Raw genomic sequence first — 63,471 nt, 5'->3', positions numbered from 1 at the left:
GGGCCCGGGGGCGGCGGCTTAAACCTGCGTGTGGGCCTTCCGAGCTGCGGGGAGCGGCGCGCAGCGGCTGTCCTTGACTGGGGGAGGTTTTCGTGCAGCGCGGTGGGACCGGCTGTCCTCGGGCTCGGCGGAAAGCGCCTCATCCCGCAATCCGTTAGCGGGTTAAAAAGTAAAAAAGCCAAAAGCAAGAGTTACGATGAAAGCTGCCTGCAGAATGATCCACAGAAGGCCTGCGGGCTGGCCTCGGCGGGTGACACGTCTGTGACAGTCCTGCGTGATGACAGGGCTGTCCTGAACTGCGGCTTTTTTCTTTTCCAGTGTGTCACATTTTCCAGCAGCCGTCACCTACGTGACATTTTTGCTCTTGCAGAATGGAAAGCGCCATCTCCGGGACTCTCTCGTTCACCGTGTTTATCGTTCCCTCTCCCAGGCTGATTTTGTTGCTCCTCAGCTGGCAAATCGAAGGCTGTGGTGAATTATCCAGCCTTCAAGAAACCCCCTGGTGAGACTTCAGTTTGAATGGTCTTTAGCCAAATTTACCCCCAGTTTAAACATTCAGATTCCTTGTAAAAACAACAACCACATGAACCCCCCACACACACCACCACCCAGCGCCCTGCTTCCCTTGGTATATTCAGTAAATATAGCCCCAAATTTAACAGCAGCAGGTATTGTGTACTGAATGGACTCCCTGCACTGGTGGGGAGGACATGGTGAGAAGCATGAAACAGAATGGGGACAAAGGGTTTCTTTCCCATGGTATCATCTTTCTCTGCTGAGAGGAAATAAATGCTCTGCTGGGGCTTTGGGCAGGCAGAGCTCTGTTGGGTTTGTGAGCAGGGCGGGGATGAAAGGATCAGGTTCTTTGCTGGGACGGTTCTTTGCCCCTCAGCCAAGTTTGCCGATGGAAATTCCACCACAGAGCTGACATACTCTGTTGTTGCTTTGCTACCAGGTGGTTCAGGAAAGCCCACATTGGCACATTCTTTCCAGCAGGATTTTGAGCCATGGGGCATGGGATCGGGCAGCCATTCACCTGGGCAGCCTCTGGTAGGACATGCGGGTGGAGGTTCTCAAGGCTTAAGCATTCAAGAGAAGGATGTTACCTAACTTGTTTTCATCAGCGTTGTCTTGTGTGACACACAGACAGGCTTTTGGACAGGAGTCTGAGCAAACCTCCTCTTCTCCTGGACTTGACACAGGAAAAAGGGTTTGGCTGCAAATCACCTTAATGAAGGGGGTCCTTTTTTCCTGAACTGCTGCATCTAGCGTGTGCCTCGCTACAATGAGCTGCAGCACGTGGAGCTTGAGGCTTAGAGGTCCCAGTGTGCGTGCAGTGAGGGTGGATGGGGGTTCCCCAGCAAACTGAGCATGTCTGTTGGTATAAAATTATGGCAGCTGTTGTAGCCTCATTGTGTGCCAGGATACAAATTCCTTTTAAGTAGATGTAAAGAACGAAAACCACCTAAAGAATGAAAACCACCCAGATGTGAACATTACCTACTGTGTGCATAGCCAATGAATATTGTTCTGCAAACAAGGCAGCCGATGTGACTTTCTATTTCTCACATTGCGTGTGTTTGCACAGAGTTTGTATCTTCCGTCATCCGTTTGTATCTTGTGTCATTTTCGTTTCATTCATTAAGCTCCACTATGCTTTCAGAGCTGTCAGCTTCACTTCAGGGACTGCTGTACTGGGTTTGGCCCGTAGGAATGATTAACTAGCACTATTTGTCTACTGGAATCTTTGGAAGTGTGGGTCGTAACCAAAGTGCTTTTTTTAGCTCTTTCTGCCATCTAGTGCCCATCTCTGTAAGTGCGTTTAAACTCAGCAGACCACAGGTTTCCATACCCTAAGCTAAGCCTAGAGGCCACAGACAACAGCCTGAGGAAGGACCTGTTTTTTCAGAAACTGAGCAACTCTCACTGGGTGCGGGGGAAGAATGCGGTTTCCAAAACTGTGGCCACAAGGATTTGTGGTTTTGAACTTTTTTTTTTCTTTTTTTTTTTTTTTTCCCCCTTTTAACCAGCTGTGCCACAGCTTTAATCAAATATTGTAATTTGCAGGCCTTACAGTTAAAAATGGATTGGTTCTTATATGGTGTAATTAAGACTTGAGTCCATTCCAAGGGGAATGTAACATATCAACAAAGGGGTTAAAATAACTTGTCTGAATAGAGTGTTTCTGGGGGTTCTGGGCTTCCACATTGCTCTCCTAAGCCAAAACTCCTCTTCCTTGTCGGCAACAAGTAGAGGTGGCAAACCAAAGTTTTTATGCAGTAATGTCACCTGTAAATTTTATTTGCCTGCCCTGGCAAAAGAACAACCAAGCAATACGGTAACAAGAGAACTGTGGTATTTTCACCAACACATCCACACAGTCCTTTCATCTCTGCTCACACTTGAGGTGCAGGCCTGTCTACCTTTCCATAGCAGTCTAGACTGCCTTCATGTTTGATGAGGGAAGGTACTGACATCTTCACACTAGACACTTGTTCTTGCACCAGGGATCTGGGAAGAGGAAAATAAATTCTGCAACATAACCCTGCCCCCTCCTGCTGGGCTGTCTAGGGGCACTTTTTCTCTCATCAAGCTGCAACAAATACCTTTTCTAATGACTTTCTTACTTCAACCTTTCCAGCATGGATGGAGAAGAACCAGGTATGCCTTGCAAAACCAGGAGCACTTATGTCTGCTTTTGGGGGAGTGGGACAAGTGTCTCTGCTGAAGTCATGGGTTTTCTTTAGGTAGAGACCACCTGCACAGTGCTAGGTGCCCTCTCTTCAAGATGGGCCAGGAGGGAAATAAACTAGTAGGTGGCCTGTAGGAACCAAAACATACCAAATTTATCCATTTCTCTTTGTGCGTGTCTCAGAGCTGAGGCCTGTACGTCTTCATCATCCAGTCACCTACCAGCACACACACTTAAAATACTCATCCACTCCTGCAATTGTATTACCACATCTGGGGGGTATTTCTCCATCCTTAACTCCTCCATGTCACCTTGTTTAATTTGCTTTATATCAGGCCCACCAATATCGTCACAACTAGCGCAATGCTCTGTGTAGGTGTGAGGCAGATTAATATGGCAAAGCACAACACTGACTATGGTGTGAAAGGGTTAGCCATGTATGCCATGTGGAATAGTACAGCAGCAACACTTTGTTAAGCATGCAACTACTAGCGACATAATCAATCATGGATACATCTCATTGTGCTCTTGCAACGTTCTCCAGGGGGAATTTACAAGCTGTTCTCCCCCTCCACCAAAGCAGGCAGGCTGGAGGTAAAGCCACCTCAGCTGGAGGAAACCAGTAGGAACCTAGTAGCTTGGTCTAGTGCAATGGAGTCTGTGAAGAGTATTGTCCAATATTTCCTGCTGGGCAGAAAGGAGAGATTGGGACATTACTAAATATAAATAGCAGGGCACTCTGTCACATTAAATACTTTACATGTTCACACCCTTGGCTGTACACAGCTTGCAGGATGTTGGGGGCTTTTTTATTTTCCCTACGACCGTGCTTTCCCCAAGTGAAACCGTGTACCTTGCTTTTGCAGAGCTGAGAGTCCTCATGCACATGGTTACAGATCACATATACTGGATAAAGAGGGAATATTATACATAGTGGGAAAGAGGAATATTATACATAAATGTAAAAGCAGAGTATAGTGGAATTGCCTAGTGCCTCCCATAGTCAGCTGAGTTGCAGTCTGGCAGGAAAACCTTACGGAGGCAAGGCAGCATGCAGACTTCTGCTTAAGCCCCACCAGTGGTGATCTTCACTTGTCCTTCTGAGATGTCCTGGTTTCAGCAAAACAAATGCAAATTCAGCCCAAGGCTCCCCAGACACAGTCCTTCCTCTGGAGGCACGTGTGTTACCCTGCAGGCGCTAACAGTAAGGTCTTGTGGGGCTGTGTCACAGGAGTGTGTCCTTGTTGTCTTTCCCATTCAGAAGCAAGAGGTAAGCAAGTTCCTCTTGGGGACTGGTGTGCTTTTCACGATCTTCTTTTGTTAGGAATGTACTGTGTTCTCTGTGACAGAGCCACCTCCAGTGCCTATAAAATTTCGGGAGTTAGCCGATGGCAGGGAAGGCTCTGCCTCAGGGCTTGGTATATCTTCTTTGGTGTCTCCCACCACCGACTCCTGTGAGCTGGTCTCCGGGCTGGAAGCTGCCTGGAAGCCAGGCTCAGCGCTGAGGGGCTCACTGTTCTGCAGGGGGAGAAGGGCCCGGTGCCGCATCAGGCTGTCGTCACTGTTCTGGGCCTCCAGGGAGTTCCTGTGCCTGGCGTTCCTGTTGGCCATGGCATTCTTCTGTGGCTCCTCGAAGCTCAGTGACAGGGTGACCGTGCCGCTCCCAAAGCTGACTTTTTGCTTGCACCCGCGCTGCTGCTGGCGCTGCCGCTCAGCGGAGGCTGGTAGAGGAAAAGGATCCTCGTGGTTGCTCTTGCTGCTGATGGAAGAGGAAGGGGTGGAGCCGGTGGACCCCCCCAGGCTGTTGGAGCGCTTGCGGGACACGTTGCTCCGTCTCAGTGTGGCCCTGGCGGCCACCTTGAAAGCGTGGGCAGCTGTGCTGCAGCGCACCTCCTCGATCGTGTTGCGGGAGGGCTTGAAGAGGATGATGTAGACTTTGTTGAAGAAGATGCAGGCCAGAAGCCCAAAGCTGGCAGCCAGTATCGCAATCACCTCCACGGCAGAGACGAACTTGCCGTATGTGCTGGCATAAGCAGGGATGAAGGAGATCCACACAATGAAGAATATCAGCATGCTGAAGGTGATGAACTTGGCCTCATTAAAATTCTCAGGCAGCTTTCGAGACTTGAAGGCAAAGAAGAAGCAGATGGCTGCCAGAAGGCAGGTGTAGCCAATGAGGAAGCCGAGGGCCATCAGTGAGCCTTCATGACAGGTGATGAAGATAATCTCATCCTCCAGTTCATGATTTCGGTAACTGGATGGTGGGGCCGTGTAGAGCCAGATCACACAGATGACAATCTGCACAAATGTGCACAAGAAGACCAGAAGGAACTGGAGGTTGAGGCCCCACCACTTTCGGTGGAGGCTTGTGGGGATCTTTGCCTCGAAGACGAGCAGGACACGGTTGGTTTTCACCAGGATGCAGGAGATGCAGAGGACAAAGCTGATGCCGAAAGCTGGCTGCCGCAGACGGCAAGTCCAGTTCTGGGGCTCACCAATGAAGAACAGTGAGCTGGAGAAGCAGCAGAGCAAGGAGAAGAGAAGGAGGTAGGACAGCTCCCGGTTTGTGGCCTTGACGATGGGTGTGTTGCGAAATTTGGTGAAGACTCCTAGGACAAAAGAAGTTAGGAAAATTCCCAGCACAGCAAAGAGAGTCAGAGCAATCCCAAAGGGCTCAGTCCAGGACAGAAACTCTATCTGTTTGGGGATGCAGGATGTATGGTTCTCATTGGACCAGTAATCCTCAGGGCACTTGTCACAGGCACTTGCATCTGCAAAAGAAGTGATAGGGAGAAGGAAAGTTTGTCAGAAGGAGAGGCTGCAATGTGGGATGACATATGGCAGCTATGCACCGGCCTTCATCTTAAATACATGGGGAGTTCCCCTCAGGTGTCTGCTGGTTCCCGGTGTCATATGTGGGTGTCTCAGGCTGTTTTACACTGGAACAACCAGTCTCCCATGGACTATATAGCAAAACACAAAGCATGCTTATTTCTGGCTTAAAAATGTCCTGCCCCTGCACTCAGGTTTTTGGAATCCATTTCCTGGCAAAACTTTGCAAACTTTGATTGCTATTGGCTGTTACACAGGCTTTGCACCTCTCTCTTTCTTCTTCCTTCATTTTTATCATCTACTTCTGTCTGTCTTCATACCTCTCACACTTTTATCATCATTTGAAACATCCTGCCTGTCTCTATTACAGAGAAAATTAAAAACGTGCTTGCCTCCTTAAGTGCTTTGAGAGCTTATTTCTTATGCCACGGACGTGAGTCTCAGAAGTGTTTAAATTGCTCTTCCCTGAAGGCAGGCAATGCCCTTGACTCCCAGCACACTCTCATTTCATGTCAAAACATCGGGGGAAGATTCATCCTAATGATATGACTCTCCCCACACCCAGCAAAGTGTCCCACTGATACTTGCAAAGGGGAAATGGGTACCTCCATCTCTTTCCTCTACATGAAGCTATGTGTGCCTGCTGAGATGACAGTGTATGTCTCTAATGGCTGCCATGATCAAAAGGCAAGGACTGGCTGCTTCTGCTCTTCTTTGACCCAAATGGGTCTTGTGCTCCAGTGGGGAGAGTAATGACTCCCTTGATGGCAGTGGAAAGGGTTTGAGAGGAGTGAGTGGAATCACAACCTACCTCAGCCTCTGGGATCCCAGTGGGATAGCAGTGGGTTGCTGCAGTGGGTTCTGGGAACAAACATTCAGAAAACCACTTAGGAGCAACCTCCCTCTGGGATTTGCACATAAACACAGCAGAGACTCAGAGCATAGCTTCCAGAGCAGAGCTAGATGCTAATGAGAAAGTCAGGAATGCCCAGCTAACGATGGCAGATGACACCCAGTTGGGTGGGAGTGTTGATCTGCTCGAGGGTAGGGAGGCTCTGCAGAGAGACCTGGACAGGCTGGAGTGATGGGCTGAAGCCAACTGTAGGAGTTTCAATAAGGGCAAATGCCGGGGGCTGCCCTTGGGCTACAACAACCCCCAGCAGTGCTACAGGCTTGGGGAGGAGTGGCTGGAGAGCTGCCAGTCAGAGAGGGACCTGGGGGTGTGATTGACACCTGGCTGGACAGGAGCCAGCAGTGTGACCAGGTGGTCAAGAAGGCCAATGGCATCCTGGCTTGTGTCAGCAATAGCGTGGACAGCAGGGACAGGGAAGGGATCTTACCCCTGTACTTGGCACTGGTGAGTCTGCCCTTCAATTATGGGTTCAGTTTTGGGCCCCTCACCCCAAAAAGGCCATTGAAAGACTCGAGCGTGTCCAGAGAAAGGCAACGGAGCTGGTGCAGGGTCTGGAGCACAGGTCTGATGGGGAGCGGCTGAGGGAACTGGGGGGGTTTAGTCTGGAGAAGAGGAGGCTGAGGGGAGACCTCCTGGCCCTCTACAGCTCCCTGAAAGGAGGGTGCAGAGAGGGGGGATGAGTCTCTTGAGCCAAGGAACAAGTGATAGGACAAGAGGGAATGGCCTCAAGCTGTGCCAGGGCAGGGTCAGACTGGCTCTTAGGAAGTATTTCTTTGCAGAAGGGGTTGTTGGGTGTTGGAATGGGCTGCCCAGGGCAGGGGGGCAGTCCCCATCCCCGGAGGGGTTGAAGAGTCGGGTTGAGCCAGCGCTGAGGGATCTGGTGGAGTTGAGAATGGTCAGTGTGAGGTTAATGGTTGGACTGGATGGTCTTCAAGGTCTTTTCCAACTGAGATGATCCTATTTCAAGCTCTCTTCTTTTGGACGGGTGGTCGTAGGGAGCATCTGTGACCTGATATGATACTGCTTTCCTCATGACTACTTGCCTCACCTTAAGCTGTTTATGTGAAAAACTTGCACTCAAGGCAAAAGCTCAGTCAGAAGCTCCCATCACCACATGTCATTTCATTTACCTCCATTCAGCCAATCAGGTTGATTTTTCTTGTGCCTTTTACCTGGAGGCCTATTGCAACCGGGGAGACCTATCGCAAACTGTAGGCAAGGCAGAGCTAACTTCACATACCAGGGAATCATCCATCTCGATGAGAGATCGGGCAGCTATTTAGCTGTGCATCCTAAAGATGTTATGTTGAGCTGATTTAGGAGGCCATGCTGCTACTGAAGGGAGTAAGCCACATCTCCCTCCTCCCCCAAGGCTGCTCATTCCTGCCCCCTCCTTTGTGTTACCACTAGAGGTCACGCAGCTTCTCGTTCTGACTGGAAACTCAACTTGCCAAGAGTTTCTTTTCAGGAGGACCAGAAACCTGATCCATCTCGATCTACAGTCACACGAGCACCAGCACTGCTCCTAGACAAAGGGTGGGAGCAAACAGCTGGGAGAGAACACGAAAGATTGTCTCCTTTTGTAGTATCACTGTCTCAGCTGGGTGAGACTGGTTGTAAAACTGCTCTCTACGCCTATAAAACTGGCAAGCACAGGAATTAAAGAACATTACTGTCAGACAAAAGAGCAGCAGAAAACTGTGGAGTTAGAAGGCAGTCACCCCATCAGACCCACACATTTCACCAGCATACCAGCTCACAAAATCCTGTGAAAAACAGCAAAAGAACCCTATTACACATAACCAGAATTGCTTCTATTTAATTTGAAAATGCCACTCCCAAGCATCCTGTAGTACTATATGTGTGTGCTAAAAAATTATCATTCCTGTCTGATAGGATGCAAATTAGATTATCCCAAAGGAGAACAATTGTTCAGTCTTGCATGCAGCTTACTGAAGCTTTCATCTCAGTCAAAGTCTGCAGTGTGTGCTGGGACGTTGCTGCCAGAGTGAGCGTGAGGAGATCCTGAGCACTCTGCAGTATGGAAGGGACTGCTGTTCCAAAAGGGTTTACTTGCCTTCCTTACCTTTGGGATGCCCAACACTGAGGGAGAGCTAATGGTGTTGGAAATTCAGAGTTTTTCAGCCAACTCTAAAATTGAGGTTACCTTTTCCCTTCACTGCAGAACCTGAGTGGCCTGATCCAAGCTCCTACTGAAACCAATGACAAAGATGTCCATGGGTGTTTGATAGGACCCAGAGACTCTGGTGTCTTGCAGTGCTCAACAGAAATGGTGGTTGATGACCCCATAAAGGGAAATATCCCTCTCTCCTTGTGCAGTCAGGAATGGAATGAACTTTATTTCTTTTAAAATCATGAAACAAAACCCTGACAACATGAGGAAAAGCAGACATAACTACAGAATTTAGATTTAGAGTAGGGAGTGTGTGTCTTCTTCCTCCAGGCTCTTGGAGGAGCAAATCTATTGCTACAGTGCAGTGTAGATTGCTTGTGGATGCTTGTGAGAGGCTTCCTATATGCAAGTCCTTTCTCAGGTTCTCTGCCTTAATTTTCCTAACTCAGAGCAGAAAGGACAAGGGACCTAAAGACCACAGGACTCAAATCCCATAAGCTTCTGAGAAGACCCTCCAGACTTCCTGTGAAGCCCCCTAGGCAAAGCAGCCTCCAGCTCAGCACTGCAGAGAAGCAATTTCAGCTCTCTCTGTGGGGATTACCTGTTTCATCGCTGTACTCCCCGTCGGGGCAGTCCACGCACTCAAAGCAGCAGGTGGGCTCTCCCTCAATGATGCCCTTCCTCGTCCCTGGGAGGCAGTCCCTGCTGCAGTTAGAGAAAGGCACCTGCAAGAAAAGAGCCCGAGGAGGGTTAATGGTGGCAGTGCCCCACACAGCCTTTCAACGGAGGGACCTTGGGTTTCCTCCAAGACTCTTATTGCTTGATTAGGCTCACCTCTTCCCTCCACCGGACACATTTTGCACAATAGTCCTTCCCCAACCCACTGTAGTGATATTTGTTTTGCAAGAACACATCAAGGGATGGTAGGGAAGATCAGCAGATCTTCATCATCTCTACTGCGTTGTGGGCACTGTGAACTGGTATGTGACCCATGATACACATACTGGAAAACAGTCATTAGATGGTTAAAAGCCAATCTCTACTGACAGGAATTTGAGTCACACTTGGAGATGGTGGGCTCCGACTGCTGATCCCCAATTCCATATATTGTGCATTGACTGCTAACGATTTATGGGATTTAAAACAGTTTCTTGGAACCCACTTCCTCCTGTTCTCTTGAAAACCCTCTCCCAGAAACCAAAACCAAACCCAGACACAAAAAAGGTAAATTAACTAAGCAAGAGGAGTTTTCATATGAAAGAAAGGCCCTTTTTTCAGATCATTAAGCATCTAAAGATGCAAATCTGCAGCTACGTGCAGATCTGAAGGCTTCCAGACTCCTGCTGATGCAGATGTTGAGCTGTGTCACCTGCTGGCTACACATTTTGCTGTCTGTGAGCCCACCTGGGCATGCTCCTGTCCTGACAGCAAATGGTTGCACGGGCATGCTCACCACATGCCAAACGCACACTGGAGGCAAGGAGTTCAGCACAGTAAGTGGAAGCCTGGCCCTTTTTGACACAGAAACATAACTTGAGGTTGAACTCACCTTTTCCCAACTAAATTAAGGAAAGAGAGCTGATAGAGAACATGGCTTTCTCAGCTCAGGGGAGTGAAACCCACATTTTCCACTGCCAGCAAAGTACCATGAGCTGTACATACTTAAGAGCTGCTCTGGTTGGAAACCTCCATTCACCTTTTTGGAAGTTTGCTGCTAGTTTGCACAAGTGCTGCTTGATCTCCAGGAACCTCCTGTGTGGATGCACTCAGGCAGTGAGTCCCAGGGGTAGTTTTTTGCCTGCATGCAGGCACTGACCTCAGCCACAGGGTGAGCAAGGCCTTGGTTGCGGCAGCGCCTATGCAGAGATGCCCGTTTTGTGGCTTGGGTATTCACCTGCAGCTGACAGTGCTTGCCGCTGCCTTTCGCTCTGAAGTATAGCAGCATAGTGTTTCTAAGCTGTTAATCAGGATTGCATAATTAATTGGACAGACACATATCCAGGGCAAATCCCTGCAGCTCCCCACTGGAAACATTCTTTATTGTTACTACCTTTTGCTATTAAGACAGTGAGCTGTTAATACCTATTCCTCGGGACAGTCTTTCAGCAGGTAGTGCACCCACCGAGAGAAGTTCATCAGTCTAGACTGTCTTTTCCTAGGCTGCCACTGATGATTTTGAACAGACTGAATCAAAGGCCTGACTGAAGCCATGAGCGGTTTCCCCACTATCTGCTAAGCTGATTGAGCTTCCAAGGAGGAAAATTATATTGGTTTGTCATGATTTCATCCTGACAAATCCATGTGGGCTTTTTCTTATCAGTTCATTATCCTCTAAATGTTTATAAACTGTTTAATAATATTTTTTTATCAAATCTTTCAGGTTACTGAAGCTCAGCGCAATTGTTGGTAATTCCCATGGCTCTCCTGTATCTGCTTTTAAAAACAGGTATTACGATTACCCTCTAATCCTTTGAGACATCACCCAACCCCCACATTTCTCAGAGATGAATTACTAGTACTTTTGAGATTGCTTTGGCTGCCTTCTAAGTATTCTGTGGGGAATTTCATCAAGTTCTGCCAAAATGAATCTATCCATCTTACCTACGCTTTAACTTGTTCTTTTGAAAGTTTGGCCAGTACTGAAGTTCCTGTGTTAAAATTAACTGCATTTAATCTTTTTTTGAGGATGACAGAAGCACAGAAGGCTTCGATGAGTGAAGTATTGGCTACTCTCTTTTATCTGGAAGAAATTCAAACTCTATAAACTGAAAAAAAGGCTGAAGCAGACAAAGAGATCACAAACCCCGCTACTGGCACACAATTTACATGCCCTGGCATGATGCTCAGAAACATCCAGTCACATTTTTAGCAGTTTAAGACAGAGAATGAAGATAAATATTGAACTGTTGGAGGGATTTAGACCAAGAGAACACAATTACTCCATTTAAGTAAAAAACAATAAAATCCTAACTGTTGGAAAAGGTGCCAGTAGCATTTGCAATGATCAGAAGGAGGGGTTAGAATATCAGGTCTTTTTAATTCCACTTGTAGTTTGTGCTCAGAGACTCCAGCTGGGCTTAGAAAAGCCTGAGGTCAGTATTTCTGTGGTAACATGCTCTTCCTGATCCATACCTCCTTCAGAAAGCTCTGGATTTAAACCATAAGTGAACCCAGAGTATCTGGAGTAAAGGTAAGGCTTAAATGATAATGTAAATATATTAGGTAGTGTAGCTACTGCTGAAGCAGTTACCTGATCTGCCGGTCAACATGAATAATCACCTGGAAGTGAATTGCCTTGTTCATTGATCAGGTGCTCATTTAACATGTCTAAACATTGCAGCAGGGCCTGGTAGTGATATTTCTAAGCTAACACTCCCTGTCACCTCCCAGGCCACAACACAGATGCCTGCTCAGTATCCCCACTGGGAGCTGGGGTGTCTGGTTTGGAGTGGGCTGCTACCGGCTATGACAGCAGTTCACCCGGCTCTTATCCAGAGATCTCTGCACCATGTTCCCATCAGACTGTGGGAGACACAGCCCTGGCTTCTAGTGATGGTACAGCTGTGCTGAAAAGATCTAATATATACAAGAAAGTGGAAAAGGAATTAGGCCTGACTGAAGTCAGTGGCTACATCATGCACTTTTGAGACTGCACAGGCACCTTCTGGTAGATTATAAAAAGGTAGCAAGCACTGGCACCTCCACTACTTGGGCACCATGTCCAAGTTAACCTGGGCAGATTGACAGGGCTTGTTCTGTTTGGTTTACAAGGCAAGGGTGACTCTGGGACTTGGAAGGTAAAGCCAGCAGAAAGAGATGAGAATTTAACTAGGAGCAGGAAGAGACACTTCTTGATACAGAGACAGTGGGAGTGGAAGAGATCACTGTTCTCAGCGAAGAAACTACTGAGCTCAGGAAATTGTGAGTTAGTCAATAATCAGACTTGGGTAATGAATTTCTCATCCTTGTGCAAACAGCATTGCAAAATTCCAAGCTATGTGCATGGGTCAGAAAAAAGGTGTTATTTAAACCATTAATACCTGGGCTCATCAAGGGGATGGAGGGGAGAAGCAGCTGTCTGTTATTTCCAGAAGTGCATGAATGAGGGTGTGAAAGACTATGGAAGAGACCATGTACACAATAAGATTAATGGATGTTTTAATGAGACATGGAGCCATAATACAAAGAGGGTGCATGGTTAGTTCAAATTTGAGCTTGTGGAAACTTGGGAAATGTTGCTGTCAGGACGTAAGCACTTACCTCCTTAGAGAATCCACTCCACAGGATCTTGTTTTCATTGATAAAGAGCCTCTCCCCTTTCTTGGCATAAACGTTGTAGTGCCCAACTTCTTCAAAGACGACTGAGCCATCCTCCGGAGAGAGATGCCAATTGATTATTGAGTAATTCCCTACCAGGTCCCCAAACTCATCAAAATCCACTTGCTCCCCCATGTTATTGGTGAAATTTAAGTGTCGCAGGTGCTTGAGAACCTAGAGAGAGAGAGAGAGAAAGAGAGAGACTGTGAATGCCTGCCTGTCAAAATCCTACCACAACACACATCTGTGGGGATAGAACTGGAAATAATCACTTTACTACAGTCCTTAAGCTCTTAAAAATCAGGTAATCACAACAGTATCAGGCTTTCGCTCATAGTCATCACACACACAGAGCCTGTACAAACCTTGTAGACAGCACAAGGTATCATGGTCTTCAGGGTGGTCAGCACCCATCTGTAATGTTTACCAGTTGCTACCCGATCAGCCATTTGGCATTCATCTTCAGTCCCTCTGAGCCACCTCTGCAAGCCTGTATAGCTCTTCTTCAGGGGCACAGAAGTGGCAGCATCCACTAAAGTGTTTCAGTCACGCATGCATCCCTCTCACCCTGCTATTGCAACCGCTCTGCATAAACATTCTCACTTGGCATTGCTCATCTCTGAAGGATCAATCACTCAGGAATAGGAATGATTGAGAAACAATTGAAACTTGACTTTTGATTGAAAACCCCAAGCCCAATGACTTCAGTAAAAAACAAGAAATCAAGGTCATCCGCCACATGGCAGGCCTGGAGAACTCACACCAGGTTTTTTTGGTGCCTGTCTTCTGGTCACGTAGTTTCAAGTAATCACATTCAGCCTGTCCCCACATGTTGACTCCTGTGATTTTCACCTTATGCCTTAAACTATCATATGCTGTGGACAAGAGCTGTTAATCCCAGGGACAACTGCAGTTGCAAAATTCACAATCTAGATAGACTGACAGGTAGACCAAAGAAACTTCAGCATGAAAGAAAGCTTGCACTGGCAACTGTGATGCGATTCATCCACATCGTGTTTTTCTTCAAAAGTTAGTTGCTGGTTTATGCACTTCTCAGATTTTTTTCCCCATATAATGGATGGTCTTCATTAGTTTCTCTGTAGAACTGATCTGTGGAAAGCTGAGGTGACTCTGAGGGCACCTGGCTGTCAGGTGACCCTCGACCACTGTGGTGTAGTTGCTGCTTTGGTTCTAGCACCTGTGACAGAATGGAAGCCCAGTCCTCTCTCTCCCACCTGTGAGTGCCCAAACATGCAGTTGTGGATAGCAAAATGTAAGAAAAATCAAAATGAAATCAATTTGCCTGGGCAGGCAGAACCTTCCTTCCTCACCCCATAGACATAGAACAGACAGTATTGTTTTGATGAAGCCTTTTCACCAGGGAAACACAGGGACAGAGGAGCAGAATAACTTCATTAATTCTTGTCAGTTTTGCTAAATTGTCTCATTTTAATCTGTTTCCTTTTGGGATCCTCCTATCTCAAGCTAAAATCCCCAGAGCTACAGAGATACCCTCCTCTCGCTGCCTATACCAATGGCAGCCTAAGATTGTCTGGAAAAATCATAATAGCACTATGAGGATATGGCTGGCAATACCTTTTCAGCTTTGTGCGATACTGATGGAAGTACATCTGAATAATGGCTGAGATGGTGGAGATAAGACTTTTTTCTCTTTCTCATTCCTGCTGGCCCTCCTCTGTAGATCAGCTCCCCCATAAGGTGTGCAGCTGAAATGATCTCACTGAAGACCCTGACCCTGGAAGACCTCACCCTTTGGACATGGCAAAATACGGTGTTCTGCTCTGGCCCTTTGCTGTGGAGAGCTGGGGCATTGCCTGCTGTAGGGAAGAAAAGAGGAGAATGCTTCCCTCTCCTCCTCCTCATCTCTGAGGGGCACCCAGGAAGATGCTACTTGCCCAGCACCATCAGGGAGCAGCGAGATCAGAGCACAGGCAGCTCTGAGGTCAGAACAGGTGACATAGGGCCTGCAGATCCACGGTGATGTCTGTACTGCATCGACTCACTTTGGCCTCATCCGCAGTGGGGCTGCAATCCTGGACGTGTTAGCAGGAACCTTGTCTGTCAGCAGTGCAGGTCCCAGGCATGGAACCTGCATTCCTCTGCAAGCTCTAGCACCTACCACAGCTTTGATGTCCAGATCAGATCTGAGTTGTTATGTTGAGCTGAATGCCACGTTTCTCCTCACTCACACTCAGTATTGCACTCTCATGCAGCACTGTAGCACTCTGCTGAGTGACACCAGGATATCCTGGCTGGGTATCACAGCTGGGTTGACTGCGTTGACAGGAGGTGCAGACCTTGCACTTCTTTTGATTACAGTTACTACACACATTAGGGGACAATCCTGCAAGAGCCATATTGAAGATTCTTCAGTTCAAGTCCTGCCTCTCATGGCCAGCTGCAGTAGCAGGAGGCTGTCTGGTCTTACGGTCAGCGAGATGAAAGGTGGAGAAAATTCTGGATTCCCTGGATGCTTTTTTTTTTTTTTTTTTTTAAATTTCATAACATTCAATTAGTCTGTTCCTTTGCCTTACCTCCTGACATCAGGCTTCTTAGAAAGTGATATATACCCCTGGCTACTGGTGGGGTTTTGCAGGATTAGTTTAGCAGCATGTTTCCTTTGGTCTTGCACGCACACACTACACCTGAGTATTCAGGTTATAAACCATTTCATGTATGAGCTGATCTCTCTAGCTGGTGTGTAAATGTTCATATAAAAGCACTCATCTGCACATAATATTGTCTTTCCCCAGGCACAGAATAGCAGCTTCAATTATGCAGCCATAGCTGAGGAGCGGGAGAGCCCACGTGTATCAGTTCATGCAGAAAAGACAAATGCCCCATTTAAAATCCTAAATGGAGGGGCAACAGGACCAACATGAGTATCAAAACTTGTTTTCTCTTTCCAGTAAACACCAAAGTTGGCCTTCGTTTTCTAAGGGGCAGCTTGTGAAATGGTAACTGAACAGCTGCTAGGACATGGTCCTGTTTTAGACAGTAAGAAAATCCCAGGATAATATCTCTATATTACACAAGTTCTGCTCTCTATAGGATGAAAATATGGTTTAAACATCCAAGGAATATATAAGCACTAAACTTTAAAAGAGGGAGTTGTAGACTCTGAACAACTACAGAACTTTTTATAGGCACCTGTCTATCAATGATTAGCTAAAGGCTTTACAGTTTAAAATGTGTCACTGTGTTTTGTAACTAAAGATAGAAACATAAATACCCAGGACTCAATCCGCAAAGACTTAAAAGACCATGTGTCAGGGGTGCATGTATCATACCCTGGAACTAAGAGTTTATAAAAGAAGTGTTGACCTCGCGGCTTGAAAACACTGTCAGCAGCTGGTGGAAGCCCGCAGGGAGAGAATTGTGCAAGTTGTTGTCTTCAGATGTTTCTTTCTGTAATGTTTCCTATTTTCTCCCTCTGTCACAGGCTCCATGTTGCAATGCCTTTTAATTAAAACATCAGAATGGACTTGCAAGCTGCCCTCTGGCTCACCCTTCCATTATTTCAGGTAAGGCCATTCCCAGCCATTCCCATGCTTTATCCAGGCTAGAAATTCAGGGTCATGTGGTTTCCACTTTTACATAAGGATCATAAAACCATAACATAAATACAGGTGTATTAGGTCAGACTGGCAGCTCATCTCCCCAGGACCTGTGGCCAACAGCAAATGCCTACAAAAGAGAAGGGGACATGATACTTCCCTAAAATACTCTCACATATTTTGCAGCTCAATGACTTCCTGGGCCAAAGGTCTTTGTACCTGATAACCTGCGGTGGATTTTTCTTCCATGACGTTGCACATTTGTGTTGTGCACCTGTGTGAACTTTTCACATCGACAGCCTCCTACAGGAAGGAGATCTACATTTTATGTAAAAGGCAGCTCTTCTTGCCTGTTGGAACAGAGCAGCTACTAATCTCTTTTGATGACCTTCATGCTTATGTTGAAAAAGACAACTGTCATTTGCAAGTCACCTTTTCCATGCCTCTCAGGATTTTACAACCTTTGTCAGATCTCTCTTCAGCCACCTCTTTCCCCTGACTTTGCTGCTTCTTGTACAGAAGCTGTTCCATTGACCCTTCTCCAAACTTTCCTGGTTTCCTTCATCAGTTCTGAGACCTGCACACGATACTGAAGTGCACCAAGGGTTAATGAAGTGGTCCTAGGGAAATCTGTTTAGCTCTCCGTCCCTTTTCCAGTGTGACTATTCTTGACAGTGCATTTGCTTCTTTGACTACTACTCAATCAGAGCTGAGGAGTCCACCCAAGGACCTGCTGAAGCTTGAAGATCTCATCTGTGATTAGTCAGAACTCACCATTTATTTTTACACTCTGCTGACTATCTTTCAACCAACTGTTCATCCATGTGAGTACTGAATTTGGTGACAGACTATCAGAAGCCTTTTAGAAGCTGGAGCATACTCTATGAACAGGAGCTCCCTTATCCATATACATCCCAAAGCCTTCAAAGAACTTCAGGAGGTTTGTGAGGTAGGGCTTCTCTTTACGAAAGTCATGGTGACTTCTCCTTGGAATATTCACTTTTCGTCTCCTTTTTTTTTTTTTTTTTTTTTTTTTTTTCTACATTTTCTAATAAAGGGCTCAGTCAGGCTCTGCTAGTTCCTTGGGTCTCCTCCAGAACCCTTTTAGAAAATTGATGTCACATCTTTCAGCTTTCTAGCCCTCAGGGCCTAAGGCTGTTTCAAGTAAGTGGTTGGTCACCATAGCCAGCACTTCAGCTACTTCATCTGTGAGCTCTGGCAGAGCTCTCAGGTAAACATGATTCACTTGCACTGAGGTATTAAGGTTTGTTTTGCTCTTTTGCTCCTTATAGCTTCTTCTACAGTCACTCCAATTAAACAGATCCTCTACAGGTCCCGCATTAATAAATAAACTCAGTAACCTTCTCAAGTTTGCCCATAAAGAGCACACTTTTCTTCTGCCATGGCCTTACCTTGTCTTTTGCAGTGATAACCTATGGCTCAACAGACAGTCCTACTTCTGAAGTGTTTAAAAAAGAATTTATGAGCTTTTAACACATTTACAGCCTGTTCCTCATTCTGTTTTTCGGCCTGCCTTATTTTATTTTTACATTTAACCTGCCAGAGTTTATGATCCTTCCAATTTTATTTACTGGACATAACTCAGCGATTTGAAGGATGCTGTCTCACTTTTAATAAACACCACTTAATACTGTGTTTTGTCTTGCCAACTTCCTTAGCCTTTCTCCACCTTGATCTGCAGCAGACACTTACTTTGTGTCACTAGTATTAGGGCTGGTGGCAGGCAAAAAACCCACTTAAATTATAAACACTGTCAGGCAGCAGATAACTCTGTGTGTCTGAATGTCCAAAGCTGAACTTCTGTACTCTGGAGCACAGGCTAGCTGCAAGCAGTATGTACTAGTTGTACATTTTGACAGCAGCTGGACTAAACAAAGTGGCATGTCTTGAATCCTCCAATTAGTAGCAAGATGTGAGATAGAACCACCAGTTAGAAGGCTGATCTCAACCAAAACCTAGGGCTCAGGGCTGGAAAGAAGGTGAAGATCATGTCTGGATGAAAAACACTGGAAGTGGGTAAAGATCCTGGAGATGATGGAGACTTGTGGAGACAAATGTTGGGGGATGACCCATGACCTTGGCCAGTAACACTCAAGACTGGTAACTGTGAGGAGCTGCACAGGATGAGCTGACAACTTCCACCTTGACCGGCCACCCACAATGTCCCAGCTGTGAAGGGAAGATGAGAACTAGTGAATGTAATGGTGTGGGGAAATCAAGTTGAGTGTGTGAGATACCAAGCAGGTTAAAATCTCCAGTCTTGTTAATTCTTAAATAAACATCAGTGTTCAGATCTGCTATGAGTTGTCATTTACTCTGTCTCAGCTGAGACAGGTCCTTAACTAGTCTCTATATACCAGCAAGGGTTTAATATCCTTGGCTTCCTTCTGCAGTTTCTTTCCAGCATGTTTCCTCACTAGGTCAAATGGTCCTGCAAGGGAAGTGAGCCTGGGCACATTATAGGTGTCTGTCTCATAAAAGACAAACAATTCCCACTCCTAACACACAATTACAAGGAAGGAATCCTCTTGACAGTTAACATACATTTGCCCACACAGAGTTTTAATTTCTCTCTACCTAGCTGTATTCTAGACCTGTAAAACAGTTTTGGATTGATAGCTACCAAATGTTTTCATCTTTGCTTTGGTAGGGTGTCCATTGTGAAAGCAGCAAACAATTTCACTTCATGGCTCAATGTGAAGATGAAAAGCTGGCAGCTGTACTGAAGATGACAAGTTCTTTCATTCTGAATTGCTGAGGGCCCATTCTCCCCTCTTGTTTCAGACTCCTAATAAAGAACCTAGAGAAGATACTTTTATAATGCTGTACTAGGCACAAGAACTTGAGAGCTCAGCTATCACATTAGCTCAGTGGTCATGGCATACATGATTTGGTTTCTGCTAGTGGTCAATATCACAAGGAAATATACCCATGCTAGTTCCGAATGAGCCATTTGTCAAATACTTTTAGAGAAATGTTCCCTGAAGCAACTGGGTTTTATTTTTCTGTCTCCCTTTCGTTTCCATCTGTCTATGTGTCAATCTTTATTTACATGCTAGTAAAGCTCTAATTTGTACTGTCTATATCAATTTTTAATTCCTGCTGCATTCTCTACTTTAGATTATCTTGTTCTGCCTGTTTTTTATGTAGGGCCAACTCTTAGGCCTTCCCAAAGGCCATCATCACAGTATCAACCCGTTCAGACATGAAGGACCTGAGCAGGCAGGAAGCCACTAGCCCCTTGAGTCACTAATACCTGTTTCCAGAAGCCTGAGGTGGGGAAAGATGAATTGCACCGTCTTCTGCCCACAGCATTCTTCTTGCTGGCAGGAGCTGAACTCTCCCTCTATAATCTTTCCTGCTTTCCTGCTGCCCATTATACACCAATGAGGGCAACATGTAGTGCTGATGTTTTTTTAAAAAACAACATGGCAGGATATGCCAACACCCTCAATCTCATCTTTTTCTGAAGGCCATTCAGAACAGAGTTCTTCAGCCAGTGGAGGATGTGATTCATTACTGTACACCACATTCCACCTAAGATGCCTGGTTTCTATTGGTTTTCTGCTCTGAAGAAGCAACTGTTAATACTATTTATCACTATAAGGGTAACCCAGGTGGAGAAGTTGAAAGGGACCCAGGAACAGAGCTGGGAATCTCACTGTAAACACCTCACCAAAAAACGGCATATCTTTCTGTTGCACATGTCCAGCACTGTGCCCAAGGAGTGCCTGGCCTGTAGTTGGGATACTGGGCACTTTATGCTAAAATAACAAAGACTAGTTGTCACCTACTGTACAAGGGCTGGGCTTTACTCCAGGACCAAAACTGTCAGGTTGGTAACAGTGCAGATGAACAAAAGGAGATAAACCCTGTGTCAAAGAGCTGAAGAGAGAAAGACTTGAAAGTCAGCCAGAGATTCAGTGACAGTACTGCAAAGGAATTCTGGCAATGTGGGGTGAACATCCCAGCTCTGGTGAAATGCTAGATCTGCCAGTGACTTGAAAAACAGGATGAAAGAGTTAGTTCAAGATTAAAGAAGGCCTGTAGAAAGGCTGAGAATAACACAACAACATTCAAAGTTGTCACGTTTTGATAAGAGCTGAATGACATCGTGTTGTGGTTTAAGCCCTGCCAGGACCGGAGACCATGTTGCCGTTGTCCCTCAGCCGGTCGGGCTGGAAGTGAGGCACAAACCCCGGGTTAAAATAAGAAGAAATTTAATACAACAGTGTGATAAACAATCTGAACAACAACTGTAGCAATGATAACAACAATAAACAGCAATAACAGTAAGCAAGACAAAAGATATACAGAGAAATACCACAAATGGTTATGGAACAAGCCCCGTGCTCCCCGCGACCCAAAGCTACAAAGGAAAAAAAGTTCCTGCGCTCCCGTGTGTGGACCTGACATCAGCATGGTATGAATAACCCGCCTGGAGATCCCTTCCCCCTCTCTCTCTACTGGGGAAACTTAACCCTATCCTAGCTGAACCAGGACACATCCGACACATCCTCATAAAGCAAGGTAGGTCAATGGACAGCACAACTGAAGGCTAAATGCATATGACAAATACAGTGTGCCATATGTTAGAAGTAATAATTTAAGCTATTCATAAGCTTTATTGGAAACTAAATGAACTAACCACTCAAGACAAAGACCCATTCATTATAGTAGGCAGCTTAGTCAAAACACTCTGTGCATTACACAGTTGAAAGAGCAAACAAAATATTAGGATATGAAAGTAAGAAAGAAAATGATATTGAAAATACGATGCCAATGCGTATATCGATAGTACAGTTTCCCCTGGAAAATGCAGTTAGTTCTAGTCACTTGATCAGAAAAGAAGAATAAAAGGAAGATTAGAGAGGTCCAGAGGTGGTGATGATAGTTCTTAGACAGTCATTCTGACTTCCATTTGAAAAGAAGCAGAACTGCAGGATTATTTAACTGTTTACAACACATGTAGCGATCTGTGGGAAGGAGGTGACATTCTCACAGAAGCAGAGACCCCCTTCCCTGCAAAGCTGACTGTCTTTATTCAGGTCTCCAGAGAAGTACAGGACATCAAGCTGCCATGACAAGATGTGCTTGCTGACTGGCATATTTTAACCGGCAATTGGTTTGGTTCTGCTTCCATTGTGGACAGGAGATCTCCAGGCAGTGGAGAGATGGTTCTCTTGCCCTCTTCCATTGACCAGTGCCCTCTGCTCAAGTGCTGACGTGGGCATCCAGGCATACATTTTGCTTTTTCTCTGTCAGAGAGAAGCAGGTTCTCCAACAGAAATTTGCAGGAATTGGGAGAGGGTGGAACTCAGATGGACTGTATTGGAAACACCTCACTTACTGCTCAGTGGAAGACGCTTGGGGCTTCCTTTGTCTCATGCTATGCTGAGTGCTCAGTCTGCTTGGAAACTGATGAGTTTCCTACAACAAGGACTGGCTGGACTGCCTGTAACCAGGCTCCAGGGGTTAGCTCATGTGGCTTTCTAGCCAGAGACCAAGGGACACTGCAAAACATTCAAAACTGCAGCAGCTTTGACGCTTTCTTGACAGTGAAAGGTGACAGAAGTAACAAAGTAATAGTTGCTACAATAGTGAGAGCAAGTCACTTAAACCAAAAATGGCAAAGGCATGCATTTCAAAATGGGATTTGATATAAAATGGGACTAATCTGATTTAGAGTCAGATTTACTACAGTACCATGTTTATAAGGATGTCCAGAAAGAACTCAAAACCTCAAGCCTAGTGGATTTTGCAACAGCCTGCATAAGTTGGGTCTAACTGACAATTTAGAAAATCAGCTGCCTAAATGCCATTACAAAACTGGGTCTAAAATGCTTCAGAAAGACCTGTCTGCTGAGTCACAGAGGCTCCCAGAGGAATCAAGAAATGATCTTACAGCATTTTGCATTGCATGGCTGGTTTTCCAGACTGATTTAACTATCAGTTAGGAAGTCACAGGACACAGTAAGGATGGGACCAGGATATTTCATTTCCTGAAGGTCCTCCAAAACTCCTGCTGGCCATGTGCACACCTGCTGTTCTAAGTGTCTATAGAATGCAAGTCCTGAGCTTATACTTCTTACAGAATCACAGAATCATCTTGGTTGAAGGAGACCTTGAAGATCCTCCAGTTCAACCATTAACCTCACCCTGACCGTTCCCAACTCCACCAGATCCCTCAGCACTGGGTCAACCCTTAATGCAAAGCTAACAGCACATCACTTAAACATGCTATGATAAAGGATAATGATTTTGCTAAGTGTGACATGACTGGAAAATAAAGCAAGAAAGTTTTCATGTGCTTGGCCTTGACTGGATCCACATGATACATGAGGAAATAAACAGTGGGAACATCCTCTGCATACATCTCAACTACAGGATTTTCTGAAACCAAAGATTTACATAGGAAAACATCACGTGAAAGCCAGTCAACTGAAATTCAGTGCAAATATGGTTTTTAAAGTCAGACATAAAAATGTGAACTTCAAGTCACAGTTTCATTTTTAATTGTAATTACTTTTTTTAATGGGAAAAGGGGAAACACTTAATTTTGAGTCTGTCAGAATGCTTGTTTGGATGGTGTCACTTCAATTAAATGCTATTAGTGAGTGTGACTAACTCCAGGGGAGAAGAAAGATGACTAAAGAGTTTTTTCCTCTAATATTTTCTCCTTTTTCTGTTTTAAATGAAGATCCAGCTGTATGACGGTACAGCTTTTGCATGGCCCAGAGTATTTTACTATTAGTTCCCTAGAGACCAGAAGAATCCTTCCTACAAGTAACTTCAGGAGTTAAGACATGTGGAGTATCCTCGGTCCCAATTCAGTGCCATCCCAAACAGACTTAATCTGATCTACTGACTGCAGTAGATTTCTTCTGGAGAAAAATGGCTGGGGTGGCAGCATCTCTCCCCTCCTTACAAATACTGTGAGCATTAATGCAGTTTCTTGTAATCAGGATGAAAATCATGGTAGCAAAATGAAAAATAATGTCTTGTGGAGTATCCCTAGATGTGGAATATAATGCTATACAAAATCAAGCAGGCTTCTGACTAGTGTCTCCCCCAGTGATGCACAAGTATAGACCAGTGATGATGGAAGTCTCTGTACCCAACAGAATGGAGAAAATCCATGGACGAGCTAGAGGAAGGGACTGAATGATTGTACTGCATGCATGATAAACCCATTATCAATTCAGAAATTTTAGCTCTGTTCGTTAAAATAAAAGCTCATTAATTAAGGGGTAATGATAAGTTGCTATCCTCATCATATAAATAAAGCTCAAATCATGGTATTTATTATGGTGTGCTCTAAAAGCATTAATCCAACAGCCATTCAAACAAGGCTGTGAAACACAGGTAGTATATTAATGGAAAGTAGAACATTAAAAAAACTGGAGAACAAAGAAGAAAATATCACCGGGCAATATATTAAGAAATTTCTTGAACATATTAAAATTGGAAGGTGTCATGTATGCCAGATCCTCATAACATAAGGCTGTAAGAGATAGCTAAAGAGGGTGAAAAGCTAAAGAGAAAGTTAAGGAGGAGCAGGAGAGCTAAATGAATGATATGTTATTGCTATTGCTATCACAAAAAAAGCCCGGACATTCTTATCCCAAGGGCAATTGTTTTGGAGCCATAATGTGACATTAACAGAGGTAGAAGGTCCTTAAAAAGAGATTAGAGAACAGCCCAAGCAATTTAAATTGCATCTAAAAGGCTGGCAGAACCAGACAGTTCATCACAGCACTCCACAAGCAATGAAAAGAGCTCTAATACAGTAGGTTTATGATACATGCATACAAATGCCACTGGCTTTGAATGAAAAAGTCAATACACTATCTGATATTATTCCACAGCAATTCCAATCCACCCTTCTGGTACCTATGCACGTGTAATGCACTCCCAGCAGTGTGCGTGAAGTTCCCCTCCATGTCAGTCTGTGTAGGGCATGAATCAAAGCTAAACCCTCTTACAGAGACTTGTATTTCAGTGGCTGCTCCAGAGTCTGCCTCTGATGGCTGCAACAGCTGCCAAGCAAAGGCAACAATGTAAAAGGCAAAGGGATGTCCTCTGGAACCAAAGGCTGGTTAGCCTGACAACAATCCAAGGAAAAACAATGGGAAAACAGAATTTTGGGTTGAAGATCAATTAATACAAAATTATAGGACAGAAACATAATAGCTGCCAGTCAGTAAGGCTTCAAGGAATACAGATCTTATTAAATCCAAGTTTGGTTGACAAGCACGTGCCTTCAAAAGTGAAATATCTGAGCTTTACATGTGACATAAAGCATCCATTCATGGACCAAGCATTGCCCAACAGATTTGTAAAAACAGATACCAACAGAAACAGATGATCAGTTTATGGGAATTCCTCCAACCTCGGTAAACCACTCACTGTTAACCAATATGTTCATCAATACTCTGGCAGAAAATACAAAAGTGCTGCTGGGAAAATTTGCAGAAAATGCATGGAATACGGCAATGGTAAATAATAACCAGGACAAAGCATTTCCCTCAGATTGCTCTCAAACATCTGTATTTAATACAGTTAAATTCAGACTTACACATCAAGGCAAGAAATTCAAGCCACAGGCACAGAAAGGGTACCACATCCTGCAAAGTATTACTGGCAGCTTAACATGACCTTTCCATTGCACGCTGTGGCAAGGAAGGCTAATGTAACTTGTGCACGTCTAAATGAGGAAGTAATAAGAGTATGTAAATGTGGAATTTTTTTCATTATCTGGCTGTGCTGAGGCTGTTAAAGCAATACTGAATATATGCCAAACAGAAGGATGAGTAAATGGGAAAGATACAGAAATAAAGCAGAAAACATATCTTATGACTGAAAACCCACTCTGTTTAAATTATTGAGTTAAGAACGAGGAATAATTTGATCAATGTGCATAAATACCGTATGGAGAAAAATGATGAGTGGACTTTTAAATCTATTAGAGTAAGGCCAAGTAAGGACCAATGAAACCAAAGGTCAATTGAATCCCAACTAGAAATTACATGATCTGCGACAAGAGATGTGACCTGACATGGATCATACTAATAAAAAAGGTCCGCTAGACAGCATGTCTTTGGGGAAAATAAATCTTGCTAAATACAAGTGTGGCTGGCAAGCACAGCCCTTCTGAAGTGAAATATCTATACTTCCAATGGGAAGCATCCCTTAGCTGGATCAGGATTACTTCCCTGAATGTGGCATAAATTTACATACTTTATTATACAAAGGCTTTAGAACCGCACAATCATTTGGAAAGTGACTCCATTTGAACACATCTTAGGTTCCTATTAAGGTTTTGTGGAGAGAGATGGTCTCTGGACAGACAAAGGCAGGGGTACAGGTAGAGTGAGAGCTAATTGTCAGTGCTGTTAGATAGTATTTTGTACTGGGCTCTGTATGCTGCTGTCTTTACCTACAGCCATGATACAAAAGAAACATCATGGCAACCTAGTCTAGGCTTAGTGCCATATTTGCTTTGTTTTTCATTTGTAACAAATATAATGTGGAGAAATCCATGGGGTACAATGGCCCAGGGTGCTGTGTGTACTAGCAGTGAAGGAACTATTGGCAGAAGTTCTAAATGAGTAAATGATATTTAATGTTCTTGAGAGGTCACCATACTGCACAATAACTGTTACGGTGAAGTATCTAAAAGCTTGAGATAGGGCTCTTTTTATTAATTTAAGTCTAAATTTAATATTAAATAATACATAATTAAATGTTCAATTATTAAAGCCAATGGTTATCCTACAAGCTCAGTGTTTTCAAGTAGCATAATTCACATATAGGGTCTTGCATAATCAAAATCTGATCGAAATGTCTTTTCTGGGACATTCTGTTTAATGCTGTCTATACTCAACTGTGCAGAGTATGACTCTGTATATGCATCTCTCTGCACCGATTTGCCATCGCTTTCTTCTAACAGCCCTTTATGGATCAGTCTCTTCAAAGTCCCAGCAAGGTCTGAAAGTGCATCATGCACAGAACACTGCTGACACTGATTTGAAGAATTGTACCTTTCTCTAGGCCGGAAGGAAGTCATAGCTTTTGACTGTAAATTCTTTCCTATTTGGAGCTATAGGATGAATTACTTCAATACTTTTGTAAGCTGCCTCTCTCTGGTAGAATGAGAACCAGCTGATACTGCATACTTGGTGTCATTTCTTTTAACAAAACAATGGTCATTCATCAAACCTGAGTTTAATGGTTATTTATAATCTATTCAAGAACCGCTATCCATTAAAAAAAAAAAAAAAAAGTCCTAAAGTTTCCTATAGTCACACTGATTTGACTGAACTCATGCAACCATTTCAGACATTTAGAATTAGCATCTGTTGCAAGCACAGTCATAGGTTCCATCAATGGTCAACTGTCCCAGTGGATTCACTGTTACTGTATTTGGGCACATGTTCCACTTGACTACTAGCTTAAAACTGTTTTTTCCATTTCCTTTACCAATGTCTTGGCCAAGAAGTCTCATGTCAAGGCTTTGATTTCTATAGTTCCTAAATAACCTTCACATAATTCCTCCTAGAGACACAGGTAGAAGTTCTTTCTGAGCAAATTACTGCTCCTGGTCCAGTGGGGAGATGACTCTTTTCTACAAGGCAAAAGGGTCCTTTATATGCCATAAAAGTAATTTGTTCTCCTTCCTTGAAACTTCATCCACTGTGTGAAGCAACACCAGTCCTTCATAGTGCATGAAAGTTCACTCTGGGGATAAAACTATGTGGCTGGTTAGTAAAGTGTCTGTGAAGATGGCTGACCACCCAGAAAGAAAATAAATAATAAACTTTCTATGATTATCATGTCTTTGAAGTTAGCTTCAACCCTACCTTGCAATAAATGGAAATCAGCCAAGTCAGAGGAATGATTATAACATGAAACTGAATATTCCATGAATCCACTTGTTTCCTTGCCTCACTTTCTGAGTGTCTTCAAGGGGCTCTCAAGGTGCCCTTTGTCATCAGCCCCATTTGTGAGTAGCATCAGGCAAGGTCAGTCCTGGAAGAACCTCCTTTTGTGTAACAAAGACATGCTCTGTCTTAGTAAAAGATACCGATGTCTTGGTAATTGAAGGGATAATTATTATCTGAAGTCACTACAGACAGAGACATTATATGAGCATCTCGTGGAGCCTTCCCTAAAATTCCCAGGTCCAATAAGGCTGCAAAGCTGGCTTCTTTTCCCCAAGCAACAAAGGTACAAATGAGCTTCATAAATATTAGAAAATGCTTCTTTTCATATACAGCTTTTGTTGCAATGCAGCATGTAAGTGACTGTATTAAAAATTACTTTTATGAAAAATTCAACACGTTTGGGGGTGGGCAGGAGCACTGCTTTTTTTTTTTTTTGTTATCATGCAGTGTGTACTACCCCAATTCAGAAGAATCTTAGCCATTCTCTACTAAGTAATTAATAACCATGACTCCTTACTTCACGATGTAGAGGTTGTGTATTTGCTGCATGTAGTTCATTCACCCTTCTTCTAGCAACCCTGTTGGGGCGGTGGTTTCCCTGCACATGTTCTACTGGTGATGTTACAGGACCACACCTTTAGTAAGGTCCAGTTAAGTTTTTCTCATTTTAGTTGCAGACCCATCTAAATAATACTGCATTTATTGTCTGCTTAGTGGAAGAGCTCACAAGTGATGTTCTCAGCTGATGTTATCTCCAAACTGATGAATAAGCGATCTTCTGTTACTGCCCTTGTGGGGAAACAGCTGTGTTTGCTCTATTGACCCGCACATTTCTGTGTGTGGCTCAAGTCATCTGCCTCTCGATTTGGTCTCCCACAACAAAGGCACACTGGTGAAATGCTTGCTTTCTGTTCATAACAAATTCTCCACTGCATTTGTAATGCAGACTAGGTGAGCTTTTGCAGTTGCCTGATACTCAGCAGGTTCCTCTGCCTTCATTTCAATTCTTCCAGAATGAGTAATTTTCACACCACTCTCAGTTAATACCTGTTCTGATTCAGTTTCATTCTCTATACCACAAAGCAGCTGTTTACCATGCACCACTGTTTGAACAGGCCTATCTAGTTCAACAGACACAAAACTGATTAGATAAGACATTAGGCTAAAAGGTCTGGAGAGATGTATGTCACCTAAGGCATCATTCACTTCTTTAAAGCCTTGCAGAATCAATTTCCAGTCAGCCAGACATACCTAAAAGTAAAGCTGGAGAAGGCACCAGTCCATTTTTACCTCTTCATAATGCGTATCACCAGCACAGAGGAAGGAACTGCTGGCTAGGAGGTGCACAGGTGTAATGAAAGACTGTAGGTGTTGCTAGGTGAAGTGAATTTGTATTTGCTTTTATTTTGTGGAAGAGCATATGGCAGCTTTTCACCAAGTCTGAGGTCAATCAGATTTCTAGGCATACAATAATTTACATGAGCATGTCTTTAACCCGCTGATCATTAGGGCAGCACATTTTTCAGCCTGTCAGCATGCTTTCCCTCGGTGCCTAGATGAGCTATCTCATTTTTCACTCATGAACCCGCCAAAGTTCACAGCCTCTACTGTAACCACAACCTGCAAATCATCTGGCAGTCCACCTAAGGATGCTCTGCTCCATGACACTGTGATTGCGCACCTTTGCCTTCTCAAGTCCCCAGGAAACTCTCTTCCCCATTTAATCACAATGCTTTTACTGTGAGACAGAGAGGTCCATCAGCTGCTTTTTAGCAATCATTAAGAAGCCAAATGAATGGGCAGAAAGAAACACAGTGAACTCTGTCTGAAGAAAAGACAGATTTTTCCTCTTCACACACAGAAAGAATATGAAGTAGTAAGTATTTGCTCTGAAGGACATATCCCCTATCATTTTTCCCCTATTTTTTGCAGGACCACCCAGTGTTTGAAATGAGAGAGACATCAGAGATGCTCTTGTAAATGCCTCAAAGGGTTACAAATCTTTGCTCAGAAGGGATTTGAAAAAAGAACAAATGGACTTGCAGTTAGAAGTGACCATGGGAATAGCCACGTGAGCAGAGACCAAGTAAATGAGGGAACTTGAAAATCTTATCAAGGAAGATATTAAGAAAAATGGGCTCAAAAGCAGACTGAGCGGTTATGGAGAGACAGGCCAAAGATGCGGGGAATTTTGACAAAGAGGGAATATCAGTACAGGAGTCCTGAGCCCATGTCCCACCTCTTGCCATACCTCCCCACTGCTATTCTGTAGCTTATGGGACAGCCTGCATTTGGGGGAGGGTCAGTCCATAAACCAGAGCAACACGCAGAATTAGCCTTACTCAATACATTCTCCTAAAACGAAAAGTCACAGCCCACCATCAGAAGAGAATGGGCATCTGATAATCAGAGGTGACAGAGTCCTTTAAGAGGATTCTTTCTGTTGTACTATTTACAGTCATGCACTTAAATCCTTAGTGCATTGTGTAAAATTTTGCCTCTTCCAAATGTGACAGAAATTACTTATACATTTTGTTCTGGACTACCCTGAATGTCTTTGTTACTGGAACAAAACACTGCAAAAATAAGTAATGAGTGTGATTTTGATCAGTATTGTACAGGATAAAAGAGCAGCACATGCAGAGAATACTAGCTGCTCTTTTGCAGGCATCTTGCAAAGCTGTGCACCTGGATTATCTTCTGCCTGGTAGCAGGGTAGGTTCTTAAAACATGGCAGCTGCATGCATATACGATGCTCAGAATACGGACAGCACAGACATCACAGAGTCACAGAATCATCTCGGTTGGAAAAGACCTTGAAGACCATCCAGTCCAACCATTAACCTCACACTGACTGTTCCCAACTCCACCAGATCCCTCAGCGCTGGGTCAACCCGACTCTTCAACCCCTCCGGGGATGGGGACTCCCCCCCTGCCCTGGGCAGCCCATTCCAACGCCCAACAACCCCTTCTGCAAAGAAATACTTCCTGAGAGCCAGTCTGACCCTGCCCTGGTGCAGTTTGAAGCCATTCCCTCTTGTCTTGGTGCTTGTTCTTTGGCTCAAGAGACTCATCCCCCCTCTCTGCACCCTCCTTTCAGGGAGCTGTAGAGGGCCATGAGGTCTCCCCTCAGCCTCCTCTTCTCCAGACTAAACCCCCCCAGTTCCCTCAGCCGCTCCCCATCAGACCTGTGCTCCAGACCCTGCACCAGCTCTGTTGCCCTTCTCTGGACACGCTCGAGTCATTCAATGGCCTTTTTGGGGTGAGGGGCCCAAAACTGAACCCACTCATCAAGGTGCAGCCTCACCAGTTCTGAATACAGGGGTCAGATCCCTTCCCTGTCCCTGCTGGCTACACTATTGCTGACACAAGCCAGGATGCCATTGGCCTTCTTGGCCACCTGGGCACACTGCTGGCTCCTGTTCAGCCAGGTGTCAATCACACCCCCAGGTCTCTCTCTGACTGGCAGCTCTCCAGCCACTCCTCCCCAAGCCTGTAGCGCTGCTGGGGGTTGTTGTGGCCCAAGGGCAGCCCCCGGCATTTGGCCTTATTGAAACTCCCCCAGTTGGCCTCAGCCCATGGCTCCAGCCTGCCCAGGTCTCTCTGCAGAGCCTCCCTACCCTCGAGCAGATCAACACTCCCACCCAACTGGGTGTCATCTGCAAACTGACTGAGGGTGCACTCGGTCCCCTCATCTAGATCATCAATAAAGATGTTAAACAGGAGTGGCCCCAACACCCAGCCCTGGGGGACACCACTCGTGACCGGCCGCCAGCTGGATTTAACTCTGTTCACCACAACTCTCTGGGCCCGGCCATCCAGACAGTTTTTTACCCAGCAAAGCGTGTGCCCATCCAAGCCACAATCAGCCAGTTTTGCCAGGAGAATGCTGTGGGAAATGGTGTCAAAGGCCTTACTAAAGTCAAGGTAGAGAACATCCACAGCCTTTCCCTCATCCAATCAGCAGGTTGCCCTGTTATAGGAGGAGATCAGGTTTGTCAAGCAGGACCTGCCTTTCATAAACCCACAATGACTGGGCCTGAGCATCTGGGTGTCCTGCAGGTGTTGTGTGATGGCACTCAGGATGAGCTGCTCCATCAGCTTCCCAGGCACCAAAGTCAAGCTGACAGGCCAAAGAAGGTGGTTGTTAATTTTTGATATTTCAGCTTGGGAGACACAGAAAAATCCCATGCTTTCCATGCTGAAGCATACTTAGAGCCTTCCTAAGCTGTAGATGGTAAATTCTTTATAGGATGAATGGCACTCAATTTAACTAACTCATAGTAATGCTGTGCTAGGGTGTCCAGTTCAGATGAGCTAATAACCACTGAGTTAAAAATGTTATTTTTATATACAGATCCACACAAGCACCCTCCACAAATGATGTAAAACAGTTCCTCCAAAAGGTTTCTATTACAAGTACATAAAATTAACAATTAGAAGACAACAAATAGACGACAACTCATATGTGTTAATCAGATAATGCCATTAAATGGTATATAATTAAATTCTGAAACACAGTATTTATTCTCCTCAGCCACCAACCCCACTGGCAAGGGCTGCTCTGGACAGGAGCTCAGGCTAAGGAGCCATGAGTTCACCAGGTTTGCCTTATCTGCCCCACACACCACCTGGTCAGTGATTGCAGACACTATTAGCAGCTGCTGCCTCCAGTCTCAGGCATGGAGACTTCCTAACACTGCCCTTGCTCTCACAGGTTGCTCAAGAAACCCTTGAGCTGATCATGAGAAGAGGGAGCTGGCACTGACTACTGGCAGAAGTACCACTGCCAATGTGATTGACTTTAGTGGGAAGATTTTCTTCTGTCTAGTTGTCAGAAAACCCCTCTGGGGATGCTGGAGGATGCAAGTTTATGAGGTGAACTCATTACTCCCAGGGCTCAGGAAAGCTTTCTGAGGGTAATGGGCTGCAATGCCTGATATGAAGTAGGTGTGCACACAAATTTGGCATTTACTTGCTATTCATGTGTTTGATTTTTAAATGAAGTGAAAACATGCACAAATATCAAATATGCTTGACAGCCAACACCACATAATGGTGGTCATTTCAAGTATAACCTGTTCCTTTGAAGCACCCACTATTCCTGCCCAGTCATGTTATCCCCCACATACTCTTTCTTGATGCTGATTTCCTCCTTTAAGGTAAGTATGCATACCCCAAAGCCTAGATTGGCAGGATGCTTTACGTTTTGATGCAGACATTTTTCAGCGCCAGACAAGCAATACATGAATGAGAGAACATTCTTCCCGGTTGGGGAATCCTCAACAGACACCACACTATTAGCTATGATGTGAATGGTGTGAAAGGAGGGTGCAAAGAGATGGGGATTAGTCTCTTTAACCAAGTAACAAGTGACAGAAAAAGAGGGAATGGCCTCAAGCTGCGCCAGGGCAGGGTCAGACTGGCTCTGAGGAAGTATTTCTTTGCAGAAGGGGTTGTTGGGCGTTGGAATGGGCTGCCCAGGGCAGGGGGGGAGTCCCCATCCTTGGAGGGGTTGAAGAGTCGGGTTGACCCAGCGCTGAGGGATCTGGTGGAGTTGGGAACGGTCAGTGTGAGGTTAATGGTTGGACTGGATGGTCTTCAAGGTCTTTTCCAACTGAGATGATTCTGTGAATATCCTGCTTTACTTCCCAAGTTGACAAGGCATAAAGGAAAAATCAAAAATATGTTTATTCTGGATACTTTTTGCTAACACAGGGAAAACTAAATTTGTCTGTGACTTGCCCACTTCTGCCAGTATGCTCCTGAAAAGCAGAATAGCTTTGAAAGGCAGAAACCTCAGAGAGAGCCAGCAATTGCAGGATTCCCCTGAACCAGGGTCAAGCCTGTACTCATCTACTCTGAGTAAAGTGACTTTGGTGAATCAGGTGCCTAGAGCAATGCAGCTTTCCCACAAATGCCAAGACAAAGCCTTTTACTTTGGTCTGACTGATGGTTTTGAGTTGATTGAGACTGGAGAGGAACCAAACTGTAGTTCCCACAAGTGAATGCTGACACAACATCTTCAAAGTTTGCGGCATGGTTAGCCTTTATTTTGGTTAGACTATCCCAAGCAGAGGAAATTGCACATGCAAATGGGTATGTGATCCTCATATTCACTCATGGTGTTCCAATTTCAGGCATGTTTGGACCAGTTTTCTGTGATGACCAGAATGGGTCAAACAGAATTTGCTACACATTAGCAATATCTTCATTTGGTAGCCTCACAAGCTAATTCTGTTATTTAAGAATGCAGTAGATATTAAAACCACATACTGAATATCACATTGGATAGCACAGTCAAGCATATGGTAAGGTATAGAGTATTCATAAAGGATCAGAAGACAAAATGCCAGAATACCATCCATGTGCCGGTGGGTGGAACACTTTGAATGAATGGGTAAATGTAACTTAGTCATTAGTATAATTTTATCAGTTCAGAAATATCCCTGCCAGATCAAAGTAGCTATCTATTATTTTCCCGATAGCACATGTTATTTTCCTCCATTACTCAACCTGCTTTAATTTGATCGTATATAAGTTTAAAACTGTGGGGAAAAAAATACAGCCTGTATGGAAAATTGCTGTGGGATTGCAAAAGATGTAGAGCTTGCCAAAGAAAATGAACTCTAAAAACTGTTTTCCTTGTTTATGTGCTCTCTCCAGGCCCTCTTGTTTATGTAAGGGCTCAATATATGATCAAGTTACCTTGCGTCAGCTAGACTGGTAATTGTCTGTGTGTGCACTTTTGGCCTGTAGTGAATGCAAGAAAATTTAAGCCCCTTTTACTGCAGGCAAACCTAACACAACTTACCTTACATTCCCTGTGGGGTGGGAGTGTGCACCTAACTTACATGCAGAGATGTGCTACATCCCAGGAGCTGTGTCTGAGACCCAGGGTTATGAAAGGCACCCTAAAAGGCATCCAGGACAGCTTGTCTTTTTTTGAGAGTATATTACACAGGCACACAAATGAAGGACTTACCTGCCATGCCTCAACCTTCTTAATGTCTGCACAGGATCCGTTAGTGAAGAGTCCTTTCCCAGGAGTACAGGTGTATATATCCTGCAAGGCATGGGCAATAGAATATACTGCCAAATACACATTATAGGATATCCGCAAGTGCGTGTAGTCCATGTACGGTGTCTCCACACTGGTGATGTTCTCATCCCCTGTGCACTGAGGTCGGAAGGCAGCCGTTCCATTTCCAGCTCCCAGTCCCTCTTCATGGCTCTTGTGGAAGGAAGTTGAAGCCGGAGAATTTTTGGATCCATCAGGTAGATAGCAGTTAAACGTCTCCTCCCAAAACTCCTTGGCAAAGCCATTGTTGGTGGACTTCTTGGGATGCACCTTCTGCAGAAACTCACGAAAGCCTGGGATCTGTCCTGCCTTCAGTGCAAACCCGATGGTGCTGCCGATGACACGGAAGAACTCCGGCATGGCTATCAGGGAAGAGCTGGCCCAGGCCTCACTCGCCAGCCAGATCTTGCCGGTGATGTTTCGCCGGACAATCTCTTTGATGAGAGGCTCCAGGTCTGGGCCACTGGAGAAAACAACAATCACCCTTGCTGTGGAGTTCTGGATGACCTCCACCACCTGCTGGATCTCCTCTTCGTCCGAGTACTGGGAGATGAGCTCGCTAAAATCAATGCAGATATCTCTTTCCTCTGCCTCCTCCCGAAACTTTTCAATCCCTGGCCGGCCATAGTCATCGTCAGCTGCAATTGTTCCCACCCAGTTCCAGCGAAAGTACTCAATGATGTCTGCCATTGCCGTGGCCTGATGTTCATCGTTAGGGATTGTGCGGAGGAAGGACTTGAACTGGTTCTTGTTGCTCAAGAGTCGACTGGATGAGGCATAGCTGACCTGTGAGAGCACAGTAAACAAGCAAAACACACCATGAAGTGAAATGCCTGCATCAAATTGCCTACATTCATCTAGCATCACTGTCAACCTGTGTAACCTTGGATGGGATGAAGAGAGAGCTGAGCACCACACTAGCAGTCACGTACTCTTAGCCTGTGGTTGCACATAATCCACTCTGAGAGTCTGTATGTTCTTGCAGCTGTGACTGCCTTACCGAGACACATACAGGACCAGGGGCTCGGACCCAAGAGGCTGGAGCAAGCTCTTGTCCACCTGTAGGATCTGAGGGACAGAGACACTGACACTAGCTTGGAGTAATGGCAAAGAGGTGAGCCATGGGGGGCCTACATGCACCTTGCTGCACTTCCTGCTGAACCCAGAAACAAGAATAAAGTATATTTTAGATGAACAATGGCAATGCACATGATTCAGATGAAATGCAAGCTTCTTCTGCCCTGAACCAGACATGAGACAGCAGGCTGGTATTGCTGTCCCAAACCTACTCTGTCTCTCCTCGTCTCTCACCTCTGTCTCCATCCTTAAACAGGCTCCATCCGGAACCATATGCATGTGATATACAATCCTTGCCAGTCAAAGAGTGCGATGTATATCAGTTCCCTTGACCCTGCAGAGTGGTATGGTAATGCTGGTTGATTCCACTTTAGCAGTATTTCCTGACTGTTGGCCAGAAACAGCAAATGAGCCAGTAGGCATTCCACACTCCATGAGCCACCATGTTTTATAGTTAAAATGGGATTTTATTTCCTTTTCTAAAGATATCAAGAAATATATTTTCTTCCTAATCAGAACAAGTGCCATATGCTCTTAAGATACACTTTAGATTTTCTACAAGTAGAAAGAAAACCATAAAACCCAGAAGATAATAATTTAAAGATCTAGAGAACTTTTAAAACTCACTTATCTTTGCATTTTGAGATTGATATCTGAACTCTTTAGTACTGACTCTCATTTGAAAAAGTCTTCTATAAACAGTTCATTTTGTACAAAGTAGAAATTTGCAGAAAACCTTATCTCCTCCTTAAACTCTAGCATTAAATGTTTCTGCAAGAAGAAAGAGAAGGAGGTTTCCTGGTGCAGTTTCAGTGGCCACAGGATTAAATCCTCCTTCCACAGAGCTATACGCTCCCATGGACAAAGCTCCTGCCAAGTGCTACTCTCATCTCCTACAACCTATTGCTAGGAGGTAGAGGCAAGGTGCCCCACTCTTGCAAGGTACCCTGCTCCTGCATGTGCTGTAAGGGTACACTGAGGTGAGACACTGAGAAACAGAACGGAAGTTAAAACATTTACAGTTTCTATGTCAATGTAATGAATAATGAGCCTTACATTAATTGTAATTGTAAACCCTCCAACTTCTACTAAAATTCAGGGTCTATTAAGCATGGTTTTGCTAATGGCCTTGCTATAAATGGCAGTGATAATATGTATTCTAATGCTGCCCAACAACTCCCAGTTTAAAAGCCTGCTTTTGGTTGCCATACTTCAACCACCTGGCTGAGACTTTGTTCTAGGCTGAACCTCCTGACACCTACCCGTTTCTGCAGCCTCTAGATAAGACTACTGCCTCATAGCACAAATGCCATTTCCTCTTCAAAGCGAAAAGTCTGAGAACTGCAAACATCTCTTTATCTTCAGTCTAACCCACCAACCTGGTAATGTGATGTGTAAATCAACAACACCCCTTAAAATGCCATCATGGTGTTTACCGCACTCCACCTTCCAATGCTACTCCGGGCAATACCTAGATAGCACATACTGGTCTTAGCTTAAACCATTCTTGCCCTGTTCAGAGACCAAATGTCCATTTTTTCAGACTCCTGCAAGGAAATCAGACTGAAACATCAAATAGACAAGACATATTACTGTGCACCAGGCAGTCAAGAATCCTTCCTTCTTCATTTGTGGTGCAGATAGGAATTGGAGCCCTGGCTGAAGGAAAGATATACCCTCTCAGGACAGACTGAGAGTGCAGTGTGACACAGTCTTGTTACAAGGACTCTTGTGAGCTCTGGAACCTGTATTCAATTTAGAAGAGGAACTGGAAATGTTAGTCTATACAAGTCAACACAGAAATGGATAAGGTCAAGCACATTTTCCGAAGCTGTATTCAGTGTGGAAATCTAAAATCAAGAGCAAGAACATTAAGCTATAACATGCCAGCCTCATACTTTGCTTGGGGTCTTAGCAGAGCAACAAGCTTGTTAAACAAAAGGATGGGACCATGGATGCTGGCACTGTCCCCAGTAGAGTGAGCAGACAGCAAGAAGGAAGCTGCAACACAAGAGGTGGCACAACTACACCATCACAAAGATGATGCCAGGACAAGGGAGAGCATATCCACATGCTTTCACAAACCCTGTTTTGGAGACCCTAGGGCAAAAGAAAGGCATGTCAGCCCAGAAGAAACCTTCACAGCACAAGGAACAACTTTACAGATCACCTACTTGAATGATCCAGAGATGATGAGAGACCTAAGAGTAGTTGGCAATGACTCAGTTATGCCTTAAGTGGGCTCTGTGGGAGTTGGGCATGACTAGCCAGTGACCATGGTGAAGTAACATCATGACTAACTTGTCAAGGCTGGCAACTGCCAATGGCTGACCTAAAATACCTGTGTTCACAAACTAAACCCTCTAGACAACCTTAGTCATCCTAGACTAAGTTGCTGTTGGCTGAATATTACTGGCTGCTTGGTAACCTGTGTGTTTGGGGGGTTGTAAATTGCTAGCAAGGCATATTTCTAACCGTAAGAAAGCCTCATATTTTGTATTGTTTCTCTCCTTGAGGTTCTATCGGAAATGGCAAAGATTAAATAATCTTTGTTTAATCTCTGCAGAGCAGAGAGGCAGGCCACTTCTGTAACCTAGACAAGAGAGGTGAAAGCATACCTGAGGTATGTAAAAAAGTCCCAGCAGATTGGCCACAGCGGTAGAGATGCCGGAGCCCGTTGCCCCCACGACTGCAATGGTGGAAGGGATATGTTCTGAGCAGTTGCAGAATTCATCCAGGTTCAAGGAGTCTATCTTGTTCTGGGCCACAAAACTCAGTGTGGCCTCCAGGGCTTTAGAGACTGTATTGCAAGTGTCAAATATCCTGTATCCCAGGGTCATGTTGGGAAGGAGAGTTGGGCTACTGTTTATTTCTTCTATGGCAAAGATCATAGCCTGGAGCCAGCGGAAGCCTCGGAAATTATACCTGGAAGAGTAAAAATAAAAATAAAATAGAGTGAGTAGGAGTGAAGCAGAAGAGAGAAGACCAGGACTGAGACAGAGTGAAGAATTCCAGATACAAAAGGCAAAAGCAACTTATGCTATTTCTTGCATCCTACTAAATTTAGAAGGATTTGCTTTTGTTTTCAGTGGTTACAGAAGAGGTGGGCACATGCTACAAGGTTTTGTTCTGGTTTTCAGCTCAGTTTGGGAGCTCACTTCAAAGGTCCTGAGGATGAGATGAACTTTCTAAGTCCTCTGAAGTCTGGGATGTTGAATGAGAGCATACCTGGGGTGTTGGCTCCAGCCTGTCCCTTCTGCTCAGGACTCTAAACCTGGATCTCATGATTCCTGAGCAAATGCTCTGACACAAAGCTACACCTACCAGCTATCCTTCCAGGCTCCTCTGACATGTTTCTGAATGCAGATGGCAGTGTCTGATAAGCTTGTGCAGAGCACGAGGCTGCCAGGGACTTGGGCTCAGGGATACTTCCCTGTGTCAGCTCCTCAGGGCTTTAGGCAGGCAGAGCAAGCTGAGACACAGCACTGGAATGCCACTGGATGCACAGGTGCCTGGGAGCCCTGCTCAGGGAAATTTGGCCTCACATCACACACTTCACATTGTGAGAGAGAGCATGTCCACCCGCTTATACCAGAGAACAGAGACATGCTATAAATATAGATTCCAGTGTAACTTACTAAGTTGTTAATTGGATACTTCTGTGCTTCCCTTCGAGGAATAGCTTTGCTCATGATTATAGTGCTCTCATACATTTGGTTAGATATGAGCTCAGAAGATGCCATCGGAGCTGGCCTGTGAAATGAAACTGTGTTTTTTGAAGCCTCCTCTGTTCTCTAAAATGGAGAAGCTGAGTCTTCTGACCCTCAGCTGTGCATAGAGCTAAACCAGACCTGGGGAATGTTGGCAAGTGTAATGCAGGACCTGCGAGTCCCTCTTTAGAGCATCCCATGGCTGGCAGTGAGAGAAGTTGATGCAGGGTGAATGATTATTTCTCCAGAAAAGAGAGAAGCTTCTTTGTGGAAAGCAGCAGGAAGAAAGTAGCTTTGATACATGTGATTCTCGAATTTTGCTTACTGTGTTTTCTCCTGTACCATTTGTGGACCCGTGAAGCTGCTGTGTTTTAGGGTAATTCAGCTGGTACAGCAGAATCTTTCATGAACTGAAACCTGCCTTTCCATGTAATGCAGTACGGGTCAGGACAGCAGTTAGTTTACAGTTTTGTTTTGAGTTGCAGCTGAAAACGGGAAAGTGTCAAAGCTGTTATGATTGAGATCCACTGGGAAAACTGATGGGCCCTGGAACTGGAAGAGCTTGGGGAAATAGCCTGCCCAAGAACAGACTTTATATAAAATGATAAATTTTAGGTTTCACATGATTGCCATTCTGAAATTCTTTGAGAGGTGTTGCCATTACCAAGGTGAAGATTTCTCAAGATAAGCTTCATGAAATCACAGACTTTCAATCCCTGAGATATGTGACCTGAACACTTTTTAACTGCTGGATTAAATGAATTGCTTCCAAAGTTGACGTTAGCTATGTTTGACTTCTTCAAAGCTGAATGAACATAGACACATTACTTCCATTCCAGGAGTTTGATTTGATTCATCTGGGATCAGGATTGCTAAAGATATCACATCTAAGGTTTATCTTTAAGTCTTAAAAACTTCACTTATTCAACTTGATTTCACCTGCTCCAGATATCTTTGGCCAAATTCCAAATGAAGTTCTGCTCTGAGGTTGTATCTCAAAGATCCAACAGCATGGTTTCAGTACAGATCTATTCAAGTCAAAAAGTTTGAGTCCAATAAAAATCCTTGGTTATAACTTATGACCAAAATGACAGTTAGCTTTTTTAAGATCACTTTTTAGAAAATGGACACAGGGGTGTGGGTTACCATTAGAAGTAATTTGGTGAGAGTATTTTTTGCTCTAGCAATAAGGAATGAGGTGCAGTGGGAAAGCTCTGAAATAAGAGTGCAAGTCTCAGAGTGAACGAGGCAGCGCATGTTGTGCCCAGAAAAAAGACTTGCCAGGCACCCCACGTTCCCTCATGTGGTCAGTAATACACACTGGCATGAATGGCAGCAAGGAGGGGTTTTGTGACACTTCTTTTTAAAAAGCTAAATGTATTTACAGATACTTTTAATTAAAATGAAAATAGGATTTGAAGCAAGGAACTATATCCAGGCTCCCCATGTGAAAAAAAAAAATAATTCTGTAAGCGTCTTCTATATTTAAAGGGAAGACTGCTGAGAAGCTGGGAAGTTCAAAGGTACTCCTGTACTACTGTGAAAAGCTTCACACATTTGAGTATGTGTAAAAGTAAATTTAAGCCTGCTCACATTAAATTATACAGGTGCAATATGACACAAAATTCTTTTGCCTGTTTGACAGCAATTTGATTTTTTTTGTAAATGTCACAACGTGGTATCCTCAGGTGATACCTTCAAAAGCAGTGAGAACTGGACTGTCTTCCCCTCAACTTCAAAGAAAATATTTGCCATTTAATTCAGTAAATGCAGACTGAGGCCCCCGATACACAATTGCTTTTATTTTCCTTTCTGACATACGCTCCTGATGAATGTTTATTTATAGCCTAAGGCCTGTATTTTAGGTACTTGTGTTTGGATCGCTTTTATTTTGGAAGAAAAAGGAGAGTAGGGGGTGTTTCCTGGGAGTTAGACTCCAAAGTGTCTTTGAAACGCTTTTGATAATTTACCTCAAACTAGCCTGGGCGGGAGACCTGCAGTTCTCTTCAGTTGCACCTCTGCTGATAGCAGTGTCAGCAGATCAAAAGAGGATCTGATGGGATGGAGACAAACACACCTCACTCTGTCTTCTCTAATACCTGATATACCCTCAGACAAGGTCTCATTTTGTTAACTGATGGAGCGTTGTATCAGTGCTGTAACACGGACACGGTCAGATAAAGGCAATGCCACTAAACTAGGCTCAATGGAGCAATAAATCATGATTCCTTCCAATCCCTGTGAAATGGAAATTTTGTGGATAAATTATCTCCCATTGTATTGTATAAGACCTCAGCAAGGGGCTGCAGGTAGGTTCCTCCTGTCTTGGTGTGTACATGGGTAAGAGCAGCCTTTGAACCTGGCAGCAGGTTACACCGATTTAGCTGACCACCTGTGCTGTGCTGCTGCTGTGACTAACGCGACTAGTCACTGGAACGCTCTGTCAACCATGCAGAAATTTGGTTATTTCCATGAAGAAACTGCTAACGGAAGCAAACTTTTCATTACATTACCAGAATCTTTAAATAGCCACCGGTATTTTGGTGGAAAACAAGCAGCCTCCAAAACTTATTTCCTGCCATGTTACTTTCAGGTATATGGGCATAGTCTTGTATTTTAACATTTCTGAGATGTGGTGCTATGAAAAGTGGCCATTAAGCTCTAAATGAGAGTTTAATGTAAATAATTCAGTGCCCAAATGTGTAGACAGGAATTTTTATTTACACTCAGCTCTTTAAAGGTTTCTCTTCTGATGCGTGTTCCCCAACTGCCAGAGTATGCCACTGATGGTTCTATTCCCAGGCAGGAGCACAAACTGGGAAAAAGAAGCCAGAAACAATTCCCTCCACAAATCCTCATTTTAATTGTAACATCTGCAGGGACAGATTATCTTTGCAGTAGCCCAGTTTGCTAAATAGATAATCAGCTTGCAAGATCTCACTGATTCCCACAGGTTTCTTTCTAGTTGGTATAAATGTGTCTGTCAAGGGATACTTGGGATGGCTTAAATGTCACAGTCAGTGTTACAAAGCAAGGGTATGTAAATTAAGGGACACAAGCTCACTGTGTGGTTTAAGCTCCCCACAGCTCCATCCCCTTTTTATTTACTTGTTTGTTTGTCTGGTTTGGTTTGAACAGCTCTTCCTGTCTGGATCCAGCAGGGAAATTAGTCCTGATCCCTGTTGGTCTCTATAAAGGAATAATTCACAGCCTCATGTGAATTCATGACCTTCATTTATCAACACTTGCAAAGCACTAAATTAAAAGTAATAGAATATGAAGGAAAAGAAGAAAAAAAATAATGTGAAAGCTCTAAATACAGCTTTCACTTACCCTCCCATATCTGATGAGTTCTTTTGTTCAAGAATGGTGGCAAAGCCTGCATATGCTTCTCAGCTCACACCAGTACTCCTCCTTCCCTACTAGTTGTATACACATACTAATTTCTCTGCCCTCTCTAGGTTTCCAGTACATTAATTACATGTTATTGCTGCTGCTACCACCGCTATTACTAAGCTATGCAAAGGGGAGACCTTCAGTCATTTGTTGGATTCCTGCAGTCAGTAGGTATAATGAGTTGTTTACCACTCTTACAAGCATGGGTAAGGCAAATTGTGCAGGCCAAAGAAAACCTAAAAATTAAAATTCAGAAGGTTGGTGGAAAAGAAAGCGGAAAATGAAATAGTTTGGTTTTACAGAGGAAATTCTAAATACAACGTTACACATTCAGTTCTGCAGTGGGATTAGCAAATACAGCTGCAAGGGGTAGAATTAAAACTCTCTGTTCTGTCAGATGGACAGACAGAGTCAGTGAGCTACAGTGTCCCAGACCCATGCTCTGTGAAGTCCTGCACTGTGACATGGGAATGTCTCACCACAGTTTCATGGCCTGAAAGCTATGTGTCACAGTGTGTGACCCTGGCTAGACGGCTGATCAGAAGACAGGAAATATTCATTAAAAATTATGACCTAGTGACACCGTATTGGCAACACTGTATGTCAGCTCAATAAAGCTTTACCCTCGCTGCCAACAGTTCATAACAGTAAGAGGAATAGATGGGTATGGCCCATCTGTGCAATAATGATAAAAATAATACTAATGACATCACCAACACCACCACTACTGCCAATCTACCTGAAATCAAGAAAGGACAGAGAAATGAGGTTATGAATAGGCCTCTGTGGGTGCTGACAGGGAACCGGGGTCAGAGATTGCTTGTGCTGTGCTCAGCCTCTGCCTCCACTGCACACATCAGATAGGCATCAGCAAATGTAAAGAAAGTTGCTGCAACAGCACCTGAGACATACAAAGACAGAAGGTGTATTTATATCAAATGCGGGATACTTGATTGCTTAAACAATAAACAGGAAACAAAATTGGTCTCACTTTCTGTGCTCCTATCTGACATTTGAGGTGGCAAAATCATTAGTAAGTTTTCACTCTAGACTCTACAATTCAGTGCTTAAAGCATGAATATGCATTTTCAGTAGAAACAGCACAAAAAGAACTGGGAACAGATCAATACTGTTCCCTCTTCCTTTCACTGATGAGTTACGTATATAGTTTTCCAAATAATCAGGTGAGGTGCAAGGTATTCACAGTAGGTTCAGGCCGGGTACATATGCTGCTCTGGGGAGAAAGGTGCTGTGCCACACGAGTATGAAGAGTCTGAAAACTGAAAAAGTGGAGAAAAAAAACCTGCCCTGCCTTTTGAGAATCCCTATTTGGGAGCATAGGTATGGCACTGAACACAGCTAAATGTGTGGGGAATGTCCAAACAGCACAGAGCTGGTTGAAAGACCTCAAAAAAAAAGAAGAAAAGCCACATTATCTTAAATTGAACACTGAACCCCAGAAGAGACCTGGGCAAACCACCCACAGGGTTTCAGTGGGACCCTTAGGTCATCTCTTGGTCTCAAAGCAAGGAGATCTTTGCATAGTCCGATGACTTGCTACTGCTGCCTAATGGAAGAGAGTATGAGGAAAGAGAGAGGATGCCCATATTTCTGGAATGACCTGGGTCTAATTTTGTTATGCAATATGAGACACACTTTCCTATGTAATAAAGAGATTAAAAGCTGTACACAGCCATCTAAAAAGGGGACATGTATAAAACTGGTTATCCTCAGCTTTGAAAAAAATACAGCAGTGCTGGAGAAGGCTCAGGAAAGGGCAATAAGGACAGTCCAAGATATGAGACAGATTTAGCACCTTTGGTCTAACCAGGTACAGCCACAGTTATGCTCCTCTAGCAGATCTCCAACCCTACAAATTTTTTGACACTACAAGACTAGGGAAGTTTTACTTTGGGAAGAAACTGGAGCCTTTTGTTGTTTTTGTCTCTCTTTCCCTGAAAATACGAGTTCGATCCTTTCAGACTAACCAATTGCCCAGAAGCAAGGAAACTCAAATGTGACATGAAAGACTCTAGCTCATGACTTGAAGAATGTATTGGGCTTAGCACGCTTAGCAGGCTTAGCACGCACAACTCTGCCACAGGCTACTACCTGATCATGGAGTCAAAAACCAAAAAGGACCACCATGGTTGTGTTGTGAGATCTCTGTACAAGCCCAGCCAAAGGAATTTTCTGACTTAAATACTGCTTAAAATAGAAAATCCTTTCAGGAGAAATACCTGCTTTCAATTTGACAGATACCAATAACAAGGAATACACATAAACTGTCCCATCTTCATCATTCAGATCTGATGACCAATCTCAAATGTCTTCTCAACCCAACCTCTTTTGAATTAAACCTTTCCTGGAAATGGACATTTCCTGGTTAAAAACATGTGTCATGAAGGAACTTCCAATCATCTCTGGTCCAGTCATCCCCTTGTTCCTATAGTAGTTGCTACTACCTCTGCAGCTAGATCGCTGACCTGCATTAAGTGTTCCGTCTCCATTTGCATTATGCTCTCAACTCACAGTTTATCCAGTTCCTTGATGGAGTGCAGCAAAGTGCCTGCCTCTTCAGTCAACTCCTCTCTTTTGCGCCTGCAGCTTCTTGGTGCAGGGGTAAGATGAACACAGATTCTACCCAGGCAAATGTCAGGTGGAAGATGTGTTTTAGCAGGTCACATGCCACCCACAAGGATCTCCCATTATGTCCTTAAAACAGCTGGTCTGGCTTTTCAGGATTTGCCTGTTGTTGGCAGTGCTATCTTGTTAATAAATCTTTTGGTAACCTAAACTAAATCTTGTGGTAATTATGGGGGAACATTCTCCTGTGATCTGTTCTCATAACGTGACCATGGCAAGACAGTCACTGAGGCTGGCCCAGCGTTGACAGTAATGAAACCTATGTTCAGTTTGCAAATAACAGCACTGCCCTGCCTGCCACCTGGAGCAGGTGAAGAAGACAACAGAGCTGAAAAAGTCCATCACTTTTCAGTATTCCACTCTTAAAATGCTGCATCTAGGAGAGAAAAAAATGCTGCAAATCTGGCAGAGCTTCTTGCTCCATGAAGTAGACATTTCACATACATTTACTTCATGACGTTCTTGTGCATGCACAGAAGCTGAATGAACCCCTGCTTAATTACACTTCTTTCTCGGTGGTCCCTATGAGAGCATCTGGGGATGATCTCATAACCTAGATGGATGTGTCTTGTTCGGTGTCTCGGTGTGAAATTGCACTTGAAATCTGTAAGCATAGCAGGAATGCTGTCAGCCATTCTTCATTGCCATCTGCAACAAAACTGTGCTAGATCCCCAGTCTAGGATGAGAGGTCCAAATAATTCCAGATACATGTTTTTCCACATATGATTATACGAGGGAGGGGTCCCATAACAGTGAAGTATTTTTTCCATGCATTGTCATGAGAAAATTCCACATCAATTTCTTATGTTTTGTATATATGACATTTCAGTGGCAATCAGTTTCTGACACACTTTCTATGCGCAGGGTAGTAAGGTTAAAAATTCTTCATGTTTTGTCATAAAAATGGGTACACTTCATTAATAAGATAATTTGTTTTGATGTGGATTTCTTCCTCCAGGGTTAACTGCCAAAGACTTAAGACAAAACCTGTATGCACTATTTACACAGCAGAAAAGGACTTTGGGTGAGGAAAGCATAGGTAAGGAGTTCAAATCTGGGACTTTGTAAAGGTCCTAAAGAGAAATCTATGTGTTCAGTGGGATTTTTCAAAAAAGCAGTGACCTATCTCGCTTTCACCTGTTCACTTGTTTAGGCAACTAAACAGTTTGTAAAGTCTTCAAAGATAAGAGGCAGAAGTGGAAAAAAAAATGGATTTCGAGGCTATTTTGCTATGCATGACTGTAATCAAATTAACTAAGTGCACTATGGGTTGTTTTCTGTCCTTCTGCTAGGAAAGCTAATTTTCAAATATTATTCAAATGTCCACTGTGAATGGCCAGATAGATCAGTATATTCATGTTCTGGCAGCTTTGGGTAAGACAAAAATTGCCCTCTTTCACTGTACAAATACTATTTATGTAACTGTAACACGGGTACTTCCTGTCTTTGCACACTTGTTTTTTTCTGTTATTTACACCATACCTTCCCATTGACTCTACGAGCATCAGATCACAAATCGTATTTACACAATGTATAGCATGGCACCTGAGGTCATGAAAGGTCAAGACTTCCCCACCAAAGCTTTTATTTTCCCATTTTGTAGCTTACCTTATACACTCCACTGATTCTGGTCTTGATTTTAGATCCTGGTCTTTAGCAGCCACTCCAAAATGAATGGGGAACAATCCTCCAAGAATAATGTCTCCCTTCTTCTGTGCCCGTTGGTTTGGCCCATAGGCAGCAGTGTTCCAGGTAAATAGCAAAAGAATCAAGCAGCAGCTATATAAAGTCATTGTTCCTCTTTTCACCAGGGGGTTATAGGATGCAAAATTGGAAAAGATGATGTAAGAAAGCAGGTGTCGTAATGTCTAAGCTTTTCCTTTCCTTAATACAACACAGAGAGGGTTTGGGACACATGTCTGCATGGAGATAAGCAACAAGGGGGGAGCCACAGTGCTGGTGTTTCTCCCTCTGTCTTCTCCATTGCAAAACAACAATTCAGTGCTCCTTCTTTCTTCATAAGCAAAGAATTATGGAGAGCCCATCTCTGAGAACTGTAAAAGAAAGACATGAAAAGTGATCCCAGGTACACACCAGGGCCCCACACTGCCACAGTGGTTCTGCCTTGTCAGATCAACCCTTCAGTATGCCCCCGAGGTTGCCCCCACCCAACAACCCACCCAGGACACATACCAACCTTGACAGAGAAAGCCAGGCACCCCGATGCTGTCAGCCACACCTCCTCATACAACTGTCAGATGCCTAATTCTCTGTGTATTCTCTGTGGGCCTAAATCCCACATGCAAGGTGGGTTACTAAATCTTCCTATGGTTCTGCATGACTGTCACTGGAGACCCTGTAAAACTTGTGACCAGACCTCCATGAACAGAACACACTGTGAGACACTTCAATGGGCAAGGGGGTGTGTGTGGGGGAATAAGGAGCATCAAATGCAGTAAGAATCAAACCTTTCTGCTAAGCAAGTAACTATGATAATCTTTCAGTATTGGTCCAATCCACTCCTTTCCACTGCATGTTCCTGACTCTTTAGCTTGAGCTTATCCTTGCTAAAAATTAAACAAGGTCACAAGAAAGACTTCTTTCACATTGAAAGTGAAGATGACTTCCAGGGAAGCATTTGAAATCAAGATACTTATCCATGATGAATCATGAAGGCTTGAAATGTTTGGTGATCATGTCATTGAAAGCTTAGCTGTAGAGCTTTGAAGCCTGCATCCTGAGGATGAGAAATATTGGAGGTTCTCTGTGCTCAGTACATTTTCCCTGCGGCATGTCTACAGGCCTGCCAAATGAAGAACTAACTTAATTATGGCATATGAAAATGGCTATGACTATGGGGGAGGAGGTAGCATGAAAAATTCACAATAAACAGCTCTTCAGCCTGTTTGGAATAAGTCTAAAAGCTCATAGTAAAAATCTGAAGTTAGGCAAATTCAGAATAGAAGCTAGGCATATGTTGCTAGTCCTGAGGACAGTTAATTTCTGAAGCAAGTCGTCAAGAGTTCTCAAGTGCTGAGAACCTTTTTACGAGGATGACTTATGCACTAAATGTACCTATGTCAAAAAGGGAGCTACTGCAGGGAAACACTGTGATCATGGGGGTTCTTCTAGTAGGCAGCCTTAATGATTATGCATGCTGTATGACCACCAAACATTTGGAAATATTTAATACATTTTTGTTAAAATGAAGGTCCAGATGCAGCAGTCAATGGAAGGAGAGAGACAAAGCTCACATCATTCTCATGCTTCTGAGGTCAACACACTTACACAGCTGGCTAGACACTGCACTTCTCTGTGGCAGGTCCACTTGAAACTATTCTTTGGTCCTGGCTTGAACAAGAGCATTTTTATTGTCAAGACCAATCAAATCTTTGGCTAGCGATCAAAATACATCTAGGCAAACAATTTTCTACCAGGAAATGTGGAATCACTCTGAAAGATTTTGTAGGAACATACTGGTTTTCATATGAAAAATACGTATTTCATGTTTGTAGCATCCAGGTGACTCAATCCAAAGTCAGAAACTCCCATTTTTGACAAACTTGACAGCTAGATCCCTACTCCTGAATGGGGATTTCCACGCCATCCTCAAAATCTGAAACATGAAATGTCCAGCTGCTGCTAACACTGGCAGTCAGAAAACACTTTGGGATGTTCCTCTGGCAAGCAATTAAGAGTTAGGTCAGGCTGCTCTAGCCAGGATCCAGTATTGTCTATCACTCATGAGCACATTGTCTTAACATCTGACTGGTACCTTTTACTGAGGTGCCTCTGGCATTGGCATGCAGCCCCTTGACAGTAAGATGACAGAACTTTAGCCTGAGCCAGGATTAGGAGGTGACAGAGCAGTTCAGTAAGGGAGTGTCCCCAAAGCTTTTGGGTTCTTATTTTTCCTGGCAGATGGATGGTGGTTCTTGCTTCTTCAGTGCCCAAAAAAATAAGGAAGGGAATAATTTGTCACGTTTCAGCTAAGGAAAATGTAATCTTCCACCACTTATGGATTCAGAAAAGATATGTAAAAGTGTACCAGACATGTTTTAGAGTGATGTTCTCACTCTCCAACCGACTGAGGCTAAATCTGTCAGGTCCTGTGGGACAAATTACCGAAAGGCAAACAGTCACTGCAGTCAGCTGCAGACACTTTGCTTTCTGTCTAGGCTCACAAAGACCTCCTGCTATCTGATGGCCCATCTACCAAATAAATGGGTGTCTGAACTTGTGACAGGAAGATGTGGACTGCCAACTACAGAAGAGAGCTTTGCACCATGACCCACTGCCTTGACACAATGCTAACCTTCCTGTGCATATAGCCAGACAGGTGATGAATGTGCAGCAAGCTCAGTGCTTCAGGAGTACATCAGATTTTTGCAGATGGGGAGGTCATACTCTCTATATCTGCTCACAGCCCACTCCCCGTCCCAGTGTGAGGACCACACGGGAAAGTTTCCACTCACATGGAGAATCATGGCCAGAGCATCCCTGCTGCTACTCTGCCTGTCCTTTTCCCCAAGCATTGCTCAGATCAGGCACTATTTTCAATCTGTTTCTTCCTGCCATCTTTCCAAGGGCACCCTCCCAACACTGGGTGAACCAACAGCATGGTGTCCCTAAGAAAAAGTCGTCTGCTCCCCAGCTGAACTGCTTCACCTGCTTTGCAGTCTGCTCTTCAACCACATCCAAAGGTGGGCAGGACCCTCATGAATTTTTCAGCTGAACATGAGCCAGCAGTGTACTCAGGTGGCCAAAAAGGCCAGTGGCATCCTGGGTTGTGTCAGCAATAGCGTGGCCAGCAGGGACAGGGAAGGGATCTGACCCCTGTACTCAGCACTGCTGAGGCTGCACCTCGATGACGGGTTCTGTTTTCGGCCCCTCACCCCAAAAAGGCCATGGAATGACTTGAGCGTGTCCAGAGAAGGGCAACGGAGCTGGTGCAGGGTCTGGAGCACAGGTCTGCTGGGGAGCGGCTGAGGGAACTGGGGGGGTTTAGTCTGGAGAAGAGGAGGCTGAGGGGAGACCTCATGGCCCTCTACAGCTCCCTGAAAGGAGGGTGCAGAGAGGGGGGAAATGTCTCTTGAGCCAAGGAACAAGCGACAGGACAAGAAGGAATCACCTCAAGCTGTGCCAGGGCAGGGTCAGACTGGCTCTTAGGAAGTATTTCTTTGCAGAAGGGGTTGTTGGGCATTGGAATGGGCTGCCTGGGGCAGGGGGGGAGTCCCCATCCCTGGAGGGGTTGAAGAGTCGGGTTGACCTAGCGCTGAGGGATCTGGTGGGGTTGGGAACAGTCAGTGTGAGGTTAATGGTTGGACTGGAGGATCTTCAAGGTCTTTTCCAACCAAGATGATTCTGTGATTCTGTGAATTGCTGTGGGGCCTGCAAATGATCTGTGAGAGGCTGGGGCTGACAAGTGAGCCCAGTGATCATGAGCTCTGATCCAGTCTGTCCCAGTGTGAATGACACATCCCAGTGGAGCAGGGTGCTCTGCCTTTGGTGCAGCTGACTACACTTGTCTCCTTGCCTGCTTCATGGATCTATCTGAGTAGACATCTCCCACTTAACCACCATTCTGTCTGGCACAAGCATGTAAAGCTACGCGGGGAGCTTCTGTTCTTAGAAGCAACTATGAGTGGAACAAAATATTTTTGCACTCATTTTGATTAGCTTCTGTGCATGTTCCAGAATGAGCAGTCACAAGAAAATTGGTAACAACAGGCTAAAATTGGGTCCTATTCTGGATAATTCAGTAAGAAATTGCAGCCAAAAATGAAGTAAAATGCTCTTCTGGGTAGCAAAGTGAGATTAAACACTGGAAGGTAATACAGTAGTATTATTAAAGTAAATTTAAATATGCTTGCAGATAGTGTTAGCTCAGATACACCTGTCCCAGTGTAACATATAGCATGTATGAAAGCAGCTCAGAAAGCCAACGGAGAAGTTATGTGGCACTGTTTAAATTAAGAGAGGATATTAACGAAAGGGAAGAGCAGAAAAGATCTGAAATGATGAACAGTACATGGAGCTTGATGTGGCAGGCAGGAGCTCATGGCTGACACTTGTGGGCAAAGGGAAAGAAAAGCAGCCTGGAGCTTTGGCCAGAGGCCACTTTCTGTGAGGAGCCCTGTGCCCACATCTGCTATGGAGCAAGGGTGTCCAGGGGAGATGGCATCATGGGCACAGCAGTCGTGCCAAGGCAGAGCATTCTTGTTTAAATACTGCCAGGTTTGAGGATAGCATGAATAAAAAGCTGCTAATCACATCTGGTAAGGAATGGACAAATCCTGCTGTGCCCAGACCAAGGGCAGGCTGGGGGGTCACCCCAGGGCTGAGTCGTCACCCCATCACCCCAGCCAACAATGTAGCCTTCCAGGAGAGCAGGGAGGGGTCCTAGGAAAGGGAAATAAGAGGAAGAGTGGGTCTGGATATTAATTACTTCAGTAGTTACAAAAAAAAAAAAAAAAAAAGCATGAAAAAAAGCTGATACAGTGTACTGAGATGAGGCCCAGCACAGGTGGGGCCAGCCATTTGGAGCAGGGTGAGTAATTTCTGAAGAGAAGCTGCAGAGATGGGATGGTCTGACTAATGCTATTTAGCCTGGGGCATCCACTCCCCTGCCTCCCTCCCAGTGGTCAAAGAGACCTGGGGGGATTGCATGCTCCTTCAGGGGCAGAGATGGAGGTGGCCAGCCATGGGGTCCCCTGAGTCTGGGCAAGGAACCGCATGTAGGACTTAGCCAAGAATCAGTGACTTCCCCATCTGCTGTGGGAAGAGAGTGAGCTCGAGACCACAGCCTGATGATTTATCACTGTTTTTCTGCTTTCCCTTTAATAAGGCTTTCTTTTACCTTCAGGGTTCTTTGCTTATGAAAAAGGGAAGCGTTTTCATCATGAACAGACAATGTAATTTTAGTTTGCTGGGATGCTACAGAGGGGTTTGAGCTGATGCTATTGAATATTTTGGAACCACTTTTTGCCACCAGACAGTATGTGTCTGAAGTATTAAATGTGGAAAAAGTAAATTCACATTCTTATTTTTCTTTTCTCATGGTAGGCAAAGTGGAAAGATCTAAACTGGTAAAATAAGGTTCATTTAAAACCAGCATTTACAGCACTCAGCACTCCAAGATGTCATTCAAGAGCATATCAAGGGATTAAACAATGAAAACAGAGTTATTCAGTCATGGTATAGGGTAATACTTGGTATCTCCCTGAATAATTTGGAACTAGCTATGCTCAGCGACAGGACACAGAACTGAAATATCAGAGGTGCTGCCTGTGAACCAGATGGTCTGTGTATATATAAAACAGATCCCTGAGGCAGCAAACTGAGGGATAAATGTCCAAAGATGCACTGGCAGAAAATGATATCCAGAAGAATCAAAACCAAGTGTATGCCCAGCTCCTTGTAAAACTCAGTGTTAAAAATTACAACTCCCCATAATTAAATATCAACTATATCTGGGAAACCAAGTATCTCATTAAATAGGAGACACAGGTCTCCCAGCTGCTTTCAAGTGCTCTTCACGCCTGAGGTCGAAAATATTTGAAGATGCTGATTTCCTGACAAACAGTTATTAGCTTGCTGCCCCTACCCCAAGATAATACCCTCTAGTATAATCTTTTGTTGTGGCAAATCTTCCTTCAATTCTCTTTAATTGGATTAAGATTATGAGCCTCTTCCTTATTAAAGGAAAGCATTATGCAGACAAAGATTAAATTACCTGCTAACGCATGCCTGAAGACATAAAACTTAACAAAATATATATGGAAATTGTACTACTAAAAGAACAAATTACTGCAGTCCTGTAGTTTTCAGCTAATAAATTAAAAAGGTTAAATTAACAAGCAACTGAATTAAGAAGGAAGCTTGGAAGCCATTGCTACTTTTTTTCCTTTACAAATACCTTTACATTTAAAACATTATTTAGTATTAGCACATAAATTCTTTGATTATAAGCTCTTCAATGCAGAACACCTTTTCTCTGTATATGTATTCAGCAAAGACAATTCCATAAGATATCTTTTGCAAGAAAAATATAAAAAGTATTACCATTTGCTTTTTTTTTTTTTACATTTTTTTTAATCCCCCTCGCCTTTTTATTTCATTTTTTTTTAATATTCTTTAATATTTTCTTTCTACTCTATTTTGTAACTATCAGACATTTTTGTTTTGAACTCTCTGGGAAGTGGAAGTAAAGAGCAGCTATCTCACCTAACCTTCAGTGGAGGAACTTCAAGTGGTTTCAGGAGCAGGGGGAGACATCAGGCTACTGTTGTCATGGCAGAAACCATACCTGGGGGTGAAGGACGGTACTCAGGGCACAGTTGTGGGCATTTGAAAGGTTTGCAGCAATCGGTACCATTTTGCTAGCTGAATGGATGTTTTAGTTTTTAGACTAAATCACGCAGAAAAGCCAGAAATGTTCACTATATCTTTGTTCTTTGGGTGAAAAGAAGCTGAATGGCACACTCATGGCACATATTATTTATGAAGTACTTCTCAGTCAAACAGTAACTAACCACAATTTTAAACAGCAGCTGCTGAAGTTCATGTAATAGCTGCGTTCAAAAGGATCTCAAGGGGTCATGCACCCCGTCCCTTAGCCCAAGAAGGACTCAGAAAGAGTAGTGCTGTTTCCAGCATATTTTCTCTAAATCCTTTTGAGAAAGACCTGTCAGACACCCAGAGCTGCCTACTCCAATGCTTCTCTGCTCTTACCAAGGCAAATGTTTTCTCACATCTAACTCAAATGTTTTTTGTTGCAACTTAAGCCTGTTGTCTTCTCTAGTCTATCACATGCAGTCCAGTACCTCCCTCCTCATAATCGCATTATTTGGGATTTGAATTCACTTCCCACTTTTCTCTTTTTTTTTTAGACCAAGAAAACTAAATTAATTTAATATCTTTTTTTTTTTTTTTTTTCATAAAGATGCTTTTCTAAGCTCAGAGTATTCTTGTTTTGTTCCTCTGGTGTCTCTCCAGCATGCCTCCACACAGTGCAGACCAGTGCCCAGAAATGGACACAGTGTCCTTGTTGGGCCTTTACCAGTGCTGAGCAGAGTGGTAGAATTACTTCATGTGTCTTGCAGGCTACAGCCCTGTTTACACATCTCAGCATGGCACTTGTCTTTTTTGGAACAGCACGACATTGTTAAGTTATGGTAGATCATCAGCTGAACATAAGGCAAAGTTGAGCATGTTAATATCCACAAGGCTATGAAACCTCACAAGAGATTCTCACCTTCCAAAAAGTTTTCCCTCCCATTCAACCCAAAGGTAGAACCTGCTAAACTTCATGTGATCAGCCTGAATACCAACAAGGAATCAGCTGAGTCTCCTGGACTTTCTGGACATTTTTACAGCAGAGAGTTGGGGAAGATGCCTGATCCTGGCCATGGAAACAGGGCTTTCCCAGTACCCAAAAGACCCTGGACTCTCACGCAGCCTATTCAGTGGGGTTGTCCTGCTTCTGGAAGGCCTGATGCCCCGTGGATGTTGAGTGGTTTGGAGGATCCAAGCTGCTCACCCACCCCTTGGGGCCTGTTGGACATTAAGCAAAAGCTTGTGGAAACTCCAGCTGCATTTCAGCAAAGCACTGCCCCACCAGGAGACTTCCACTGAGCTTCTTGCTTTTGACAAAACACTGTTTTCTGATGAAATGCTGCGCTGTCAGAAAAGGCTTGAGCACCCCCTCTCCAGCTTTTGCTTGTTGAAATGTCAAAGTTTCCACACCCTTCTAGAAGGTCCAGCATAGCTCAGTCAAGAGCTGTGCACCTGATAAAACAATTACTGGCTGGAGTCTTATACCTTGTGTAATGCAGGTGGCAGAAACATTAGAGGTTTTGTGGCTTTTAAATCTGGGATTCTTTAAGTCTCACCCTAATGGAGAGTTGTAATTTGCTAAAGTGAGAGAAACTCCTCAGCAGATATCCTGCTGTACCTTGAAATTCTCTTATTAATGCAAAGCATATGGTTAGACCATGGTAAGGTCGAAGCCATGAGCAACACATCTGCCCTCAACAGTCAAGGAAGAGGTTCAGGTAGAATAGAAAGCAGGGAGGATATATGTGGTCAGCTTTGTGCCCAATCTCATTGCTCAAGACAGCTAAAGGAGGGGACTTCTGTGAAGTGGACAATGGACCCAGGACACAAGTCTTCATAGTTCTGAAACCAGGCAAGACTTCTAGTGCTGAGGTATCATGACAATGCGAGAAAAAGTAAATTGTTCACATATGTCACCAGAGCAGGCATTAGCTCAGCCTTCTTGCACCTCTTTGGTCAAAATGAGGGATGAGTGCATCAAAGACCAACCAAACCCAGACTGCTAGCGTGCTGTGTTTGAACTTTGTGGAAGTAACTGTTCCATCTTTAAAGAAGGCAAGTGTTAACTGAAAATCACTATAAAGTACGTACTGGCAATGTCAAAAGAGATAATTCTTACACACCACACTCCTCAAAATAGGGAGGTTTTTGTCTGTACAAATAGCATGACTGGGAAATGGAATCTCAGCCTTGAAAAAATTTGAAGAGTTCAGAGACAAGAGGAATGTAGAGCAAAACTGAGGTCTACAATAGTGACTCTGTTTTAAAAACATTACCCATACACTTGGTTTTGAACTAAATACAAAATGTGAATGATAGAGCTTTACTGAGAACGATACTTTACAGAATCATCAAGACCATCAGCACAGGATTGCCAGGACAGTATTTCCATGCCCTGCTTTAGCTTAAGGGGCTGTTATCTGTTATTGATGGAATTTTGCTGGCAGAAATCAGGATGCTAATATCCTATTACACTACAGAAAATATATGTTAAAAAAAGATACACTACAGTCACACTGTCACACTTGGCACTGGAAAAGCTAAGAGGAGGACAAAAATACTGCTTAAAAATCAGCCATGGTACTGAAGAATCTGCTGAGGCTCATAAATAACAAGCCCCGGCCAGTTCAAACGAAGAAAGCCATATTCTTAGCACTGGGAGGAATAGTAGGCCTAAGAACATGTTTAAGTTGGCCAAGAAAAACCTAAGCACTTGTCCTGGAGTAACATTTTCAATTCTCCAAGATAAGCTAAACATAAAAAAAATACAGTAAACCAAGCAATTGTATCACATTTAATTCTGCTACGTCTGATATGCCTGATTTTGTTAAGTTTGTCAGTGAGTTATTGTTTAAGTTTCTATCATTTTCCTACCTTTAACGTTATTTTCATGTAGCACTCATATAATTAGTTTCTCTTTACTCCTAAAATCGCGTACTGGTGTCCAAATAGTAAAGAGCCTCCTACGAAAGAGTGTGAAGTCACACCCTGATCTGTGTTTAGCACTACAAAATACCAGAGTGGCAGAAATATGCCTAGGGTATCACTGCTGATATTCTGCTCAACACAGCAACTTGAGAACAAGGAAGCTTGAACTGCTAGAGGCTGATGTCTGAGCCTCTGGGGAACTGCAGATATGGAAAAAGGAGCCAGGACTAACCAGAACACTTTGTTTCAAGGAGTTTCAAACAAATTTGGTGGTAGCCACAGCATTAGCTCCTGGCTCTTCCACAACCAACTAAAAATCCAAACCTGCCCACAGTCTGTATTTATCATGTGTGGATTTAATGTGCGATTCCGAGGTCTCTGATCTTTCTTGCACTTCAGCACTGGCTCATAAAGTGCACACCATCCCATGCCAGACAATGTGGCTGGGATTGCATGGCTTTATACCCTTTGTGGAAATAATTCTCTTTGCTGATGGTGGGAAGCAAAAAACCAGAAACAGAACTGGTAATAGAAAATACCTTAAGAGATTCATTGAACGCACTCAGCAAACACCATTAGGAGACACAGGGGTGTGAGAGCAGACAAGCTGTAAGCGGTTTCTGAGTAGCGAGTGCTTGGTGGAAATGTGTGGAGGGTGACGTGTCTTTGGAGCCATTTCTACACAGGTGTGGCTGTAAGCTAGCTTGAGAAGCAGCTCTAGGGGCCTTACGGGCATGACCGTTTCTATTCCTCTGACAGCTAAGAGTTTTCTGCCATAAGAGCTAAACGTTATTCCTACAAGACATATCACAAAGCTCTGAAACAAATACCAGAAGGGAATCAAGTGATTCTATAACTTCTTATCTTTCCACTCCTGTGCCTTCTTCAGTACAAGTGCAGCAAAAGTGCATGTTTGTATACATAAAAGGGAGTAGTGAAATGCATGAGGTTATCATGGCATCCTACCAAGCCAAGCATTCTGCTGCGCCCCCAGCGCTCACTGGGAAATGACTAGACAAGAAACAACATGTGACAAATTCATTAGATTGCTTAATGAACTGCTAAGAAATGCTGAGGAGCTACGACACTACACAGAAGCCGTGGCAGAACAGCAGGGTTTGGAGGGATTTCCAAGTCCTAGGGAGTTCCAGAGGCACAGCAGCCCATCTGCAGCCTTTTGGGAAGTCACCATAAACCCACTAGTTATTGACTACCCTAAATTATGCTGGGAGCTGCATCAGACCCTCGAGCAATCTCAGGTTTAGATAATATATACACACCGGCAAATCCATCTATTCCACATCTTAAAGCTGTCCTGTTTTACCTCTCTGTGTTCCAGACTCTTGCTGTGTCATGGTTTACTAACTTCGTTGTTTCATACCTCTCCCAATAAAAGCCTACCATCTTTTCAGTTGTTTAAAGTGAGTGAAGACACCTTAGATAAACTAGTCTAAGGCTTCTTGGTAGTTTCAAGGATTTTTGTCTTCACATACAGGGAAGATTAGGACCCTTAAGAGTTGTAATAAAATAGGAAGTGAAATATTTTGCTAACGTTACAATTCTTTATGAGGTTGGTTTCCGTAACTTTCCTTGTTTCTGATGAAAGTCTCACCAACCATGCTAATGAGTGTGCATTTCAGTCACAGCTATTTTACCCCACCCTATGTTTTTGGGAAGTGACTATACCCTCCTGAACATATGGAGAAAAAAAGCCTGTGGGATGCTCTGCAGAATGAAGACACTCTACATCCTTTTGGGATGGTGCATATGGCACTGGGACGTGGTTTGCAAAATTTGATTAGTTCAGACTTTTGCCTGCAGGTGAAACAGCCAGGCGTTCATCCTGTGTGCCTTTCAGGGTACCTTACATTCCTGCATACTATACATACATTCCTGCAGCTCAAGCAAGCCTTTCCTCCTACATCCAATGCAGAAGCTTTGCCATCAAGTGTCACCCAACTGAATTGCTCTTAATTTGCAGAATTAATAGCTTTTCTAGGGCTGAGTTTAGAAGATACAGAAGTGTTAATGGGTACTGTGTTCACAGCCCACGGAAGTAAAGTCCACCACTACTCTACAGCACAACACCGTGTAGGTAGGTAACTGGGAGGTTTCTCCATCTTTCCCAGCTCTTAGTCTTTTTCCTCTCTCACAAGGAACATCTCAGGGGTTGACATGAGGGCTCAATTCCTCTAGCACAGCCCTTCTTCCTTGCTAGGCATGACCATAAAACAATACGGTTGTGTTATGCTCTTTGCATCAGGGCATTTTTTAAAGATGCACTTCTCTACAAGCAAATGAGAAGAGGCTTCAGCTCAATTACTGAACACCAGTAAATGCCAATCCAAGAACATAATTTATGAAACTGTGCTGCTCTATTCTGGCTTGGAAAGAGTAAGAGGGAACTAGCCGCCTTATCAACTCCTGGATGTGCTATACCCTAATTTGTCTTTAATTTTTATCTTTCTTTCTTCTGTTGAGAAAATAATAGGTTAGAAGGACAGGTCACCAGGATCAGGCCATTTTAAACTGTTTCTTTTCTGTGCTACATTGTGAGGCAGGAGAACCAGGGAGTGGTGGAATGATGCCAAAGTAGTTGGTAATTTATAAGTAGTTAAAATTACACAATTTAGCGCAGTGTTATTCAAAATAAATGTCACACTTTCTGGTTGGTCAGCATAATATCTGCTAGTTAGCAAGCTGAAAGGTTAGGGAACCTGAAATAACAGAATCAGAACTCCAGAATAAGGAAAAGCATAATTATCTTTGTCTGAGTTAATCAGACAGCTTTTGATCATTCTTTTACAAAATAGCATGAGCAAATAAGCTTGGATCATGTAAATAAACATGAGAAGAAGAATCTTGTTTATATCAGCAAAATTCTTCTTTCCAAAACCTTCTGTGATGCATTAGGTACAAGCCACTACAAAAGTCTGTGAAGTGCCGATTTAAAATAAACTAGGATAACAGGTTTCTGATAACAACTTGGTGTGGTTTTGCTGGAAGTGGTGTTCTCCCAGAGCTGGTGCAAGGAAAGATCCTTGACAAGATACCTGTTTCTTTCTCCTGCCTGGCTGGACAGCCTTATGCCAATCACTTTGTTTATCTGGAGCTTGGATTCCCAACTTGTAATAGTGGCCAGAAATAATTTCAGAAATGTGATGCTTCATCCATGTCAGATGTCAAACTGAATATCAGCTGAATCAAGGCTGATTCAGATTTTTCTCTAGCAAAAAACAATAAAACAAAATACAGATTTATTTTTTCCAAGTCAACTTTCTCAAATTGCTTAGAAGTGAAAACCAAATTTTGCTTAGTACTTTAATTTAATTTTACTTTATTTTATTTTTTAAAACCTCTGCATCTGAAGCAAAACACTGTATTTGGTCTCATTTTTTTCTCCCTGCAGAATCCTCAGTGAACCAAACAATAAGGACAACTGTAATTCTGAGCCAATTTCAACATAAATCCAATTCAGAAAAAACACTCAAGTATGCGCTCCACATTAGTGAGACTTGACTTTAATGAAATTTAGTAGAATCTAAAAGCTTAGCATGTACTTCAGTGGTTTGCTGAATCAGAGACTAAAGTAGCCCCTGGCTGGCTGTTCTATTCTCATTTATACTATTACTATAAACAAATAAACACTTCCTTTGTGTTGGATGGTTTATTTTTACATTAAGTCCAGCATGATTTATTAATAAATCCATATAGATTGTTTGTGGTCTTTTATTCTACCCTTTCTCTTAAGTTTCGAGTTCTCTACTGTCCCCTGATGTCTTTTTTTCCTATTTTTCCATGGGTTATTTGCTATTTTTTAAGATTTTCTGAATGGAATAGTTATTGTTTGTTCTCCAGCTTTCTTCTCTCTCCTTCATTCATTCAAATGCCAAAACACTCTTTCCTATTTTTGCATTTCTTTTGCCTCTATGCTATGTGTAACCTCTTCCTGTTAAAGAAGGCAGGAGTGAATAGGGTCCCCAGAAAAGGAAAATAAGTTCAATGTAAAGGGAGTCTCAGTAAGCTCATCAGAAATGTTGGACTCTAACAAGGATACAAGTTCTGCTGAACCCATAAAATAACTAAACATAGACCAGGAGAAGGCAGAGAAGAAAATCAAGAGTAGAAATGCGGGTGAGTAACTGGCACAGACAGGCACATGTCCCACTCTAGTCCTATGGTGAGAGAAGGCACGTTATGCTGACTCTTCCTTGCAGAACTGGCTTGTGCTAGCATGTCTCATGGGGGACGGAGCACAGCATGGAATACAACAGTGTACACTGACCCCTGAATAGGAACAGTGACCCTTATCTGCCTATGCAATGCACTGGAAGATCAATGTGATATGCAAGGACTCGTTTATCAGTTCTAATTATTTATATTACTCACCTAAGAAATGCTAGCTGGGTGTGTGGGGCTGCACTCCCTGCTAAAGGTGTCAGTAAGGTGATACCACAGACCCATGACATAGAGCCAGTCCCAAGTAGCAACACCAAAGCAGCAACATGCAAGCACCCAGCGTAGCACTCCCTCTTCAGGGATGCACTACATTATTTACACGTCTAAAGCAAACTTTCCATGATAATTTGTAAAAAATAGGGAGGACAAGTGTAAACATTCTTTCAATAGTCCCACTTAGATTCTTTACAGGATTCATGTTAACTCTACAGATGCATGTTTACTGCCCTGTAATGTATGAGGATGATGGAAATTACCACCCAGATTCAAATCAGCAGTCCATTTGGTGTAAAAGCCTGCATCTAGTAGTACCGAGTGATACCCGCTTCAAAAATGTTGTGCTAGACAATTACAGTAGTTGGAACATTTCTAGGTCCACTAGTTAGCAGTTTGTTAATGTCCTAAGCAAATAGTTTTGTGAAAAACAGACATAGAAGAAAATAATCACCATCTTAACTTTTTTCAAGCTCATTTCTCTCCACAACTGAGACACACACATTCCTGTGAAGAAAATATCCCTGAGTGATATTCCCCTATTGAAAATTCCCTATTATTCTTTTCAGTTCATACAACCGCCTAAGATATACCAATCTCACCAGTGATTTTTTTATTGCACTACTACTGGAGGTCATCAGGACCTCCAAAGAGTCATTTGAAAAATAGATCTTGAACCTTCAACCTAGGTTTTTCCTGCAAATTCTGGCAGTACAGCTCAAACTGCTGTGAAGATGCAATTAAGCAAATCAGCTAGATTTGGCATCGAAGCAGATCAGGAGCATGGCTCTTGCTGGGGAGACTGCCCAGGCGAAGAGCGTGCTTGTGTAAGAATAACACCTCAAACTGCTGCAGCTAGATTCAGAAGAACATGTCTAATAATGCTCAAGTGTGGGCTTCTTTTGACTACATTTATCTCAACAGATCTATTAGTACTCTTTTAAACCAGAAAAAGGCTAGAAATTGCATCTTTCTCAATTCCAGATTTATTTAGCTGGTGAATTCAGTATTACATCTGATTCTGCGACCACATTCTGCAAGAAGTTTCATGATTTAGCTGGTAACTAAGATGTTGCTCAGTGTGAGTAAAGACAGCAGAACTGAGGTGAAGGTAGGGACAAAGAATTCAGCTTCTAAAATAATTTGCATTCAGAGCAAAGGACTTCATTCTTTTCATTGTACAAAAATAAAATTCATAAAAGTGCATGTGTTACTTTTCTTTCAGCACACAAAACCTTATGTGCTTAAAACAGTATATGAGAAAATTATAATCCTTATTGGCAGAGATTGGCTCTGAAAAAAAGGAGATCCCAGGCTTGTCTTTGATGAGTCTAGTTGCTAGGCTTTGTATTCTCTGTCTTTCTAAATGGAGCCTTTTCCCCCCCCCCTTGTGTTAGACACAACATATTTTTTTCCAGTTCAGAATTTAAGAATGATTGGCGAGGGCTACCAGAGCTTCAGGGCAGGACAGATGACCCCCTCCTCTGCATCATTTCTATATCCAGCACAAAGAGTTCCCAGCAGCTTGGCAACAGAAGCAAATACGAGCTTTGTGTCATGGAAAGAGTTGAAGAGCTCCCTGTTTTATTGCACAAGCTGGCACAGTAGGAATGACTTGAAGGCCCTCAGCTGGAAAGGGAGCCCATCTGCTGGAGCACCGGTTGTCCTCCAGCAGACCAGGATTGCCCAGGAGCACTACAGACCTGGAGGCAGGCTGCGGTGGGGAGGGAACTCTTGACCAGAGAGGATAAAATACCAGAACCACTGAAAGATACTTGAGGGCTTTCATGCTCTTCATGGCCCTCTCTGCCACACTGTCCAGAAATCAGAAGACACTCTGGCCACCCACTTTCTCTGTGCATCCCTGAGAAATAACAGCTGCGTTAACTGACCGCAATGTGGCAACCCCTCATTAACACAGTGCTTTTTTAAATAATAGTTTTTAATTGACTTTCCCCCACCTCCTTTCTGAAGGTGATCTTTCTGGAACAGAAAAACACCAGGGGTCACACTCTGGTGAGTCCCAGCCACCTCGCCTGCCTGCCAACTCTGCAGCTATACGCGCTTCATCTCCGGGACGACGGTGTGACTTTTGGAAGCTCCATGCCTCATTTAGCCCTGGTAATGGCCTAATTGGGTTGGAAAAATGCAGGAGCAGGAGCGTGATAAAAAAAAAAAAAACAACCCAGCTCTGCTGTGCTTATTTAAGCAAGTGGAAAAAGAAAAGAATAGAAAAGGAAAAAACCCAGCAAATCCACATTTTCTACCTTGACTAGATATTTATGTGTATATCTTTGTTCATAATGGGGCATTATGCTGACTTGTGCTGCAGTCAGGATTAACGTGGCAAATGAACAAATGCCAGAAGAGGGCCAGACTTGGATGCGTGTTTCACTTCCAGTAACATTTT

At 43.7% G+C, this 63,471-nt stretch overlaps 1 protein-coding gene across 1 annotated transcript; it reads right to left on the bottom strand.

Moving 5' to 3' along the window:
- Positions 1–3,106: 3,106 nt before the first annotated feature.
- CASR (calcium sensing receptor) lies at positions 3,107–53,654 on the bottom strand. The gene is made up of 7 exons (XM_026860823.1): positions 53,571–53,654; positions 46,953–47,398; positions 38,210–38,516; positions 34,419–35,300; positions 12,832–13,062; positions 9,173–9,296; positions 3,107–5,463 (listed from the first exon to the last, which is right to left on the bottom strand). The coding sequence occupies exons 2-7, from the start codon at positions 47,135–47,137 to the stop codon at positions 4,013–4,015; spliced, it is 3,180 nt and encodes a 1,059-aa protein (XP_026716624.1). The 5' UTR covers positions 47,138–47,398; positions 53,571–53,654; the 3' UTR covers positions 3,107–4,012.
- Between the last annotated feature and the right edge of the window lie 9,817 nt (positions 53,655–63,471).

This window comes from Athene cunicularia, assembly GCF_003259725.1.
Source record: "Athene cunicularia isolate RWA chromosome 1 unlocalized genomic scaffold, athCun1 chr1_part1, whole genome shotgun sequence".
Lineage (NCBI taxonomy): Eukaryota > Metazoa > Chordata > Aves > Strigiformes > Strigidae > Athene > Athene cunicularia.
This window is presented reverse-complemented; position numbering and strand designations above follow the sequence as displayed.

Excerpts from the sequence above, each read along its gene's own strand:
- CASR (XM_026860823.1), bottom strand. The coding sequence starts at position 47,137 with ATGACTTTATATAGCTGCTGCTTGATTCTTTTGCTATTTACCTGGAAC. Across the intron at positions 35,301-38,209 it reads GACTTTTTTACATACCTCAG|GTCAGCTATGCCTCATCCAG; the intron begins GTATGCTTTCAC and ends GTGCTCTCACAG. Across the intron at positions 9,297-12,831 it reads GGAGTGGATTCTCTAAGGAG|GTGCCTTTCTCTAACTGCAG; the intron begins GTAAGTGCTTAC and ends CTTTTCTTGCAG.